This window comes from Capra hircus, chromosome 29 (genome assembly GCF_001704415.2).
Source record: "Capra hircus breed San Clemente chromosome 29, ASM170441v1, whole genome shotgun sequence".
Taxonomy (NCBI): Eukaryota; Metazoa; Chordata; class Mammalia; order Artiodactyla; family Bovidae; genus Capra; species Capra hircus.
This window is the reverse complement of record NC_030836.1, coordinates 36,815,815-36,886,804: the sequence shown is the minus strand read 5'-3', so window position 1 is coordinate 36,886,804 and position 70,990 is coordinate 36,815,815. Positions and strand designations below refer to the sequence as shown.

The window sequence follows — 70,990 nt, the reverse complement described above, 5'->3', positions numbered from 1 at the left end:
GCTACTGTATAGCACAGGGAAATCTGCTCAATGTTAGGTGGCAGCCGGGATGGGAGGGGTATCTTTGGGACAAGGATACATGTATATGTATGACTGAGTCACTTCATCATCCACCTGAAACTCAAAATATTGTTAACACCTACACTCAAATACAAAATGAAGGTTTTTAATAAAGAACAGGTTGTGGGGATGAAGAAGAACCGGAAAAATCTGCAAGAAAACAAGAAGCAGAAGTCAGTAGGAAAGAAGCAAGAGAGTGTGAAGAGAGCTATGGGACACTTGTTTTTTTCTAAAAAATGTGTATTGAAGTATGACTAATCTTCAATGTTGCCTTAAGTTCTGCTGCATGGCAAACTGACTCAGTTATACACATACAAAAATATATATTCTTTTTCTTATTCTTTTTCATTACAGTTTATCACTAGATATTGAATATATTTCCATGTGCTCTCAGTAGGACTTTGTTGTTTATCATTCCTCTGTATATTACTTTGCACCTGATAATCCCCTACTCCCTGTCCTCCTCTCACCCACACCCTTCCTTCTGGCAATCACATGTTTTGGCCCTTTTTGTTTTGGATGAACCATCACATCCCCAGCTGCTGAGAAAAATCACCTGATACTTACCAAAAGAGGGAAATTAAACAAAGAAGTGTGCTGAGTCTGGATATCGGGGGGGAGTCGCAGGTAAGGGCTCAGGCTGACTGGTATGTGTCTCTAACTCCCCTAGGATGCTCAAGGCGGCTGCTTTAGCACCTTTAAAGGAGGCACAGAAATTTTTAAACACAGAGAGACCTGGGTCCTGGGTGACATCTTCCTGAGGCTGTATTTCTCAGTTTATGATCGAGGAAATAACAGGATTGGCCTGGCTCAGGCAGCGTAAATGCTTGGACTGGTTGAGGAATCAATCAAGCTGCTCCAAACACACACTGGCAAAAACTTAGGGCACTCTTGCCCAGGGATGCTGGTGAACTGCATCTGGTGATCTGCAAACCCTATTCTCAGTAAAGAATAAAAGGTTTCACTCTTAATGGTGCTAAAACAAATGGGTGCCTCTGTTTGTGTCTGGGAGGTACATAATGATCAAGAAGGATCTTGTGCCAAGTCTGAGGCACAACTGAGAGGAGCCCAACTCCAACTGGCTTCAAGGAAAGGGAGAACTTATTGGCTGGATTCTGGGGATCTGGAACATGGGAACCAGAGCAGATCCAAAGATCTCAGTGACTGGCCCCAAGAAATCAGAAGTCATCAGGTTTCTCTTTTTCATCCTTGCTGTTTCTCCTGTCTCTTCTTTGATTGTCTTAGCCTGACAGCTTTCTTCCCTAAGGCTTCTACACCTAGTGAGGAACTCCAGAGCTACCTGCCCTAGGATTTTGTATCCTGAAGTCTAACCCATAAGAAGAGAAGCTCAGAGACATCAGGATCCTAGGGAGTGCTCTGAATGGCCCACCTCAGATCACATGTCCAGCTGGAGACCAACCATCCTGGCAGTGCCATGGGGTCCTATGAGTGGCTTTACATGGTCATGTGGCCCTAACTCAGCAGCAAACATGATTGTCAATTTCCTGCAGAACCACATGCCTGGAGCTGGGTAGTTGTAGCTGCAAAGATAGTGGCTAGGGAATGGTCTAGACTATGTAAGAGTTTATGACTCTTCCACCACCAACTCCACCATCTCCTCATTCTGAGGAATTATAAAGGATAATGAAAACATTCTAATCATCCCATCTCAGGTGAACACTGGCAAGTGGGATTCTGCTCCAGGGGTTCTGTGTGAGTCCATCATACTGAAAGGATTTGTTTTTGTCCCCACACCCCAGTCACCAGCTCTCTGCCACACACGCTTGCTGTGTCCTGTCCAGTCCCACTTGACAAGTGATGGCCCCTGTGGATCCCTGAGTCATCCTCCTCCTGCAGGGCTCAAATGCCCCTTCCTTGGCCTCCAACTCTGCTGGGGAGAATGCAACTCATATATTGGGGCACCCAGGGTACACAGAGGCTTCAGCCTTTCTGAGCTCCCTCCAGGGGTGGTGCTACAAACCATTTGGTTGGAGCTGCCATGATTAGGCACTTTTGGAGTGGAAGCATCAGTTCTTCCCACCTGGACACCCTCGACAGAGGCCTCATCTGGGACAGCAGGGGTCAAAGTTTGCTTACCTTTAGGATTGACTGGTTTCATTTCCTTGCTCTGTAAGGGACTCTCAAGAATCTTCCCCAGCACCACTATTCAAAAACACCGATTCTTAGGTGCTCTCCATTCTATAATCTCACATCTGTACAAGACTACTGGAAAAAGCCATGGCTATGACACTACAGACCTTTGTCAGCCAAGTGATATCTCTGCTTTTTAATACATTGTCCAGGTTTGTCATAGCTTTACTTCCAAGGAGCAAGTGTCTTTTAATTTCATGGCTGTGGTCAAGGCTTATTGTGATTTTGGAGCCCAAGAAAATAAAATCTGCCAATGTTCCCACTTTGCTTCCATCTACTTGCCATTAAATGCTGGGACTGAGTGCCATGATCTTAGTTCTTTGAATGCTGAGTTTTTAAGGCAGCATTTTCCTTTTCTCTTTCACCCTCATCAAGAGGCTCTTTAGTTCCTCTTCCTTTAGGGTGGTAACATCTTCATATCTGCTGTTGTTATTTCCCCCAGCAATCTTGATTCCAGCTTGGGATTATTCAGCCCAGCACTTTGAATGATGTGTCCTCAGTTCAGTTCAGTGACTCATTTCTGTCCGACTCTCTGCCGCCCCATGAACTGCAGCCTGTCCATCACCAACTCTCGGAACCTACTAAAACTCATGTCCATCAAGTCATTGATGCTATCCAACTATCTCATCCTCTGTCATCCCCTTCTTCTCCTCCCTTCACTCTTTCTCAGCACCAGGGTCTTTTCCAATGAATCGGCTATTCCTATCATGTGGCCAAAATATTGGAGTTTCAGCATCAACATCAGTCCTTCCAATGAATATTTAGGATTGATTACATTAGGAATGACTAGTTGGTCTCTTTGCAGTCCAAGGGACTCTCAAGAGTCTTCTCCAACACCACAGTTCAAAAGCATCAATTTTTCAGTGCTCAGCCTTTTTTATAGTCCATCTCTCACATTCATACATGATTACTGTAAAAACCATAGTTTTGACTATACAGACCTTTGTCAGCAATGTAATGTCTCTGCTTTTTAATATGCTGTCTAGTTTGGTCATAGCTTTTCTTTCAAGGAGTTAAGTGTCTTCTAATTTCATGGGTGCCGTACCCATCTGCAGTAATTTTGGAACCCAAGAAAATAAAGTCTGCCACTGTTTCCACTGTTTCTCCATCTATTTGCCATGAAGTGATGGGACCAGATGCCATGAACTCAGTTTTCTGAATGTAGAGTATTAAGTGGGCTTTTTCACTCTCCTCTTTCACTTTCTTCAAGAGGCTCTTTATTTCCTCTTCACCTTCTGCCATAAGGGTGGTGTCACCTGCGTATCTGAGGTTATTGATATTTCTCTGGCTTGTGCTTCATCCAGCCTGGCATTTCACATGATGTACTCCGCGTATTAGTTAAATAAGCAGGGTGACAATATACAGCCTTGATGTACTCCTTTCCCGATTTGGAACCAGTCTGTTTTTCCATGTCTGGTTCTAACTGTTGCTTCTTGACCTGCATACAGATTTCTCAGGAGGCTGGTAAGGTGGTTAGGTATTCCCACCTCTTGAAGAATTTTCCAGTTTGTTGTGATCAACACAGTCAAAGGCTTTGGCTCAATCAATAAAGCAGAAGAAGATGTTTTTCTGGAATGCTCTTGCTTTTTCTGTGATGCAATGGATGTTGGCAATTTGATATCTGGTTCCTCTGCCTTTTCTAAATCCAGCTTGAACTTCTGAAAGTTCATAGTTTGTGGACTGTTGAAGCTTAGCTTGGAGAATTTTAAGTATTACTTTGCTAGCATATGAGATGAGTGAAATTGATAGGACAGTTCTTTCACACTGCCCTTGGTGAATTTTGAGTATGACTTTGCTAGCGTGTGAAATGAGTGAAATTGAGAGGGAAATTCTTTCACATTGCCCTTCATTGGGATTGGAATGAAACTGACCTTTTCTAGTCCTGTAGCCACTGCTGAGTTTTGCAAATTTGCTGCCTTATTGAGTGCAGCACTTTAAAACATCATCTTTTAGGATCTGAAGTAGCTCAACTGGAATTCTATCACCTCCACTAGCTTTGCTGGTAGTGATGCTTCCTAAGGCCCATTGAGTTCACATTCCAGGATGTCTGGGGCTAGGTGAGTGATCACACCATTGTGGTTATCTGGGTCATCTTTTTTGCATAGTTCTTATGTGTATTCATGCCACCTCTTCTTAATATCTTCTGCTTCTGTTAAGTCCATACCATTTCTGTCCTTTATTGTGCCAATGATTGCATGAATGTTCCCTTGGTATCTCTAATTTTCTTGGAGATATGTCCTACATATAGGTTAAACTACAGAGTAACAAAAAACCTTGTCGTGCTCCTTTCCCCATTTTGAATCATTCAGCTGCTGTTCCATGTCTGGTTCTGTCACTTTTTGAACTGCATACAGATTTTTCAGGAAACAGGTAAGTGATCTGGGACTCCCACTTCTTTAAGAATATTCCACAGTTGGTTGTCGTCCACACAGTGAAAGGCTTTAGCATAGTCAGTGAAGCAGATGTAGATGTTTTTCTGGAATTCCCTTACTCTCTGTATGATCCAATGGATGTTGGCAATTTGATCTCTGGTTCCTCCACCTTTTCTAATTCCAGCTTCTGCAGCTGGAATCTCTCAGTTCATGTACTGTTGAAGCTTAGCTTGAAGAATTTTGAGCATTACCTCCTAGCAAGTGAGATGAGCACAATTGTTCAGCAGTTTGAAAACTCTTTGGAGTTACTGTTTTTAGGGATTGAAATAAGGCCGACCTTTTCCAGAGCTGTGGCCACTGCTAAGTTTTCCAAATTTGCTAACATATTGAGTGAAGCACTTTTAGAGCATCATCTCCTAGGACTTTTAACAGCTCAGCTGGAATTCCATCACCTCCACTAACTTGTTCTGAGTAATGCTTCCTAAGGACCACTTGATTTCATACTCCAGGATGTCTTGCTTTACATGAGTGACCCCAGCATCATGCCTATCTGGATCATTAAGACCTTTTTTGTGTAGTTCTTCTGTGTATTTTTGCCGCCTTGTCTTAATCTCTCCTGCTTCTGCTAGGTCCTTGCCTTTTCTGTCCTTTGCATCCATCACTGCATGGAATGTTACCATGGTAACTCCAGTTTTCTTGAAGAGATCTCTAGTCATTACAATTCCATTGCTTTGCTCTATATCTAGATTTTCTTGTCTCTCATTGCTATCCTCTGGAAGTCTGCACTCCATTGGTTATATGTTTCCCTTTCTCATTTGACTTTGGCTTCTCTTCTTTTCTCAGCTGTTTTTAAGCCCTCCTCAGACAACCACTTTGACTTCTCCCATTTCTTTTTCTTGGGAATGGTTGTGGTCACCACCTCCTGTACAATGTTACAAACTTCCACCCATAAGTCTTCAGGCACTCTGCCTACCAGATCTAATCCCTTGAATCTATTTGTCACCTCCAGTCTATAATTGTAAGGGGTTAGGAGACTCTTGAGAGTCCCTTGGACTGCAAGGAGATCCAACCTGTCCATTCTGAAGGAGATCAGCCCTGGGATTTCTTTGGAAGGAATGATGCTAAAGCTGAAACTCCAGTACTTTGGCCACCTCATGCGAAGAGTTGACTCATTGGAAAAGACTCTGATGCTCGGAGGGATTAGGGGCAGGAGAAGAAGGGGACGACAGAGGATGAGATGGCTGGATGGCATCACTGACTCGATGGACATGAGTCTGAGTGAACTCCGGGAGTTGGTGATGGACAGGGAGGCCTGGCGTGCTGCAATTTATGGGGTCGCAAAAAGTCAGCAATGACTGAGTGACTGAACTGAACTGAACTGAACTGAGGTCATACGTGAATGTTCTAGTGATTTTCTTTACTTTCTTCAATTTAAACCTGAATATTTCTTGCTTCTGCCTAAACAGTGCTAGATCACCTCTCTCCACCCACCGTGGGTATGGAGCAAAAACACACAATTTGAGTACTGGGTTTGTGCTTGACTTCTCACATGCTTAGCTATGTAACCTTGATCAAGTCCCTTAACTTCAGTTTCCTCATCTAGAAAATGGGCACCATGATGATAATTTCACCTTTTAGACTGCATGTGTGCATGCAAGTGGTCCAGAGAGGCTTTCTGAGTTCCTGACTCTGAATTAAATATGAAGTATTCTGCCTCCTGGGATGGGGCAATCTTTTGTTTAGAGGTTCTGGCTGCAATCCCCAAAGCTAAATATTGAGTCAAGCAAAATAACATCTATTTCTGAGCCATGACACAGAACTCTGACTGAGCTGATGTTTCTGTTTTGGTGCTCCAATAGAAGCTAAAACACTGGCTCAGATTACTCCCTTCCTCAGCCTTACCAGTCAGCCTTTTCTTGCCAAATATTTCTAACCTGAAATCACACTACAAAGAGAGTTGTAAAGGCTTTTGGTCTCTTGACAGTTTCCCACATCTCTAGCATAGCACAAGAACTGTTACTATGGCAACCTGCACAGTCGAATTTCAGTCTCTTAAATGGAACTGCCCTGTTTGGTCCCTCATGTCTAAAACATCTGCAGTTGCCTTATAAATCTTCCTACACTTTCTGTTTAATGAAGAAATATGTGAAATGAAGAAATGGTGTAACCAGACTTTCAGTCATCTAACTGTACACAGGAATTGACCAAAGCAAACCCCCATCATGCATTTCTTGCTTGCCTCAAAATACCATTTAAGTGATCTGCCACAACAACTTCATACATTGGCATGTACACTCCAGAAGGGAGACTTTTTCTCTGGATTTGTTTTCCACCCAGTGCAGAATGTCTACCATGAGCCTGGTCATCCAGCAACTGATCACCTGGTTTCTGCAGACTCAGTCCACTCCAGGTCTTTTCCACATCCCCCAACAAAATCTAGAGGACAAATTCAGTCAAAGCTCTTACTCCTGCAGAAAACAGTCTTTTTATTTTTTTAAACGTTTAGTAACACATTCAAAATCTTGTGCTCCTTAGCTTGCAATTGAAGGACTTGCATCAGTGCCCAACAGTCTCCACTTGCTTCTAAATCTTTCTCCCTTCCCACCAGGACACCAGCTTCTCTGGATCTTATGTTCTTGTTGTTGTTCTTCAATTGCTAAGTCAAGTCTGACTCTTTGTGATTACTTGGACTGCAGCAAGCCAGGCTTCCTTGTCTTTCACTATTTCCCAAAGTTTCCTCAAACTCATGTCCACCAGGTTAGTGATACCATCCCACCATCTCATCATGTCATCCCCTTCTCTTCCTTCCCACAATATTTCCCAGCATCAGAGTCCAATGAGCTGACTCTTCATATCAGGTGGCCTAAGTATTGGAGCTTCATCTTCAGCATCAGTCCTTCCATTGAATATTGCTCTACCACTTCCAAAACAAAACTCATGTTTCTATCACCTGACAATATTGGGCATCGATAAAATTTGATAGAGCTGGAATCTTGTTCTTTGGGAGCTCCCAGCACTGCCGCCTTGCCTTTGCTCTTTCCATTCCCTCCACCTGGCTTCGAATTTCTTCCCTACAGCTTCTCCAGCTTGAAAAGGCCTGCCAACCCATTAATGTCAATTATCCAGGAGTTGTTCCTTTCTCCTTCTCCAAAGACTTCTTCCTGCTCCCTGATGGTCCTCTGTACATACAACATAGCAATTATTATGTAGGAATCAGCATGTTACTTCAGCGAGACTGGGGCTCCCCAAGGACCCAACGTATGTTCCCCATCATGTCTGCACCCCTTCATGGAGGTCAGTGCCTAGCATGCACAAGGTGCTCAATGAGTACAGTCTCCATTTTGGCAGACAGAGAGAAGCCAAGACCACATTTATCTTCCTGCCTCAAACAGTTCCCAGCTAGACAAAATAAGTGAAACAGCAGTTTTTTGTACATCAAACATTAAGCAGCTGAGAATGAATCCCTGAGAGGGTGGAGCAAGCAAGGTGAGCTCTACACTTGTCCCAACTCTAGACCGAGTTTGCAACATGTGGCACAGGGAGGGGGAATGCAGGCAGATCCAAGTAGTCTCCCCAAGTTGGGAAAGAAAGAGATGGAACTCTAGAGTTCACAGGAGAGAGCTACACACAGAGAACTGTGGAAGTCTGCAGGAGATAGCCCTCCAGTTTTCAGCTGACAGTATTGATCATATTTAGAAGGAACAACCATTGAGTTTCAAATTGAGCCAAGTCTAGTTGTGTCCCCACCCACCAGAATGGAAATTATTCAATTCACAGGACATCGGTAGGGGACTGAAAACAGTATTGCCTTGCAAGTGTGGAAAATTAAACCTAGTCTAAAGGCTGGTCTCATCTCAGCTAACAAAACTAATAGGAAAGCCTTCAAAAGTACAGTTGTTTCCACAAAATTAACAGTGGTCCAAAGCAGTGCCAGAATACTTATCAAAATGTTTAAATATCCAGCATCAGACAGGGTAAAATTTATAACATTCAACATCCAATTTAAAATTTCTGTACAAACTGTGAAATTATTTGTCCTAATTCCATGATAATATTGTAAATTAATTGTTCTCTAATTAAGACAAATTCAGTTTATTTCAGTCACTCCACTGTGTCCGACTTTTTGCAATTCCTTGGACTGGGGCAGGTCAGGCTTCCATGTTCATACCAACTCCTGGGGTTTGCTCAGACTCATGTCCATGGTGTCAGTGATCATATCCAGTCATCTCTTCCTCTGTTGTCTCCTTCTCCTCCTACCTTCAATCTTTCCAAGTATCAGGGACTTTTCAAATGAGTTAGTTCTTATCAGATGGTAAAATTATTGGAGCTTCATCATCAGTCCTTAGAATGAATATTTGGGACTGATTTCCTTTAAAATTGACTGGTTAGACCTCCTTGCAGGCGAAAGGACTCTCAAGCATCTTGTCCAGCACCACAGTTCAAAAGCATCATTTCTTTGGCACTGAGCTTTCATTATGGTCCAATTCTCACATCCATCCATGACTACCAGAAAAGTGATAGCTTTGACTAGATAGACCTTTGTCAGCATAGTAATGTCTCTGCTTATTTTATGCTGTCTAGGTTTGTCATAGCTTTTCTTCCAAGGAGCAAGAGTCCTTTAATTTCATGGCTGCAATCACTATGTGCAGTGATTTTGGTGCCCCCCCAAAATAAAATCTTTCACTGTTTCCATTGTTTCCCCACCTATTTGCTATGAAGTGGTGGGACTAGATGATGTGATCTAAGGTTTTTGAATGCTGAGTTTTAAGCCAACTTTTTCACTCTCCTATTTCACTTTCAAGAGGCTCTTTAGCTCTTCTTCAATTTCCGCTATAAGGCTAGTGTCATCTGCATATCTGAAGTTATTGATATTTCTCCCAGTCATCTTGATTCCAGCTTGTGCTTCATCCAGCTGGGCATTTCCCCTGATGTACTCTGCATATAAGTTAAATAAAAAGGGTGACAAAATACAGCTTTGACATACTGTTTCCCAATTTGGAACCAGTCCGATTCTAACTGTTGCTTTTTGACATGCATATAGGTTTCTCAGGAGGCAGGTAAGATGGTCTGGTATTTCCACCTCCTTAAAAATTTTGCAGTTTGTTGTGATCCACACAGTCAATGGCTTTAGTGTAGTCAATGAAGAAGTAGATGTTTTTCAGGAATTTTCTTGATTTTTCTATGATCCAATGATGTTGGCATTTTGATGCCTGGTTCCTTTGCCTTTTCTAAATCTGACTTGAACATCTGGACATTCTCAGTTCATGTATTGTTTGTAGCCTAGTTTGGAGAATTTTGAATATTACTTTGCTAGTTTGTGAGATGAGTGAAATTGTGCAGTAGTTTAAACGTTGTTTGGCCCTACCTTTCTTTGATTTGAGATGAAAACTGACCTTTTCAAATCCAGTGGCCACTACTGAGTTTTCCAGGTTTGCTGGCATATTGAGCAGTAAGTGAACCGAACTGAAAATCTCTCAGTTGTGTCTGACTCTTTGTGACCCCATGAACCATACTGTCCAAGGAATACTCCAGGCCAGAATACTAGAGTGGGTAGCCATTCCCTTTTTCAGATGATCTTCCCAACCCAGCAGTCGAACCCAGGTGTCCTGCATTGCAGCTGAATTCTTTAGCCACTGAGGTGCCAAGGAAGGAGGATAGCTTCCCTGAAATAGCTCAGCTGGAATTCCATTTATTACTTATTAAGATAAATAAGTAAATTGTAAAAGATGTGCAAATTTTTAAATTCCAGATGTGCAAAGAAGCAAGGGAATATTAAGAATGAGGGGAAAATCAATTAGTAGAAACACACTTAAAAATATAGTTTACAGAATTAGCAGGGAAAGACATTAAAATCTTACTTCAATTGTAATCCTTATATTCATTAGGTAAAGAATATTGAGCATATTAAATAGATATATGTAAAATAGTAAAGGACAGACTGTGGGGAAAAAAATAATTGTGCATCAGAGAGCTTTGAAACAACTTTAAGAATACCAGAATATATGTAACTGGAATATATGTTACAGGAAGTAAAAGACAGGAGAATAGAGAAAAGAACTGCAAAATTACTGGCTGAAAATTTTCCATAAATGATGAAAACTCAAACCCATAAACATAGAAACTCAACTCAAGTACAACTTCACAACGGCACATCATAATTCATCGTTTAAAACAATCAACCAGAGAAATGTAGCCAGAAGGAAAAAGAGACAAAGAACAAAAGTAAGAATGACAGCAGATTAAGCATATGAAACAATGTTAGCCAGAAGATGCTGGTACCACATCTTAAAATGCTGAGAGAAATATAATTGACTCAGAATTCTATACCCAAGAAAAATACATATCAAAAACAAGATAGAATACTTTCTCAGACATACAACTATAAGACTGCATCACCACCAACAGACCAATCTAACAAGAAGTGTTTTTTAAAAGGCCTCAAGTCAGAAGGAATTTTAAAGGCAATGGAAATCTGGATCTACAGGAGGAATGAACAGTACCCCAAATGATAAACATGTAATGTATATTAAAAGGTGAATAAATGGACTTCCCCAGTGGTCCAGTGGTTAAGGATCTGCTTTGCAATGCAGGGAATGCTGCATCTTTGCCAGAGAACTAAGGTCCCACAGGCCACTGAGTAATTAAGCTTGCATGTCTCAAATAGAATTTACATGCTGCAAGTACTGAGCTTGCCCTCCTCAAATAGAGAGTCCCTACCACAAGGAAGATCCTGCATGCCACACTAAGACCCAACACTGTCATCAGTTCAGTCACTCAGTCATGTCCGACTCTTTGCGACCCCATGAACTGCAGCACGCCAAGCCTCCCTGTCCATCACCAACTCCTGGAGTTCATTCAAACTCACGTCCATTGAGTCAGTGATGCCATCCAGCCATCTCATCCTCTGTCTTCCCCTTCTCCTCCTGCCCACAATCCTTCCCAGCATCAGAGTCTTTTCCAATGAGTCAACTCTTCACATGAGATGGCCAACTGTCATAGAAATGATAAATGATTTTTAAATAAAATAGCTTTTCCTTTCTAATTAATTGCTTTAGAAAATAGTTGACTGTGTACAACAAGGATCTGCCAAATTGCTGTCTGGATTTCACTTGTGAGGGCTGGAACAGCTGCAGTTGTATTGGATCACCAGATAACGTTGGAGATGGATTCCACTCAAGCTCTGGATGGCCCCCCTCCAGATTTGTTTCAGAAGAAGAAAAATCAAGTTTATCTTGTTAAAATTATGGTGTTTTAGGTTTTTGCAATGTGCATCCAAACTTAATCTTGATACTACTATGTGGTTAATATGGTATAGCCTTGTTATTTTGTTGGGTTTAGTGAATATATTTTTTTAATTTGTTTTATCTTTATTTTATAAATTGATTCATAAACCACAGTCATACCTAAGTTGCATAAATGCATAATAATGATTTCAAACATGCTTTCTTATAGATTTTGAATTTTTAATCTTTATCTTTTTCTTTTCTTTCTTGTTTTCTCTGTATTTGTTCAGTCTAGGCCATATCCTCTCATAATCACATCTATATGCGTATCTACAGGCTAAAACAGGCTGAGAGCATGGTAGAGAGAACCAAAGAAGAACAAAGCACAAGGACATGAACGAAGGGTGGTGGCCCTTGTTATTCATCATGAATGTTTTACAGTAGGATCACATTCCCCTGTGCTTCTGTGTACCCACCACCCCCAGGTTTGCCATGACCATGGAAGTTACTTTGGCCAGTGGAATTAGAGTAGAAGTGATACATCACCTCCAAATAGAAGTATTGTCTGTCCCACAGCTGGAAGACAGATGTAATGACAGGATCTGGAGAAGCTACTTTAGACCAGAGGTAAGTATCACAGGTGGAAGATGCAACAAGAAAGAAGTGGGTCTTCATCACTGTGGAGTGACCTGGACTGTTATTATAAGAACAAGAGATGAAATTGTATTTAATTGTATTTAAAACAATGTTATTTAGGGTCTGATTACAGAAGTTGAACCTGTAGCCTAGCACTCATAATAGAACAACTGATCTTTGTGTTAGCCTTGTTTTGACATTAGAGTCTGGTGTAATGAGACAAGATCTACTGACATATACTTACAAGTGAGTCAAGTGACAGCCCTGCCCTCTGGAAACTGTGATCTAGTGTGGGTTTCAGAAACTCAAGTAAGAACAAAGCCACATGGCGGGGACAGCTTCAAGATGCTGTAGGAACACTTGGGAGGGGAACATAAATCAGTCCTGATCTCAGGAGGTTGCTTGCAGTAGGGGACAACACTCTATCAGTCTCCTCAAAAATAGGCCATAGTGCCAAGTTTCATGTAAAAGTGATTGATTTCGAAGTCCCTCCCAGAAGGATTTCCCTTTTAATCCAGTGGTTAGGAGTCTATCTGCTGGGTGCTTGGAATATGCATTGGAGATCTGGTTGGGGAAGACTCCAGATGCCGCAGGCAAATTAAGCCAGTGGGCCACAATTACTGAGCCTGTGTGCCCTAGTATCTGTGATGTGCAACATGAGAAAACACTGGAATGAAACACCCAAGCACAGCAACTACAGGGTAGCTCCTGCTCACTGCTGATAGAGAAGACTTGAGCAGTGAAGACCGAGTGCAGCCAAAACTTTTTTTTTTAATTTCTGCAAAAGAAACCAGTGAGGTCACAGGGGAAGGAGGACAGGAGAAAGGATGAAACCACCCCTGGTCTAATTCCTTGCAAGTCTTGGAGAGGGAAGCTGCAGCCTGTTCCCACAAGGAACTCTGAAACATAAGTTGTGCCCCAAGCCAAGGCTAGGGAGCTGATATTTCATACTCCCTCCAACACCTACCTCTCATTCTTCAACTAACACCTAGCTTATGTCTACAGGCCATTGTATTAGATCCTCTAAAGACAAATCAAAGATGACACTATAAGCAAAAGGATACCAAAGCTCAGGAAAATGCCATCTCGGATAATTTCAAGATTTCTACACCACTCTGCCCTCTGCAGCATCATATCTGGAAACCTGTGAGTATAAAGAGTTCCACGGGTCTCTAGATGTAATCTTTTTTTTTTTAAGTGGCTTTAATTTATATAGGACTATAGTTGATTTACCATATTGTGTTAGTATTAATTGTATGGGGAATTAATTCCATTCTACATACACATGCATCCATTCTTTTTTAGATTCTTTTCCCATACCTGTTATAGAATATTGAGTAGAATTTCTGTGCCATATAGTAGGTCCTTGTTGATTATCTATTTTATATGTAGTGATGTGATTATATTAATCTCAAACTCTCAATTTATCCCTCTCCCACCTTACACTTTGCTAATTATAATTCTGTTCTTGAAGGAGGGAAGTGCAGTCAGTGTCTACGGGCTCTTTAATGGATCAGGCTCTGTGCTTGTGAGAGTGGAGTGGCCAGGGAAGGTAGGCGTGAGAGAGACTCATTTGAGATGATGCTAAATGTTGAGAAGGAGCCAGCCATGCAGAAAGCCAGGAGAAGAGTATTCTAGATGCAGGAAACAGCCACTACAAAAGCCTAAGGCAACCAAGCTTAATAAATGACTACTCTTCTACCTACAATCTTCCTTCCACACTTGGAAGATGGTCACAGCTCACCCACCAGCACCTTATTACATACTTCACTTGTGAGTTACCAGCAATGCACCATCTCATCCTCCCCAGAAGGGAGACTGAGGTTGTCACAGGGCTGCTGTACTCAGGATTGCGTACACAAACTGGTTATCACCAGGGGAATCAGGTGCCAGGGTCACCACCAGTGACTCTATCTATGTGTGCTTGTCCTCAGGGGTGGAAATTCCAGGGAACTGAGAGAGCCAATAAACAGGGAATCGTTCTTGTCTCATCTTGCCCTGTGTGATCCTGTGGCCCCCTGACCACACTGCTCTCTGCCCAAAATCTCTTTCCCCTACTCCTTCTCCAAAGGTGACTCACATTAGCAACTGACCCTGAAGCCTGGTGGCCGGTATATAACTCACAATCAGCAGGCCCAGAAAAGCCCAGCCTTGTGTTTTGTCTCTTTTTACCCAATCAGATCCATAAATCAAAGTCCCCAAAGAACATGACTGGTTCACCCCTTCTCAAAGCCTTCAAACTGCCAAGGTCTTTTTTCAGCATCAAAGAGGGAACGCATCCCTTAAATCCAGCTTAGTTGCAGCCCCCTGAATCTCACTCAGCCAAAGGTTCCCTGAGGAAGGAGGAAGAAACTGCATCTAAGCTGCCAGAAGTCTGAGAAGAAAGTGTTACTTGGTGTGAACCCAGGTCGGTTTGACCCAGTTTCCCAAGGGTCTGTGTTGTGTGAATGAGGAGCCAGAGCTCTGGGGCTGCTGAGCTGTGAGTGAGTCAGGCACCACCTGCGTGACAGCCTCCAAGGGCCGCTCCAGCTGGGGCTGCCCCCACTGTGCCTGGAATCCAGCAGAACCAGCTCCAAGTATTGCTTTCCTGCTTCTACAAGAAGGCATGTCTGGTGATAGAATCAGAGCCAGATTTGTGGGTCAAGGGAAAAGGAACTTTCACTCTGGTGTCTGCAGACCTCTAAGAATGGCCCAGCAGTGGATACAATTGATGATATTTCCCTTCCTGGAGCTCTCTCCTCCACCCTGAGAACCAGAGGACCTGGGTCCCAGCACTTCCCCATCCCACCTAGAGCATTAGGGTGAGTCATACACCCCAGGGTTTGGTTTCCCAGCTCTTGAATGAGGGATACTGGACTTGTTTCAGAACACTTGCTCCAGACTGAAGTTCAATGTCAATCAGTAAGCAAGTGGCTCAGTGGTGCATGTCACTGAGGGTGCTGAGGCTGCATCTGGTATGCAAGGGGCTGTGACTGCTTGGTGATGTCCATGGATCCTGAGCTCAGAACAGGAAGTGGTAGACCACTTGGACACAGCTGCTGTGACACGGAAAACCTTAGAGGCCTTGCCCCCCGGGAATTTTCTGCCACTTGGGTTCTGTGGGATGAGATCAAGTAGTTATAAGTCAGAAGTTATCAAGTGGGAAGGCTATAGATTTCAGCAGATACTCATGTTGGGCTGTTGAATCAGCTCCCCTAAAAGAATTATGGAAACAAGATGCAAGAAGATTCTTGGATAAATTTCATAATATTTTAAATATTTTTTGAATAGGTCATCTTTTGGATGACCTGCCATGTTGCTGACTGGCTGGGGATGATGCCCACAGTTAGAGTGGAATCAAAGGGCCCCTGGGGGAGGCTGTCCCTCTCCCTGTGACTCATTAGCAGTGAGTACAGCTCTATTCCCTCCATGTCTAGAGCAGGAATTCAAGCAGGAAGGAAGTGTCCTCCAGCAAGTTTAACCAGAAGACCCAGGTAATTCTTGCCCTTTGATAGGAACCATTCTTTTCCCAATGCTTCTTCCTTCATATGTCCTGAGCAACCTGCCCACCTGTTGGTGACTAGGTTGTGAACTCCTCCACCCTTCTCTTCAATCTATCCCCACAGGCCCACTTTGGCTTCCTCCCTACCCAGACCCTGCCTATCACCTGCTGCTGCTGCTGCTAAGTCGCGTCAGTCATGTCTGACCCTGTGCGACCCCATAGACGGCAGCCCAACAGGCTCCTCTGTCCCTTGGATTCTCCAGGCAAGAATACTGGAGTGGGTTGCCATTTCCTTCTTCAATGCATGAACGTGAAATGTGAAAGTGAAGTCTCTCAGTCGTGTCCAACTCTGAGCAGCCCCATGAATTATAGCCTACCAGGCTTCTCCATCCATGGGATTCTCCAGGAAAGAATACTGGAGTGGGTTGCCATTGCTTTCTCCATGCCTATCACCTGCAGATAGCACTAAAGAAGAGAAAACCAGGGAGGGGTGGTCCAGTTAATTCTTTCTAATAATGACCACATTCCTTCTTTCTCCAGACCCTGTCCTGAATCATTAAGATTTCCAGCTGGATAACTAAGCAGCTTAGCACGGGAGTAGAGATGCAGATAGTGGTGGGGGTAGAGTTGTTAGGTGTGGTTGGCAGTTTTCAGATGACAGGAGAAGACCTGGAATAATGAGCATGTGTGTCTCCAACCACTGTCTCACTGGGAGCCTGCCTGAATCTGCTACCTTGAGCCCCACAGTGTATCACTAAAGACAGAAACTTCAAAATGGACATTTTGTAAATTTCTGATTACAAAATGGTTTCAAAGATAACAAATACAAGAAAGAATAGTGTCATGAACCCTGTATTTCATCATTTGGCATCAATAACTACAAAGCTACTCTTAGTCCCACAGCTTGTCATAGACTGGAGACTATGCAAGATCAAAGTGGTGGGCAGTTGGGTTCCTGGTGAAGATATTCTTGATTTGCATCAGTTCTCTTCTTACTATGTTCTCACATGTGATGTGGGAGCGGGAGGAGGAAGAGGGAGAAGAGAGAAAAAGAGGTAGAGGCTAATCCCATCATGGGGACCCCACCATTTAAACCCCATGTCAACTTAGTACCTCCTAAAGGCAATACCTCCTAATACCATCACATCAAGATTTAAGGATCAGAATTTGGGGATGGACACAATTCAATCCATTGCAGCTATGCAAATCTGCTTTTAAATCAAGACAAACCCTCATTTAATTTCCTGTTTTTACATTTGATTCATTTTTTCTGAAGTATTTTAAGGAAGAGATGACCATTTCACAAACTATACATAATGAGTATTTGTGGGAAAATGTTATTATGTACAAAATACGGTATTTTGTTCCAAAGAAAATAAACATCTCATACTGATAGCTTATGGTGAACGATGTCAGATTCATGATCTCTGAAGAAGAAGATTTAGCTTTAGGACCAGAAATCAGGCTTGATCATTCAAGAGCTTTTGTGTAAGAATTTTTTAAAATAAGTGAGAGACAAGGAAAGTTTCTGACACAGACATCAAAAGGGGGACAGAGAGTGCCCCACTCACTAGTCTTCAGCAAGGGAATTATATACTTTTTTAATTTAGTGATTACAATAAATCAAAAGAATGTCTCAAGGTTGTAAAAATTTTACCAGACCCACTCCCACAATTTACATTTTAGGATAATAGGACTAGAACTTAACAATAGAAAGATCCTACCAGACCCACTCCCATAATACACATTCTAAGATAGCAAGCGGAGAAGGCAATTATGGCACCCCACTCCAGTCCTCTTGCCTGGAAAGTCCCATGGACGGAGGAGCCTGGTAGGCTGCAGTCCTTGGGGTCGCTAAGAGTCAGACACGACTGAGCAACTTCACTTTCACTTTTCACTTTCATGCATTGGAGAAGGAAATGGCAACCCACTCCAGTGTTCTTGCCTAGAGAATCCCAGGGATGGGGGAGCCTGGTGGGCTGCCATCTATGGGGTCGCACAGAGTCAGACACGACTGAAGCGACTTAGCAGCAGCAGCAGCAGCAAGATAGCAAGATTAGTCAGAATCAGGAAGGAGAAACTGTCCTCAAGCAGGACACATTCAGTTCATTTCAGTTGAGTTCAGTCACTCAGTCATTTGTAACTCTTTGTTACCCCATGGACTGCAGCACACCAGGCCTCCCTGTCCATCACCAACTCCTGGAGTTTACTCAAACTCATGCCCACTGAGTTGGTGATGTCACCCAACCATCTTATCCTCGGCTGTCCCCTTCTCCTCCCAAATTCAATCTTTCCTGGCATCAGAATCTTTTCAGATGAGTCATTTCTTCACATCAGGTGGCCAAAGTATTAAAGCTTCAGCTTCAGCATCAGTCCTTCAGGACTGATGAATGAATATTCAGCACTGATTTCCTTTAGGACTGACTGGTTCGATCCCCTTGTAGTTCAAGGGACTGTCAAGAATCTTCTCCAACACCACAGTTCAAAAGCACCAATTCATTGGTGCTCAGCCTTCTTTATGGTACAACTCTCACATGCATACATGACTACTGGAAAAACCATAGCTTTAACTATGCAGACCTTTGTGGCAAAGTAATGTCTCTGCCTTTTAATATGCTATCTCAGTTCAGTTCATTTCAGTCACTCAGTCATGTCCAACTCTTTGCAACCCCATGAATCGCAGCACGCTAGGCCTCCCTGTTCATCGCCATCTCCCGGAGTTCACTCAGACTCACGTCCATCAAGTCAGTGATGCCATCCAGCCATCTCATCCTCGGTCATCCCCTTCTCCTCCTGCCCCCAATCCCTCCCAGCATCAGAGTCTTTTCCAATGAGTCAACTCTTCACATGAGGTGGCCAAAGTACTGGAGCTTCAGCTTCAGCATCATTCCTTCCAAAGAAATCCCAGAGTTGATCTCCTTCAGAATGGACTGTTGGATCTCCTTGCAGTCCAAGGGACTCTCAAGAGTCTTCTCCAACACCACAGTTCAGAAGCATCAATTCTTCGGGCCTCAGCCTTCTTCACAGTGCAACTCTCACATCCATATATGACCACAGGAGGTTTGTCATAACTTTTTTTCCAAGAAGCAAGTGTCTTTTAATCGCATGGATGCAGTAACCATCTGCAGTGATTTTGGAGCCCAAGAAAAGAAAGTCTGCCACTGTTTCCATCTTTTCCAACCATGAACTGATGGGACCAGATGCCATGATCTTAGCTTTTTGAAGGCTGAGTTTTAAGCCATCGTTTTGACTCTCTGCTTTCACCTTCATCAAATGGCTCTTTAGTTCCTCTTCACTTTCTGCCATAAGAGTGATGTCATCTGCATATCTGAGCTTATTGATATTATTCCCTAAAGTCTTGATGCCACCTTTTTCTTCACCCAGCCCAGCATATTCTGTTTTATTCTGCATATAAGTTAAATAAGCAGGGTGACAATATACTGCTTTGATGTACTCCTTTCCTATTTGGAATCAATCCATTGTTCCACATCCAAATGTAACTGTTGCTTGACCTGTCTACAGGTTTTTCAGGGGCAGAAAAGTAGGTCTGTTATTCCATTCTCTTTAAGAATTTTCCTGTTTGTTGTGATACACATGTTCAAAAGTTTAGTGTAGTCAGTGAAGAAGAAGTGGGTATTTTTCCAGAATTCTCTTGCTTTTTTTATGATCCAATAAATGTTGGCAATTGGATATCTGGTTCCTCTGCCTTTTCTAGATCCAGCTTGAACATCTGGAATTTCTCAGTTCATGTGCTGTTGAAGCCTAGCTTGGAGAATTTGAGCATTACTTTGCTACCGTGTGAAATGAGCAATTGTGCAATAGTTTGAAGATTCTTTGCAGTGCCTTTCTTTGGAACTGGAATGAAAACTGACCTTTCTAGTCCTGTAGCCACTGCTGAGTTTTCCAAATTTGCTGGCGTATTGAGTGAAGCACTTTTACAGCATCATCTTTTAGGATTTGAAATAGCTCAACTGGGATTCCATTACCTCCATTATCTTTGTTCATAGTGATATTTCCTAAGGCCCACTTGACTTCACACTCAAGGATGTCTGATCTATCAGTCAGTTCAATTCAGTTCAGTCACTCAGTTGTGTCCAATTCTTTGCAACCCTATGAATCGCAGCACGCCAGGCCTCCCTGTCCATCACCAACTCCCGGAGTTCACTCAAACTCCTGTCCATCGAGTCAGTGGTGCCATCCAGCCATCTCATCCTCTGTCATCCCCTTCTCCCACCCCCAATCCCTCCCAGCATCAGGGTCTTTTCTAATGAGTCAGCTGTTCACATCAGGTAGCCAAAGTATTGGAGTTTCAGCTTCAGCATCAGTCCTTCCAGTGAATACCCAGGACTGATCTCCTTCACTCAGACTCCTGTCCATCGCATCGGTGATGCTATCCAACCATCTCATCCTCTGTCTTCCCCTTTTCCTCCTGCCTTCAATCCTTCCCAGCATCAGGGTCATTTCCAATGAGCTGGTTTTTCGTATTAGGTGGCCAAATGCATTGGAATTTCAGTTTCAGCATCAGACCTCCCAGTGAATATTCAGCACTGATTTCCTTCAGGATTGACTGGTTGGATCTCTTTGCAGTCCAAGGGACTCTCAAGAGTCTTGCCCAACACCACAGTTCAAAAGCATCAATTCTTTGGCACTCAGCTTTCTTTGTAGTCCAACTCTTACATTCATACATGACCACTGGAAAAACCGTAGCCTTGACTAGATGGCCCTTTGTTGGCAAAGTAATGTCTCTGCTTTTCAATATGCTATCTAGGCTGGTCATGACTTTGCTTCCAAGGAGTAAGCGTCTTTTAATTTCATGGCTGCAGTCACCATCTGCAGTGATTTTGGAGCCCCCAAAATAAAGTCTGACACTGTTTCCCCTGTTTCCCCATCCATTTCCCATGAAGTGATAGGACAAGATGCCATGATCTTAGTTTTCTGAATGTTGAGGCCTAAGCCTACTTTTTCACTCTCCTCTTTCACTTTCATCAAGAGGCTCTTTAGTTCTTCTTCACTTTCTGCCATACGGATGCTGTCATCTGGATATCTGATGTTATTGAGATTTCTCCCAGCAATCTTGATTCCAGCTTGTGCTTCTTCCAGCCCAGCGTTTCTCATGATGTACTCTGCATATAAGTTACATAAGCAGAGTGACAATATGCAGCCTTGATGTACTCCTTTTCTTAATTGAAACCAGTCTGTTGTTCCATGTCCAGTTCTAACTGTTACTTCATGACCTGCATATAGGTTTCTCAAGAGGCAGGTCAGGTGGTCTGGTATTCCCATTTCTTTAAGAATTTCCCACATTTATTGTGATCCACAGTCAAAGGCTTTGGCATAGTCAATAAAGCAGAAATAGATATTTTTCTGGAACTCTCTTGCTTTTTCCATGATGCAGCAGATGTTGGCAATTTGATCTCTGGTTCCTCTGCCTTTTCTAAAACCAGCTTGAACATCTGGAAGTTTACAGTTCATGTATTGCTGAAGCCTGGCTTGGAGAATTTTGAGCAGTACTTTACTAGCGTGTGAGATGAGTGCAATTGTGCAGTAGTTTGAGCATTCTTTGGCATTGGCTTTCTTTGGCATTGGATGAAAACTGACCTTTTCTAATCCTGTGGCCACTAATGAGTTTTCCAAATTTGCTGGCATATTGAGTGCAGCACTTTCACAGCCTACTCTATACTTGAGCTAAAAATTGTTATTGGAATATTCCATATACAGATATATATCTCTTATGATACTACTTCATGAGGCTCATATTTTTCTGCTGCCTCACTTTGGTAGATGTTGGAATGCAGTGGGTTAAGATGTTGCCAACCTCATGAATCCATTATGAACATCCCCTTCTATAGTTCACTTATGGTTTCAGCATCCATTGTAGACCTTTGCCTAGAATTATTTCATGAGAACATTTCAAAATAGTGCTTTCCTGTTTCTATTACTCCTTTGAATTTAATTCCTGAAATTCTTTAATCTAAATAATATTCCTTTTACTGTTTGTAATTACATGAAATATGTTTCATAGACACAAAAACAGCTTCAATATTGATTATTTTCCTTTCTTAGTGCTCAGAATGGTGAGTTGGTGCCCTAGCAATCTGTCACAGTGACAAATTAGATGTTGTCTATTAACATCTGGACACCTTTGGCCAGCTTAAAACTAAATATGAAAAAACTAAGGTCATGGGCTCTACCCCGATTACTTCATGGCAAATAGAAGGGGAAATGTGGAAGCAGTGACAGATTTCTTCATCTTAGCCTCTAAAAGCACTGTGGATAGTAACTTAAACCATGAAATCAGAACATGGTTGCTTCTTGCCAGGAAAGCTATGACGAACATAAACAGTGTGTTGAAAAGCAGAGACATCATTCTGCTGACAAAAGTCCATATAGTCAAGGTTATGGTTTTCCCACTGGCTACATACAGTTGTGAGAGCAGGACCATAAAGAAAGCAGAGTGTCAAAGAACTGATGACTTTTTACTGTGATGCTGATAAAGAATCCTGAGAGTCCCTTGGACAGCAAGGGGATCAAACTAGTCAATCTTCAGGGAAATCAACCCTGAATATTCATTGGAAGGAATGATGCTGAAGTTGAATCTCCAATATTTTGGTCACCTGTGTTGGAGACTGATTCATTGGAATAGTCCCTGATGCTAGGAAATATTGAGGGCAGAAGGAGAAGAAGGGGCCAGGGGTTGAGAGGGCTGGATGGCATCACCAATGCAATGGGCATGAACTTGGGCATACTCTAGGAGATGGCGAGGGACAGTGATGTCTGGCGTGCTGCAGTTCATGGGGTCAGAGAGATCTCAACATGACTGGGCAACTGAACAACAACGTTACCATTTGAATTTTCTGATATATATACATTTAATTTATTTCAATCGATTGGAATTTATGCTAAATGAATTCCTAAGCTTTCTGTCGAGGCCCCACTGGTCTTTGAAGTCCCTCAACTTTCTGGTCCTTCAAGATTCCCAAAATAATTTGGTGCATTTCTTTACCCAGTCCTGAATCACACATCTCATTAAGAATCTATGGATTGTCTGGTGGGAATGCATTTAGAGGCTACATGTTAGACCTCAGGATAGTCACTGTTATCAAGCTGTTGTTGTTTCTAGGGTTTACAGTGGTCAGAGCAAGAAGTAGAGATATTCCTTAAAAAAAAAAAAAGGAATATAATCAGTCGGTACAAACTTATGATTTCAATTCAAGATTTAAGACAGCAGGGTTTTACATAAGCTTCTTTATGTTATGTGTGAACCTCTTTTCTCTAACTACTGAAAGTCTTACTTCAGAACATTAGCTTTAATTACTGACTTGCTTTAACTTGTAACATACGTATGATACTGTCACAATAATAGAAGCAATATCAGCAACAATAAGTTGTCAAATATAGTTTCAGATTCCTTTCCCTTTTTTTCTTTTGGTTTTCTCTGGTTTTGTTTTGAATGGGCAGTATTTTTGTTTGTCCTTAGAAGATATTCCACTCTGAATATAGAGTCATAATTCTGAGTTTTAAAGCCACTTAAGTCATGTTTTGTTATATGCAGCTAGTTACCAACCTGATACCATTATACTTATTATGCTTTGTCCTCAATTTGATGGATGTGATTATCTATTTCTTGATTTGGTAACACATTTGCATCATTGAATATCAAAGTATAAAACAACAACAAAAAGAAAACTCACTTCCCTGTCCTTCACCCATAAATTACATTTTAGTAGTTTTTTGCTAATTTTCCTACTCATTCTAAATGACAATAGACATATATGTGTATATGGAAGAAACAAACTATAACAACCTTTTTGAACTTTCTTCTTTTAAAAATTAAATAAACAGCGCACTCCGAAGAAGTCACCCAACCCACTCCTCCCTCCATCCACATTATACCCAGTTGTTGAGATGCCCTGTTCCTTATTCCACATGTCCCTGTGGATGGTCACTTCTGGTACCTTGCTGATATTTTACTTTTAAGAACAATATGCAGTAGATGGTTTATTCAAACAGCTTTTTCTATTTTCACCAGTGTATTATTTGAATACATCCCTAGATGTAGAATTGCTGAGTTAAAGGGCAAGTTCAGTTCAGTTCAGTTGCTCAGCTGTGTCTGACTTTTGCAACCCCATGGACTGCAGCATGCCAGGCTTCCCTGTCCATCATCAACTCACAGAGCTCACTCAAACTCATGTCCACTGATCAGTGGTCGGTGATGCCATCCAACCATCTCATCCTCTGTCATCCCCTTCTCCTCCTGCCTTTGATCTTTTCCAGCATCAAGGTCTTTTCCAATGAGTCAGTTCTTCCCAACAGGTGGCCAAAGCATTGAAGCTTCAGCTTCAGCATCAGTCCTTCCAATGTATATTCAGGACTGGTTTCCTTTAGGGTTGACTGGCTTGATCTCCATGCAGCCCAAGGGACTCTCAAGAGTCTTCTCCAACACCAGAGTTCAAAGGGCATATATGTGTGTCATTTGTCAGATGACATCATACTCCCCCTGTGGGGATTTAACCACCAAAACTGAATTTAAACAATGTGCAAAAATGAGGGTTGAGACACACTGTCCCATCTATACACACCTGGTGACCAGGAGAGGTTCCTTTTTTACCCATGGGACAGTCCTGGATAGGTATCATGCAAGAATAGGCCCTGGAAGTCCTGGAAGGAGTCATAAAACATGATCATCTTTACCTGGGCTGCAACAGTTTTGTCTTCTTTGGTTGGTAAGACATTTTAAAATATTTTTTTGTATGTTTGTTTTGGCAGACAAAATTTTTCACTGTATAGACCCTACTGGGAAATTTTATCAGAAATATATCTATTTATCTTCAGCAGTTACATTCATCAGTTTATATGTCCCCAATGACCTTTCTTTATAAATAGAAAGAAAACTAACATGTTTAGTATGCATTCAGTCTCTTTTTAAATCACTTAACTTGAATTAAATCCCTTTCCATCCCAACTGCACTCCCACCTCTAGGCCAATAATAAAACCTGCATAGAATGAAGGCTGAACTCAACGCGCCATTGTGGGGGTTACAGTCCCATTGTATTCTTCCAGGGAGTGGGGGGGGGGGTGGGAATTAGTTGCTAACATTAAAATCAGTAGATTATACATAAAGATCCACTCTTCTAGCATCATTTGCAAACATGGCCAACTGGCCTGCTTTCCAGCATGATTGAAGTGGAGGAAAGGCTGCTCTAGTGGTAAGGCCTGTGCTGCCCAGGGTCCAACATGGCCACCTAATCCTAGTATCATTTCTCTTGCCTCCTGGGGCCATGAGTTTGTGAGAACCAGAGTGCTAATTTGCATAAGATAAACACTACTTTTGTCTTGATCATCTTTGACTTTGAAGCCTCTAACTCAGAACCCAGCACACAGTTCTTCCTTGTACATTTGTTGGATGATATAAAATACTTTGTGGATGCATATGACATTTCTTCCAATACTGAAACCATGCAATTGAAGTACTGCTGCTAAGTCGCTTCAGTCGTGTCCGATTCTGTGCGACCCCATAGACGGCAGCCTGTCAGGCTCCCCTGTCCCTGGGATTCTCCAGGCAAGAATACTGGAGTGGGTTGCCATTTCCTTCCCCAATGCATGAAAGTGAAAAGTGAAAGTAAAGTCACTCAGTCGTGTCCGACTCTTCTGCCCTAAATTTTTGATGCAGACTGGCACCATAGGTGACCCTGATCTCGGCCATTAGACCCACTATCTAAAGCCAGCTGTATGTCCCTGGGCTGTCCCTGAAGTCTTCGCTTTGCCATTTGACAACTTATCCTCCTAGCAATCTCCTCTGCAACTGAGGACCACAAACCACACCTCATAAAGTGGCTAGAAAGACCACATGAGATTATAAATGGTAGCATGGCCCCTAGTATTCATTTTTATGATGTTCTTAGCAGTTTTTTCTTCATGTTGGCAGGTTTCCCATACTCTTAGATGTCCATGCAGATCAGTTTGGTTTTCCAGGCAAGTGACAAAGAAGAGATCACAGTAGAATTCTCATATTCTGAGAATTTTCTAAGACCATTCCCTAAGGACAATGATGGAAATAAAAATTTTATCGAGAGATTTGTATTTTTATCAGATCCATTAGTGCCCTAAAGGGGACAATTAGGGCAGGTTAGAGCACATATAACTAGAAGCTCCTGGTCACCACTGCATGCTAAAGGACTAAAGCTTCCCTGAGTACTTGGAGCCAGGAAAGAAGCATGAAGTGGCTTGTGCTCCTCGGGCTGATGGCCCTCTCAGAGTGCATAGTCATGTAAGTATGGGGACTGTAAGTGGCATCATCTTCCTTTCTGGGATTTTTTCTTTTTTCTAATTATTCTTCCACCCATCAGGATTAGAAAGGAAAAGAATATTTCCCTAACAGTCTTAAAGTTCAATTCTTACTTGTTGATAAGTACCTTGCTATAGGAACTGTGGGTCCCAGGGTCTTGGCATGGATTTGCATGGTTGCACAACTCTTGGGGTCCAGTTATGTTTGACCTGTTGAAAATGTAACTCCTTGGAATTGTTCAGTGCACAGCCAGTGCAGATATAGACGTGGTCCTGTGGAATAACATTTTTCTACATTTTATTCAACTTGTCCTCTCTGTTCTCTCTCTGCTTCAGTGTATATGTCTATGACTGCATCTCTGTATTTCTCTCATTATGTCTACATCTCTTTGGAAGCCTCTGTGAGTGCAAATCTCTCTGTGTTGTTTTCTTTCCTTTTAATTTTTCTTTTGCCTTGTCCTTCCTTCTTGAGCCTCTTAATTTCCTTATTTTGTTCCCTATCTCCTGGATTCTTTTTTTCAACCCTCTCTTCTATTCAACATAGAGAAGGATAGAGCTGCTTAAACAGTGTTTTACATCTGACAAGCAGTGTAACCACAGCCAACTCACAATCTTCCTGCATTTCAAATTCCTCCCCTGTAAAAAGAGGATAAGAATTTCCCTTCTACCTCCCTCCCTGAGCATCTTGAGAAGGATAGAGTGGGATGGCAACAGCCATGTTAATGGCTGTCATTGTTGAGACTTCCTATTTATCAGGTACTTTATATCCATCACTTCAGTTATTCCCCAAATATTATATTTGGAGGGTGGGAATTATTACTTTCCACCTTTTTACCAAGGGAGAGACTGAGACACCACATGGTTAAATGGCTTACCCAAGATTATGGAACAGAACCTGTATTCAACCGTGTGTCTTTGTCACGGTACATGCATAAAATTCTGACAATAAGGTGACACTCATAAAAATGATTGGAAGATACACAGTGCCATTACAATGACATTTATACCTTAACAGAGACAGCTAATTGTTGCTTCTTTGTTTTTCCCCCCAATTTTGGTGAAAGAATACCTCTAACAAAAATGAAGACCATGGGAGAAATTCTCAGTGAAAACAACTTGCTGAACATTTTCATGAAGGAACACACTTATAGACTGTCCCAGACTTCTACTGGTAACTCAAATATAACTTCTCTACCCATGAGGAACTTCCTTGATGTGAGTGCGTTGGGGGGATGGTGCTCCACATGCGCCCTGGGGTGTGGCCTAGCATTGGGGTTCTTTTGGAGGTGGCAGGTGGGATATTGGGGCTGGGGCTCCTGCAGGAGGCAGAAACACTGGAAACAGGGACCCCACCCACAAGAGAAGGCATTCTCATCCTCAACCCTTCGTATGTGGTGACTGGGACCAGCAATGACCATGTGGCAGGTGAAAATCCATTTCTGTGTCAAAGATGTGTCTTTAGTTTGAGGGAGATTGCTCCTTCTAAACTAAGTGAGCCACTCAGTTACAGATGAAGAGTGAGCCATCTCCGGTCAAAAGATAAAGCCAACTGCAGAGCAAGTGTGAATCCTCAGGCAGAGGAGTTCAACTCCCACAGATGCAAGAACCACAGCAGTAAATGTTACTGAACCCCTAATCTGTGTAAGGCAATAAGAATCTAAGACTATGGTTATTGTTATTATATTAGAAAAAAGGGCACATTTTGTCTTCAAGAATGCTCATGCCAGCCGGAGAGATAGGCAAAGAGTAAATACACATCAAATGACAGGGTTACCTGTGTGGTATTGATTGGACATGGTCTGAGTTTAGAGGGAATGGCTGGGGTTGATCACAGGGGACCTCCTGGAGAAGGAGGTGCTCAGGTTGAGTTCAAAGAGGAGACTAGAGATCGTCTCAAATGAAGGCACCAGGACTTCCCTGGAGGCCCAGTGCTTATGACTCTGGGCTTCCAATGCAGGAGGTACTGCTTCAATGCCTGGTTGTAGAGTCAATAACCTGCATATAGCATAGCACAGGAAAAAATATCAAATGCAGGCACCTCTGTGAGCAAAGGCTGTGAGCTCCACAGTGGTTAGAAAGTGATCTCAGGAGACATGTGACACCCAGAGGGAGGCAGCAGCGTGGGAATCAAGGAGAACCAAATATACACTAACACACTCCTCCTGGACCCTGTAGCTCATCTATGTTGGTAATATCACCATTGGAACACCCCCTCAGGAATTCCGGGTTGTCATTGACACAGGCTCATCTGACTTATGGGTGTCTTCCATCTTTTGCACCAGTCCAGCCTGTTGTGAGTACAGACACACCCCAACCTACCTTCTTTCACTTGCCCTGCCACCCTGTTCTACACCCTTGACACCTGCCTGACAATCATCTCTTGTGTGTGCAGATAAACACAATACCTTCAAGTATAACGAGTCTTCCACCTACCGGCCTACCCAAGAGACCTTCAACATAATCTATGGGTCTGGGATAATCAAGGGGTTACTTGCTTATGACACCATTCGGGTAATGTATAAACAGAAGTTGAGTCAGGACTGACTATGGAGTGGCTACTGCTTACGAAACAGATACAGGACCAGCTGGAAGAACCTGACCTCCCTTAACTGCCCTAGGGATTGATCATCCTACCCACAGTGTCCTTTCCCTGGGGAGACAGCACCCTTGGTGACATACAAACTCGCAATTAGTTAACTCAGAGGGTGCCTTGGGCTGTGGACTGGCAGCTCCTCTGCCCATGAGAAGCACAAGTTTCACTTTCCTGGGCGCAAGCAGAGGGGGGGAAAGCACTGACGTTTACATTCTCAGACTGTCCTGGGCACTTTCAGGTAATAACTGGTTTAATCCTGCAACAACCCCACACAGCAGATGTGTTGATTAGCTAACGATACAGATGAGGAAGCTGAGGTGCAGACAGCAAGGGCTTGCTGAGGTCACACATGTGATAAGTGGTGGAGCTGGGATGGCTTGTCAGAACCAAAGCTGGTGGTGGTTGTTTGGGGAAAGGATAAAACCAATCTGGGGACCCTGGGTGCAGACAAGCTCTTCAGATATCCAGGGTGGATAAGCAAGAGGCCAGAGGTGTAGGGAGGCCTGATAAGTGTGTTCACAACGTATGGGGCCTTTGAGAGTCTAATAAAACCTATAGCCTGCCTCCCCCCAAAGTACCGGGGTAGTTCCCCTCTATCTCTTACTGTCTCTCTCTCATACACAGTAGCACAAACACACGCATATCCCCAAAAGTGTATTTCCCAGGTAGTAGTTTCATAAGAACCCTGCCAGAAACATTGTAAAATGGACTTCTGTCTTCCTGGGCAGATGCGGAATCCATAATACATGACAATTAATTCAGTCTCCTTCTGTCATCAGATCACAGCGATGCCTAAGAGAAAGCTATCTGCCCGCTACTCATTTTGTCCTCAAGGGGGAACCACTGGGTCCTGACCTGACTCTGTTGCCCCGCCTGTGTAGAAGTCTTGAGGCCAATTTGACTCACACAGAGTAGATGTTTTAACATCTATTACCCACACAAATGGAACCCAAATTCCCCTCCCAGCTAAGTCTAACTATCTGATGTTCACCGAAGAGAAAGCTGGGCCTCAGTTCTTCCCTGAGGATCTAATGGCAGTGCACCCAGCCCAGTCCCAGCCCCACTTCACAAATCTCTAAGCGGGAATACTCTTCTCTCCCACAGATTGGGGACCTTGTTATCACTGACCAGCCATTTGGCTTAAGCCTGGAGGAATATGGGTTTGAAAGTGCACCCTTTGATGACATCTTGGGCTTGAACTACCCCCGCATGTCCGCCATAGGAGCCATCCCCATCTTTGACAACCTGAAGAAACAAGGTGTCATTTCTGAGCCTGTCTTTGCCTTCTACTTGAGCAAGTAAGTCTGAGCTGGACAAGCCCTCTCTCCAAATTAGCTTGAGATGCTTCAGTGGCAAGAAAATTATCGAATACCTGATACAGAAGTATCCTGAGAGATAATCTGGAAAACTATGGCCCCAGGGCCCCACCTGGCTTCACCCAGGCTTTTATAAATAACATTTTATTGGAACACAACCCTGCTCCTGGGCTCAAGAGCAGCAGGTTGGTGTAGGTGGTGAAGGGAGAGGAAGACTAATGCAAGGTGTCAGGATATGAGTTGGAAGAAAATGCAACAAGATTTCCAGATGAATTTGAAATGGAAGGAAAGAGAGGGACAGTGGAAATCTTTCCTTCCTCTCTAACATTTCACTCAGTGCCCAGGACCACTACACAATTTGCAGAAGCCAGTGTAAAACCAAATTGTGGAACCCAAACAGAAGTGTGGGTTCCCTTTTCAACAAGAATTGGGAATTTCAAGACAGCGATAGCAGAGGTGTGGGCCCTGTTGATGTGGGGCCTCATGGATAGCACAGGTCACAGGCCAGGGAAGCCAACCTTGGGTGAGCCTGAACCCACATCTTTAGCACTCTCCGGCCTTGATTTTTCTGGCCTGAGACAAGAGGGAAGCCAAAACCCTTCGGCACACTGTCCTCCGAGGATGTCTTTGACCACTCATGTCGCAGAGTTCCCGGGCCTCTTCAGAAGACTGAATGGGTGGAGAGTGGCCAGGTGGCCCAGTTTCTAACCTCCTCTGTGCCACTCATTAGCCCATGACTGACCTCGGTCCAGTTCTCAATCGCTTCTAGTCTCGATTTCTGTATCTGTAAATGGGGACATTATTAGGGCCTTGATGGGTGGATAAGCACAGCCCTGACAGTGCTGTTGTTACTGTCCTCCAAGGATCCCCTTCTCTCTTCTCTCTACAGATGCAGGGGGAAGGACAGTGTGGTGATGTTTGGTGGTGTGGACAAAGCCTACTACATGGGAGAGCTCAAGTGGGTACCATTGACCCAAGCAGGTGACTGGCGTGTAAACATGGACCAGTAAGCCTTTCCTTCTGAGGGTCACCCCAAGTAATGCTCCCACATATGTACACGGACACAAGCAGATACACACAAATGCACTCACAGACACATAGTCAACAGACATATACACCACCCACAAAGACACAGACAGACACACAGACACATGCAAACACACAAGCAGGCACATACAAACATACAAGCAGGCGCATAAAAACACAAGCAGGCCAATTAAACACACAGACACACCTAAACAGGCATAGGCACACAGAGACACACAAGCAAACACACAGTGACACATACAAACACGTAGATAAACAAACCACCCATAGGTTCATAATCGCCCCACGCCTCCTGACCAGGGCTCTGACCAGGGTCCTTAACAGGCTCCAGAGAGGCCTGTGCAGCTAGGGGAGGACTGCACTGCTGAGTGTGAGGTAGGGATCACTGTTAGAGGACCCTACAGTGTGGTGAAAAGAGGAACAGGGAGAGTTTTCTCAGCCTGAACAGAGCTGTGATAAGATGACCAACTATTCATGTTTACACAGGACTGAGGAAGCTCTCAGTAGGTATAAATGTTGGTTTAAAAACAGGGAAAGTCCTGAATAAATGGGGAAAACTGATCTCCTTAAGGAGGAGCTAGCCAGCAGTGGAGAGAGGTTGGCCACAGTCTTGACACCTGAAAGCAACTCATAATAAAAGACACCCTACATGATCATAGCTACCTATTGCCTACCCTGGACACACAATGAAGCAGATGCTGTAACTGAGTGAATCAGGAAGGAGGGATCCAGAAATGTCTTGAGAACAAGGGGCAATAATTGATGGGATTCTGTGTAATACCCTCAGAAAAAAAGTGGCTCTGTCCTTTGGAGGTTCCATGGGCTACTCAGGTATCGCCTGGCCAAGGCCTCAGTGTCTGAGCTGGGTGAGTGAGCAGTGCTGGGAGACACCCTCTCCCAGGGCAGCCAGTCTTCCCCATCCCTATGAGAATCTGCTGCCCCTGGGAACTTCCGTCTTCACTGTGTGTTTGACCTATTTTTGTTTGACATCAGATATAGCTCTCTGATTGTTCTTCATTCATTATTTTCACAGTGTTCATTACTCATTCAACAGACAAGCATTGTGCATCCACTGTGTGCCAGGCACTTTAGGGATCTGATGAGAATAAACTTGCCCTCACATCTAAAAAGGCAAATGTACATGAAGTGACTCCCACACACAGTGAATTATCACTTTAGTACATGCTAGACATGAGGAAGGGTCTACAGAGAGGGACCAAGATAAGAGACTGATATACACCACGGGAAAGACTTCCCCAAAATCATGACAATTAAGCAGAAATCTAAAGGATGAGAAGTTATCTAGACAGGGAAAGGGAGGTCTTCTAAGAAGGAAGACCGCCTTGTGTCAAGGTACAAAAGAGCCTGGTGTATTCAAGTGCTGCATTTAAGGGTGTCAAGTTGCCATGTCCAGAGCAAAAGAAGAGTCAGGGAAAGAGATGAAGGGATATTCAGGAGACAGTCGGGCAGGGGGAAGCTCTGGGGAGACTCAGAGTAACCTTCATGTCCACTTTGTCCCACTGTCTGGCAGCATCTCCATGAAACGAAACGTTATTGCTTGTTCTGGAGGATGCCATGCTGTTTTGGACACCGGGACATCACTGATACAAGGTCTAACAAGTCTGGTTAATAACATCCAGAGGCTCATCCGTGCCACACCCCATGGTTTCAAGGTGAAGGGTCATGCCAAAGGGTCACTCCCAGTCTCCATGCACAACAAAGATCTCCGGGGCCAACCTCTTTCCCTCTCTCTCTAACAGCACTATATTTCATGTTTTGCCATCAATATCCTGCCCTCTCTTATCTTCACCATCAATGGCATCAACTACCCAGTACCAGCTCGAGCCTACATCTTCAAGGTGAGGGGACAGTCCTGAGGGTTGCTTCTCAAACTGAAACTCTGAGGAACCTTTTTGGGGGCTGCTGCTGGGAGGAGGGCGCCATCTGCAGGTCTAGTCTCACCATTGCAGGTGCTGCTGAGCCCTGTGGCTGGGCCAGAGCCTCCCACTAAATAAACCACTTGAGAGTAAAGGGCCGTCTGGGACATCGATCTTCCTGAAATAAATGTGGAGACACCACCCGATGCTAGCATGGTGGGAGTCACAAGGAGATGGGAACACTAAGGTCCTCAGTTCTCAAAGAGCTTCAATTCAGAGCTCTCAGATGCATGAACATGGAAAGTCAGCTCTAGCAGTCCCTGAAAATAGGCCATGTGGTATGGGGATGGCTGGGGACAGTCCAAGTGTGCTGTTCCACCCTAGGGATTAACAGTCTCCCTTCCCTCTCCGTGTTCTCCTTGTTTGAATGATAAATGACGTGGGTACCCGACCCCTTGGTGGAGAGTTTGAATGCTAGAGCACATAAAGGGGACCCTGTGACAGCTCAGCCGCAGCATAGGGTAGAGGCTTCATGACAGCTCCCAAGGGAGTTCAGAGCAAGCTCTGAAGGGCTCACAGAAGGCTTTGAGGCAGATCCGGAATTTCAGTAATTCTAACCCCCCACCTCATGGAGCTAGCTACAAGGAAGCCCACTTGGTTCTGGGCAAATCTACACTGGATTTCATGCAAATGGCACCCCAAGGTGCTTTGCTAAGGGGCACTGGGCACTTATTAGAGTGATGAGGGCTTCAGACTGATAGGTGGGGGTGGAGCACCAGAGTAAGTCACCCAACCATTCCTGGAGTGGCCAAAGAGGGTGAGTGTGGATCCAAGCAAGCTTCCCAGAGGGCCTGAGCTAAGTCTTAAAGAATGAATTGTAAGCACCTCTATGAATGTATTTTAAATGGCTAACAAACAGTGAGCTACTGAATACAGCACAGGGAATTCTGCTCAATGTTATGTGGCAGCCTGGATGGAAGGGGAATCTTTGGGACAAGGATACATGTATATGTATGACTGAGTCACTTTACTGTCCACCTGAAACTCAGAATATTGTTAATTACCTATACTTGACTATGAAAGTAAAAGTTATTTTTTAATAAAGAACAGGCTCTGGGGATGCAGGAGAAGAACCAGCATTCTCTGCAGAGAAAACAAAGAGCAGGAGTCAGAAGGAAAGGAACAGGGAGTGAGGGGAACTATGGGACACTCTTATTTTCGAAAAAATTGTATTGAAGTATGGCGGTTCACGGGGTCGCAAACAGTGGGACACAACTGAGTGACTGAACTGGACTGGACTGATGGCTGATCTTCAGTGTTACCTTAAGTTCTGCTGCACAGCAAACTGACTCAGTTGTAGACATACAGAAATACATATTCTTTTTTATTCTTTTTCACTACTGTTTATTGAATATAGTTTCTTGTGCTCTACAGTAGGACTTTGTTGTTTATCATTTCTTTGTATATTGCTTTGTTTCTGATAATCCCAAATTTTCTATCTTCCCATCCTCTACACCCTGCCATATGGCAGCCACATACCTTGGCCCTTTCTCACGTGGGATGAACCCTCACATCCCCAGATGCCGAGAAAAGCACCTGATAGTAAGCAAAAGAGTGAAATAAAACCAAGAACTGTGCTGAGTCTGGATATTGAAGGCATTTGCAGGAAAGGGCTCAAGCTGACTGGTGTGTGTCTCTGACTCCCCCAGGATTCTCAAGGCCACTGCTTTACCACCTTTAGAGGAGGCACAGAGCAAGATAACATCTCAGAGACCTGGGTCCTTGGTGAAGTCTTCCTGAGGCTGTATTTCTCAGTTTTTGATCAAGGAAATGACAGGGTTGGCCTGGCACAGGCAGTGTAAATCTTGGACTGGTTCAGGAATCAGTCAGGCCGCTCCTAACACACACTGGCTCACACTTAGGACACTCCTGCCCAGGATGCTGGTGAACTGCATTTGGTGCTCTGCAAACCCTATTCTCAGTAAAGAAGAAAATGTTTCACTCTTAATGGTCCTGAAACAAATGGGTGCCTCTGTTTGGGTCTGGGAGGTGCATAATGTTTGGGAAGGATCTGGAACCAATTCTGAAACACAAGTGAGAGGAGCCCAACTCCAACTGGCTTCAAAGAAAGGGGAGACTATTTGGAAGGATTCTGGGGTTCTGGGACATAGGAACCAGAGCAGATCCAAAGATCTCAGTGCCTGGACCCAAGAAATCAGAAGTCATCAGTTCTCTTTCTCATCCTCACTCTTTTCCCTTGACTGCAAAGAATATAATCAATCTGATTTCAGTATTGACAATCTGGTGGTGTCCATGTGTAGAGTCTTCTCTTTTGTTGTTGGAAGACGGTGTTTGCTATGACCAGTGCATTCTCTTGGCAAAACTCTGATTATCCTTTGACCTGCTTCATTTTGTACTCCAAGGCCAATTTGTTGATTATTATGGCTACTCCAATTCTTCTAAGGGATTCTTGCCCACAGTATAATGGTCATCTGAGTTAATATCCCCCATTCCAGTCCATTTTAGTTTGCTGATTCCTAAAATGTCAATGTTCACTCTTGCCATCTCCTGTTTGACCACTTCCAATTTGCCTTGATTCATGGACCTAACATTCCAGATTCCTATGCAATATTGCTGTTTACAGCATTGGAGTTTGCTTCTATCATCAGTCACATCCACAACTGGGTGTTGTTCTTCTTTGGTTCCATCTCTTTATTCTGTCTGGAGTTATTTCTCCACTGATTTCCAGTATCATATTGGGCACCTGCCAACCTGTGAGTCCATCTTTCAGTTTCTTATCTCTTTGCCTTTTCATATTGTTCATGTGGTTCTCAAGGAAAGAATACTGAAGTGGTTTGCCATTCCCTTCTCCAGTGGACCACGTTTTGTCAGAATTGTCCACCATGTACCATCTGTCTTGGGTGGCCCTGCATGTCATGGCTCATAGTTTCATCGAGTTAGAGCTGCGGTCCATTGATCAGACTGGTTAGTTTTATGTGATTGTGGTTTGCAGTCTGTCTGCCCTCTGATGGATAATGATAAGAGGCTTACGGAAGCTTCCTGATGATAGAGACTGACTGACAAGAAAACTGGGCCATGCCAAGTAAATCTTTAACCCAATTTTCTGTTGATGGGCGAGACTGTGTTCCCTCCCTGTTGTTTGATCTGAGGCCAAACTATAGTTGAGGTAATGAAAATAATGGCACCTCCTTCAAAAGTCCCCATGCAGGCACTGCTGCACTCAGTGCCCCCAACCCTGCTGCAGGCCGCTGCCGATCCACGTCTTCACAGGAGCCTCCTGGACATTCATAGATAAGTCTGGGTAGTCTCTGTGGGGTCACTGCTTCTTTATCCTTGGTCCTGGTGCATACAAGTTTTCGTTTGTACCCTCCAAGAGTGTTTCCCCAGTCCTGTGTAAGTTCTGGCATCTCTATGGTGGATAATTGAGTTCAAAAAAAATTTTTTTGGTATATTTCACGTGCAGATATATATATCTGATGGTATCACTTCAAGAAGATCATATTCCTGCTGCTTCACTTTGAGAGATGCTGGAATGCAGTGGGTTAGGATGTTGCCCATCTCATGCATCCATTATGAACATGCCCTTCTTCATTTCACTTATGGTTTCAGCAGGCATTGTAGATCTTTGCCTAGAACCACTTCATGAGAATGTTTTGAAATAGTGGTTTTCTGTTACTACTGCTCCTTCAACTTTAATTTCTGAAATTCTTCAATAAAAATAAGGTTCCTTTCACTGTTTATAGTTACATGAAATATGCTTCATAGACGCAAAAACAGCATCAATACGATGATTATTTTCCTTTCTCAGTGCTCAGAATGCTGAGTTGGTGCCCTACAATCTGTCGCAGTGACAAATTAGATGTTGTCTATTAACATTTGAACACATTCGGCCAGCTTAAAATGTAATATTAAAAAACTAATGTCATGGGATCCACCCCCATTGCTTCATGGCAAATGGAAGGGGAAAAGGTGGAAGCAGTGACAGATTTCCTCATCTTAGCCTCTAAAAGCACTGTGGATGGTGACTGCAGCCATGAAATCAAAAGACGATTGGTTCTTGCCAGGAAAGCTTTGAAAAACATAAACAGTGTGTTGAAAAGCAGAGACATCACTCTGCTGACAAAGGTCCATATAGTCGAGGCTATGGTTTTCCCATTGGTTACATGTTTGTGAGAGCAGGACCATGAAGAAGGCAGAGGGCCACAGAATTGATGCCTTTGTACTGTGATGCTTGAAAAGGCTCCTGAGAGTCCCTTGGACAGCAAGGAGGTCAAATCAGTCAATCTTAAGGGAAACCAACCCTGAATATTCATTGGAAGAAATGATGCTGAAGTTGAATCTCCAATAGTTTGGTCATCTGTGGCAAACAGCTAACTCATTAGAAAAGCCCTTGATTCTGGGAAAGGTTGAGCGAAGAAGGAGAAGAAGGGTCAGAGGCTGAGAGGGCTAGACAACATCACCAATACAATGGACATGAACTTGGACAAACTCCAGGAGACTATGAGGGACAGGGAAGCTTGGCATGCTGCAGTTCATGGGGTCGCAGACAACTGGACATAACTGGGCAAAAAACAAAGTCATTATCTTGTGGAATTTCTGACATTTATACAATTAATTTATTTCAATCAATTGGAATTTATGCTAAAATTGTCCCACTTCTGGCCTCTTCATATGAATTCCTAAGCTTTCTCTCCAGTCCCCACCAGTCTTTGAAGTCCCTCAACTTCCTGGTCCTTCAAGATTCCCAAGATTATTTGGTGCATTTCTTTATCCAGTCCTGAAATCAAGGCATCTCTTTAAGAATACATGGGTTGTCTGGCGGGAAATGCATTTAGAGGCTACATGTTAGACCTCAGGATAATCACTGTTACCAAGCTGTCATTGCTTCTAGGCTTTACAGTGTTCAGAGCAAGAAATACAGATTTTCCTCTAAAAAAATTAAAGAGGAATATAACTGGTTGGTACCAACTTATGCTCTCAGTTCAAGATTTAAGACAGTGGGGTTTTAATTAAGCTTCTTTATGGTATGTGTGAGCTCTTTTCTCTAATCACTGAAAATCTTACTTCAGAACAATGTTAACTTTAATTACTGACTTGCTTTAACCTGTAACATACATACAATACTTTCACAAGAACAGAAGCGATATCAGCAACAATAAGTTGTTGAATATGGTTTCAGATTCCTTTCCTTTTTTTCTTTTGGTATAAAACAATGTATAGCTCACTTCCTTGTCCCTCACCCATAAGTTACATTTTAGTAGTTTGGGGCTAGTTCTTCTACTCTTTCTAAATGAAAATAAACATATATGTGTATGTAGAGGCAGCAAACTAGAAGAACTTTTTTGAACCTTCTTCTTTTAAAAACCAAATACACCATCTTTGTTTTAAAGTCTGTTTTATCTGATATGAGTATTACTACTCCTGCTTTCTTTTGGTCTCTATTTGCATGGAATATCTTTTTCCAGCCCTTCACTTTCAGTCTGTATGTGTCCTCTGTTTTGAGGTGGTTAGCAAAACCAATACAATATTGTAAAGTAATTACCCTACAATTAAAATAAATACATTTATATTTAAATGGAAAAAAAAATACACAGTGCACCCTGAAGATGTCACCCACTCCACTCCTCCCTCCATCCACATTATATTGTTGTTGGGATGTCCCATGCCTTATTGCACATGCTCCTGTGGCTTGTAACTTCTGGAATCTTGATGATATTTTCCTTTAAAAACAATGTGTGCTAGATAGCTTGTGCAGATGACTTTTCATATTTTCACCAGTGTGTCATTTGGATAGACCACTAGATGTAGAATTGGTGAGTTAAAGGGCATATGTGTGTGTCACTTGTCAGATGATGTCATATTCCCCCTGTTGAGATTTAGCCACCAAAACTGAATTTAAACAATGTGCAAAAATGAGCATTAAAAAAAAGACACAATGCCCCATCTATACATACCTGGTGACCACGATAAGCTCCTGTTGTACCCAAGGGACAGGCCTGGATAGATCTCATGCAGGAATATGCCCCGGGAGCCCAGGAAGGAGCCATAACACACTATCATCTTTACTTTGTCTGCAGCAACAGTTTAATAAGTAGCCTTATTCAACTCAGGCTGAGTGGGAGCTTTGAGTTGTTTCATTTTCATGTATTGATAAGACATTTCAAAATTATTTATTGGTATGTTTGTTTGGCAGATAAATGTTTCAAGGCATGGACCCTACTGTGAAATTTTAAGAGAAATATATCCATTTATCTTCGGCAAATTGGACACTATTAAATTAGTTGGTTTATATGTCCCTAGTGAGCTTTCTTTATAAATAGAAAGGAAACAAACATGTTTAGTATGGATTCAGTCTCTTTTTATATCAACCAACTTCAATTAAATCCCTCTTTGTTGCCACTGCATTCCCACCTCTAGGCCAGAAATAAAACCTGCACAGACTGAAGGCTGAATCCAGTGCACTGTGCTGGAGATTTGGCTCCCACTACATTCTTTGGAAAAAAAATTAGTTAGCTGCTAACGTTAAAATCAGGAGATTTTACATAAATATCCAGAATTCTGACGTCTCTTGGAAACATAGCCAATTAGCTCACTTTCCAACATGCTTGGAGCAGAAGAGACACTGATTCCAGCAATAAGGCCTGTGCAGTTCATTGTCCAGCATGGCCGCCTAGTCCTTGTATCATTTCTCTTGCCTCCTGGACAATGAACTGCCCTTGATTGCTAGTTCAAGGAACGTAAGGACCACTTGTGTCTTGATTTCACATTCCAGGATGTCTGGCTCTAGGTGAGTGATCACATCTTCGTTATTATCTTGGTCGTGAAGATCTTTTTTGTACAGATCTTCTGTGTATTCTTGCCACCTCTTCTTAATATCTTCTGCTTCTGTTAGGTCCAGACCATTTCTGTCCTTTATCGAGCCCATCTTTGCATGAAATCTTCCCTTGGTATCTCTAATTTTCTTGAAGAGATCTCTAGTCTTTCCCATTCTGTTGTTTTCCTCTATTTCTTTGCATTGATCGCTGAGGAAGGCGTTCTTATTGCTTCTTGCTATCCTTTGGAACTCTGCATTCAGATGCTTGTATCTTACCTTTTCTCCTTTGCTTTTCGCTTCTCTTCTTTTCACAGCTATTTGTAAGGCCTCCCCAGACAGCCATTCTGCTTTTTTGCATTTCTTTTCCATGGGGATGGTCTTGATCCCTGTCTCCTGTACAATGTCACGAACATCTGTTCATAGTTCATCAGGCCATCTATCTATCAAATCTAGTTCCTTAAATCTATTTCTCACTTCCACTGTATAATCATAAGGGATTTGATTTAGGTCATATCTGAATGATCTAGTAGTTTTCCCCACTTTCTTCAATTTAAGTCTGAATTTGGCAATAAGGAGCTCATGATCTGAGCCACAGTTAGCTCCTGGTCTTGTTTTTGTTGACTGTATAGAGCTTCTCCATCTTTGGCTGCAAAGAATATAATCAATCTGATTTCGGTGTTGACCATCTGGTGACGTCCATGTGTAGAGTCTTCTCGTGTTGTTGGAAGAGGGTGTTTGCTACGACCAGTGCATTTTCTTGGCAAAACATTACTAGTCTTTGCCATGCTTCATTCCATATTCCAAGGGCAAATTTGCCTATTACTCCAGGTGTTTCTTGACTTCCTACTTTTGCATTCCAGTCCCCTATAATGAAAAGGACATCTTTTTGGGGTATTAGTTCTAAAAGGTCTTGTAGGTCTTCATAGAACCATTCAACTTCAGCTTCTTCAGCATTATTGTTTGGGGCACAGACTTGGATTACCGTGATATTGAATGGTTTGCCTTGGAAACGAACAGAGACCATTCTGTCGTTTTTGAGATTTCATCCGAGTACTGCATTTTGGACTCTTTTGTTGACCATGATGGCTACTCCATTTCTTCTAAGGGATTCCTGCCCACAGTAGTAGATATAATGGTCATCTGAATTAAATTCACCCATCCCAGTCCATTTCAGACATCCTGGAATGTGAAGTCATGTGGGCCTTAGAAAACATCACTACAAACAAAGCTAGTGGAGGTGAAGGAATTTCAGTTGAGCTATTTCAAATCCTGAAAGATGATGCTGTGAAAGTGCTGCATTCAATATGCCAGCAAATTTGGAAAACTCAGCAGTGGCCACAGGACTGGAAAAGGTCAGTTTTCATTCCAATCCCAAAGAAAGGCAATGCCAAAGTATGCTCAAACTACTGCATAATTGCACTCATCTCACATGCTAGGACAGTAATGCTCAAAATTCTCCAAGCCAGGCTTCAGCAATATGTGAACCATGAACTTCCTGATGTTCAAGCTGGTTTTAGAAAAGGCAGAGGAACCAGAGAACAAATTGCCAACATCTGCTAAATCATGGAAAAAGCAAGAGAGTTCCAGAAAAACATCTATTTCTGCTTTATTGAGTATGTCAAAGCCTTTGACTGTGTGGGTCAAAATAAACTGTGGAAAATTCTGAAAGAGATGGGCATACCAGACCACCTGACCTGCCCCTTGAGAAACCTATATGCAGGTCAGGAAGCAACAGTTAGAACAGGACATGGAACAACAGACTGGTTCCAAATAGGAAACGGAGTATATCAAGGCTGTATATTGTTACCCTGCTTATTTAACTTATATGCAGAGTACCTCATGAGAAATGCTGGACTGGAAGAAGCACAAGCTGGAATCAAGACTGCTGGGAGAAATATCAATAACCTCAGATATGCAGATGACACCACCCTTATGCCAGAAAGTGAAGAGGAACTCAAAAGCCTCTTGATGAAAGTGAAAGTGGAGAGTGAAAAAGTTGTCTTAAAGCTCAACATTCAGAAAACAAAGATCATGGCATCTGATCCCATTACTTCAAGGGAAATAGATGGGGAAACAGTGGAGACAGTGTCAGACTTTATTTTGGGGAGCTCCACGATCACTGCAGATGGTGAATGTAGCCATGAAATTAAAAGACGCTTACTCCTTGGAAGAAAAGTTATGACCAACCTAGATAGCATATTGGAAAACAGAGACATTACTTTGCCAACAAATGTCCGTCTAGTCAAGGCTATTGTTTTTCCTGTGGTCATGTATGGATGTGAGAGTTGGACTGTGAAGAAAGCTGAGTGCCGAAAAATTGATGCTTTTGAACTGTGGTGTTGGAGAAGACTCTTGAGAGTCCCTTGGACTGCAAGGAGATCCAACCAGTCCATTCTGAAGGAGATCAGCCCTGGGATTTCTTTGGAAGGAATGATGCTAAAGCTGAAACTCCAGTACTTTGGCCATCTCATGAGAAGGGTTGACTCATTGGAAAAGACTCTGATGCTGGGAGGGATTGGGGACAGGAGGAGAAGGGGATGACAGAGGACGAGATAGCTGGGTGGTCTCACCGACTTGATGGACATGAGTTTGCGTGAACTCCGGGAGTTGGTGATGGACAAGGAGGCCTGGCGTGCTGCGATTCATGGGGTCGCAAAGAGTCGGCCATGGCTGAGCAACTGAACTGAACTGAACTGAACTGTGTCTTGATAACTTTGACTTTGCAGCATCTAACCCAGACCCCAGCACACAGGTCTTCCTGTAGGTTTGTTGGATATTAAGTATCTTGTGAATACATATGACATTTCTGCCAATACTGAAACCATGCAATTGAAATACTGCTCTGCCCTAAATCTTTGAATCAGACTGACATCATAGGTGCCCCTGATCTCTGCCATTAGACCCACTACCTAAAGCCACTTGTATGTCCCTTGTCTGCCCCTGAAGTCGTCACACTGTCATTTGACCTCTTTTCCTCCTAGTAATCTTCTCTCCAAAGAGGACAGCAATGCATATCTCATGAAGTGGCTAGGGAGACCACATGAAATCATGAGTGTCTAGCATGGCCCCTAGTATCCATTTTTATGATATTCTTAGCAGTTTGGCAAGATTCTCCGTGCTCTTAGATGTCCATGTACTTCAGTTTGTTTTCCAAGCCAAGCCCCATGGAAGAGATTACAGTGGAATTCTCTATATTCTGAGGATTTTCAGAGTCCATTCCCAAGGACCCTGATGGAGGTAAAGATTTTTGAAAGGTTTGTATTGCTATCAGATCCATTAATGCTTAAAGGGAACAATTAGGGCATGTCAGAGCATATATCACTAGAAGCTCCTGGTCACCACTGTATGCCAGCAACTGAAGCTTCCCTGAGTAATTGAAGCCAGGAAAGAAGCATGAAGTGGCTTGGACTCCTTGGGCTGGTGTCCCTCTCAGAGTGCATAGTCATGTAAGTATGGGGACTGTAAGTGGCATTATATTCCTTTCTGAGATGCTTCTTTTCATCTGATTATTCTTTCACCCATCAGAGTTAGAAGAGAATGCAATCATCATGAGGGTCTTAAAGTTCAACTCCTATTTATTGATAAGTACCTTGCTAGAGGAACTGTGGGTCTCAAGGGTCTTGTGTAGGTTTGCATGGTTGCAGAGCTCTTTGGGCCTCATCATGTCATGACCTATTGAAAATGGAATTCCTTGCAATTGTTCAGTTCAGAACTGAAGAGGTAGGTGTGGTCCTAGGAACAGCAGTTTCCCACAGTTTTTTCTAGATCTCTTCTCTGTTTTATCTCTACTTCAGTGTGTATGTGTCTATGTCTGCATCTCTGTATCTCCCTCGCTTATGTTCCCATCTCTTTGGACGTCTCTGTGAGTGCAGATCTCTGTGTATTATTTTTCTTTTCTTTTAATTTTTCATTTTTGACTCTTCCTTGCTTCTCAAGCCTCTTAATCTCCCTAAATTGTTCCTCATCTCCTGGATTCTTCTTTCAACCACCTCTTCACTTTTAACTTGGAGAAAAATTGGGAGAGCTATTTATATATGGTTTACATCTGACAAGCAGTGTGACCACAGCCAACTTACAAACTTCCTGCATTTCAAATTCCTCCCCTGTAAAAAGAGAATAAGAATCCCCCTTCTCCCTCCCTACCTGAGCTTCTATGAGAAGGATACAGTGGGGTGTCAACAGCAATGCTGCTGCTGCTGCTGCTGCTGCTGCTGCTAAGTCACTTCAGTCGTGTCCGACTCTGTGCGACCCCATAGACAGCAGCCCACCAGGCTCCCCCATCCCCGGGATTCTCCAGGCAAGAACACTGGAGTGGGTTGCCATTTCCTTCTCCAATGCATGAAAGTGAAAGGTGAAATGAAGTCGCTCAGTCGTGTCCGTCTCTTAGTGACCCCATGGACCGCAGCCCTCCAGGCTCCTCCATCCATGGGATTTTCCAGGCAAGAGGACTGGAGTGGGGTGCCATTGCTTTCCCCGAACAGCAACAGCAATGCTAATGGCTGTCATTGTTGAGACTTCCTATTTATCAGGTACATTATATTCATCACTTCACCTATCCCCAAAATATTCTATTTGGAGGGTAGGAATCATTACATTCCACCTTTTTACCACGAAGGAAACTAAGACCCACACATGGTCATATGGCTTACCCAAGGTTACAGAACAGAACCTGTATTCAAATGTATGTCTTTGCCATGGTACATGCATAAAATTCTGAAAATAAGGTGACTCATAAAAATGACTGGAAAATACACAGTGCCATTACAATGACAATTATACCTTAACACTGACAGCTAATTGTTGATTATCCCTTGTTTTCTTTCCCCAAAGCTCACTGAAAGTATACCTCTAAGGAAAGTGAAGACAATGCAAGAAATACTCAGTGAAAAAAACTTGCTGAACAATTTTCTGGAGGAACATGCTTACAGACTGTCTCAGATTTCTACTCGTAATTCAAATATAACACCTGTACCCATGAGGAACTTCCTTGATGTGAGTGTGTTGGGAGGATGGCGGTCCACAGCATTCCCTGGAGGTCTAGGGCCTAGTACAGGGTCTCATCTGGAGGTGACAGGTCAGATGTTGGGGCTGGGGCTCCTGCAGAAGGCAGGGACACTGGGGAACAAGGACCCTCTTCCTAGAGGAGAAGACACTCTTCTCCTCAACTCTCAATCTGTGGTGACTGAGCCCAGCATTACCAGGTGGCAGGTAAACATCCATTTCTGTGTCAAAGATGTGTCATTAGTTTGAGGGAGAATGTTCCTTCTGAACTAAGTGAGCCACTCAGTCACTGATGAAGGGTGAGTCATCTCTGATCAAAAGGTAAAGAAAACTGCAAAGCAATTGTGAATCCCCAGGCAGAGGAACTCAGCTTCAACAGATGCAATAATAGTAGTATATGTGTAGTAAAATTATTCAGTAGAGTTCAGTTCAGTTCAGCCACTCAGTCGTGTCCGACTCTTTGTGACCCCATGAATCGCAGCACACCAAGCCTCCCTGTCCATCACTAACTACCAGATTTCACTCAGACTCACATCCATCAAGTCAGTGATGCCATCCAGCCATCTCATCCTCTATCATCCCCTTCTCCTCCTGCCCCCAATCCCTCCCAGCATCAAAGTCTTTTCCAGTGAGTCAACCCTTCTCATGAGGTGGCCAAAGTACTGGAGTTTCAGCTTTAGCATCATTCCTTCCAAATAAATCCCAGGGCTGATCTCCTTCAGAATGGATAGGTTGGATCTCCTTGCAGTCCAAGGGGCTCTCAAGAGTCTTCTCCAACACCACAGTTCAAAAGCATCAATTCTTCGGCACTCAGCTTTCTCTATAGTCCAACTCTCACATCCATACATGACCACTGGAAAAACCATAGCCTTGTAGTAGTGTTACTAAACCCATAATCTGTGTAGGCCATAAGAATTGAACACTTTGGTTATTTTTATTAGATTTTTTTAAGGACTCATTTTGACTTCAAGAATGCCCAGGCCAGCGTGAGAAACAGGCAAAGAGTAAATACATGTCAAATGAAAGGGTTACCTGTGTGGTGTTGATTAGAGTGGTCTGAGTTTAGAGGGAGTGGCTGGGATTGATCAAGGTGGACCTTCTGGGGAAGGAGGTGCTGAGGCTGGATTTGAAGAGGAGGCCAAAGAGCTCCTCAGCTGAAGGTACTAGGACTTCCCTTGGGTTGAGTGTTTGAAGCTCTGGGCTTGCAATGCAGGGGGTACTGCTTCAAAGCCTGGTCATAGGGCTAATATCCCGTATGCTGCATAGCATAGGAAGGAAAACAAATGCAGGCACCTCTGAGATAAAGGCTGTGAGCTGTACACTGGTTGGAAAGTGATCTCAGGAGACATGTGGCACCCAGAGGGAGGCAGCAGTGTAGGAATAGAAGGGAGCCAAGTCTGCACTAACCAACCCCCTTTTGGTCCCCACAGTTGTCCTATGTGGGTAACATCATCATTGGAACACCCCCTCAGGAGTTTTGGGTCATCTTTGAAACAGGTTTATCGGACTTGTGTGTGCCCTCTATCTCTTGCAGCAGTCCATCCCATTATGAGCACAAGCATCTCCCAATCCATTCATCTATTACTTCCCTGACACCCCTTTCTCCGCCTTTGGCACCTGTCTGACCCTCATCTTGTGTCTGCAGATACACGCAATGCCTTCAAATATTATGAGTCTTCCACCTCTCGGGATATGAACACGCCCCTCAGCATCATCTATGGAACTGGGATAATGAAGGGATTTCTCGCTTATGACAGTATTCAGGTAATGTGGAAAGAGAAGCTGAGTCAGGACTGACTATGGAGTGACTGCTGCTTACAAAACAGTTGCAGGACAAGCTGGCAGAACCCATCCTTTCCTAACTCCCATAGATATTGGCCATCTTACTCACAGGATCCTATCCCTGGGGAGACAGTGCCAATGGTGACACACAAACTCCCAGATTAGCTAACCCAGAGAGTGCCTTGAGGTGTGGACTTACAGCTCCACTGCCCATGAGCAGCTCAAGGTTCATTTTGATGGGAACAAGAAGAAGGGGGGAAATAGCATGCACTTTTATATTCTCTGACTGTTTCAGGCACTTTGATGGTAATAACTTGTTTAATCCTGCAACAACCCCACGCAGCAGGTACTTTGATAAGCTCATGATGAGGAAACCGAGGTGCAGACAGCAAGGGCTTGCTGAGGTCACATATGTGGTATGCGGTGGAGCTGGACTGGCTTGTCAGGACTGAAGCTGCTGTAAGATGTTTGGGGACAGGATAAAACTAATCTGGGGACCCTAGCACTTCAGATATCCAAGCTGGGAAAGAAGGAAGCCAGAGATGTTGTGGGGCCTAATAAATGGTTTCTCACTTCAGGGGCCTTTGAGAGTCTAATAAAATCTTCGGCCTGCCTCCCCCAAATTACCTCAGGAGTTCCCCTCCCTCTTTTACTCTCTCTATCTCATACACACTCACACAAAGACACACATATCCCCAAGGTATATTTCCCACGAGGTAATTTCATAAGAACCCTGCCAGCAACATTGCGTAATTGGCTTCTACCATCCTGTGCAGATGCAGAATCCAAAATACATTGCAATCAATTCAGTCCATTTCTGTCATCAGTCATAGTGACGCCAATAGAAGGCTCTCCTGCTCTCTCCTCTTTTTGTCCTGAAGGGGGCACCGTTGGGTCCTGACCTGAGTCTCTTGGTTGCCCCACCTGGAAAGAAGGCTTGAGGTCAATTTGACAGAGGAGCAGATGTTTTAAAATCCACAGCCCCACACAAATGGAACCCTAATTTCCCTCCCACTTTGGTCTAACCATCTGAGGTCCATCATAGACATAGCTTAGCCTCAGTTCTTCTCTGAGGATCTAATGGCAATACACCTCAGCCTAGTCCCAGCCCCACTTCCTAAATCTTTGTGTGGGAATACTCTCTTCTCCACAGACTGGGGACCTTGTTAGCACTGACCAGCCATTTGGCCTAAGCTTGGAGTTAAACAAGTTTGATAATACACCTTTTGATGGCCTCCTGGGCTTGAACTACCCCCGCATGTCCGCCATAGGAGCCATCCCCATCTTTGACAACCTGAAGAAACAAGGTGCCATTTCTGAGCCTGTCTTTGCCTTCTACTTGAGCAAGTAAGTCTGAGCTGGACAAGTCCTCTCTCCAAATTAGCTGTAAGATGCTTTCCATTGCACAAAAATTATTGAACCCTTGATACAGAAGTATCCTGAGAGACAATCTAACCCAGGATAACTATGGCCCCAGCCCTCACCTGGCTTCACCACTGGCTTTTATAAATATAGTTTTATTGGAACACAACCGTGCTCCTGTGCTCAAAAGAAGCGGCTTCGTCTAGGGGTGAGGAAAGGGAAAGACCAATGGAAGGTGTCAGGATACAGGTTGGATGAAAAGACAACAGGATATGCTGATGGATTTGATATGGAAGGAAGGAGAGGGATGGCAGAAATCTTTCCTTCCTCACTATCAGTTCACTGGGAACCAAACACCAGCTACCCAATTTTCAGGAGCCAGTGAAAAATGAAAGTGTGGGAGCCATTGTTCATCAAGTATTGGAAATTTCAAGACAGGGATAACAGAGGCGGCCGGCCCAGCTGATGTGGGGCCCTATAGATAGCACAGCTCATGGCCAATGAAGCCAATATGGGTGACCAGAAGCCACACTCTTAGTGCTTTCAGTCCTTGATTTTTCTGAAAAATGACAAGTTGGACAAGCAGAAGACCAAAACCCTTCAGCATACTGTCCTCTGAGGGTATATCTGAGCACTTAAGTCTCAGAAGTTCTAGGGTCTCTTCAGAAGCCTGGGTAGGTGGAGCCCAGCCAGGTGACTCAGCTTCTAACCTCTGTCCACTCATTAGCCAGTTACCAGCCTCAACCAGGTTCTCAAGCCCTCTTGGGCTTGATCTCTGCTTCTGTAAATAGGGAGTTTATTAGGGCCTTGATGCGTGGACAAGCAGAGCCCTAATAGTACTATTTACTGTCCTCCGAGGATCCCCGTCTTCATTCTCTCTACAGATGCAGGGTAAATGGCTGTGTGGTGATGTTTGGTGGTGTGGACAAAGACTACTACCAGGGAGGACTCAACTGGGTACCACTGGACAAAATTGCTCACCGGCGTATAAACATGGACCAGCAAGCCTCTCCCTCTGAGGGCTACCTCAAGTGATGCTCCCACACGTGTACATCGACATAGGCAGACTCACAGACACACAGTCACAGACATATACACCACCCACAGTGACACATACAGACACAAGGCACACAGAAACACACAAGCAGGCACATGCCAACACATCAGCAGGCACATAGAAACACATGCAGGCACAGATAAACATGCATAGCCAGGCAGACACACAAGCACACACAGAGAGCCACATAGGAGCACACACACAAATAAACACACAAACACAAAGATATACAAACCATCCGTGGATCCATAATCACTCCAGGCCTCCTGACCAGGGTCCTTCACAGGGTCCAGAGAGGCCTGTGCAGCTGGGGGAGCACTGCACCCCTGAGTGTGATGTGGGGAGCACGGTTAGAGGACCCTACAGTCTGGTGAAAACAGGAATAGGGAGAATTTCCTCAGCCCAAACAGAGTTATGATAAGATGACCAACTGTCCAGGTTTACCCAGGACAGAGTAAGTTCTCATTACAGATCAATGTCAGTTTAAAAACAGGGAAAGTGCTGAACAAATGGGGAAAACTGGTCTTCTTAGGGAGAAGCTAGCCAGCAGTGGAGAGAGGTTGGCCACAGTATTGAGATCTGAAAGCATTTCATAATAAAAGACACCCCACATAACTATAGCTATCTACCCTGGGCGCACAGTGCAGCGGGTGTTATAACTGAGAGAATCAGGAAGGTGGGATCCATAAATGACTTGAAAACAAGGGGAAATAATTGATGGGATTCTGAGTAGTATCCTCAGACAATGCTGATCAGTCCTTTGGAGGTCCCCTGGGCTAGTCAATTATCACCTGGCCAGGGCTTCAGTATCTGAGCTGGGTGAGTGAGCAGTGCAGGGAGACACCCTCTCCCAGGGCAGCCAGTCTCCCCCACCCCTATGAGAATCTGCTACCCCTGGGAGCCTCCATGTTCACTGTGCGTTTGACCTGTTTTTGTTCTACACTGGATACAGTTCTCTTGATGGTCCTCATTCATTATTTTCACAGTCTTCATTCACTCATTCATCACACTAACATTGTGTGTCCGCTGTGTGCCAGGCATTTTAGGGACGTGATGAGAATAAAACTTTCCCTCACATCTAAGAAGGCAGATGTACAAGAAATGACTCACACACACATAGTGAATTGTCACTTTGGTACATGCTATACATGAGGAAGGGTCTACAGAAAGTGACCAAGACAAGAGACTGATATATACCATGGGAAAGACTTTCTTGAAACCATGACAGTTCAGCTGGAATCTGGAAGATGAGAAGAAGTTGGCTAGTCAAAGAGGAGGAGGGTCTTTTATAAAGGAAGACCAACTTGTGTCAAGGTACAAAAGAGCCTGATGTAGTCAAGTACTGCATTCAAGGATGTCAAGGAAGGTGTCATGTCCAGAACAAAGGAAAAGAGTCAGGGCAAGAGACGAAGGGCTGTTCAGGAAACAGTCGGGGAGAGGGCAGCTCTGGGGAGATTCAGAGAAACCTTGACACCTGCTTTGTCCTGATGTCTCAGCGTCTCCATGAAAAGAAAGGTTATTGCTTGTTCTGGAGGATGTCATGTCATCGTGGACACTGGGACATCAGTGATCCTTGGCCCAACAAGACTGGTAAACAACATCCAGAAGCTAATCACACCAGGCCACAGGGTTCTGAAGTTAGGGGTCATACCACAGGGTCACTCCCAGTCTCCCCACACAACAAGGGTCTCCAGGGCCAACCACTCTCCTTCTCTCTCTAACAGCACTGTTTCATGTTTTGTCATCAATACCCTGCCCTCAATTCTCTTCACCATCAATGGCATCAACTACCCAATGGCAGCTCGAGCCTACATCCTCAAGGTGAGGGGACCTCACCCTGAGGTTTGGTTCTCAAACAGGAACTTGCAGGAACCCTTTCACTGCTGCTGGGAGGAGGCCGCCCTCTGCAGACCATGTCACACCATTGCAGATGCTGCTGAGCCCCTGTGACTGGGTCAGAGCCTCCCACAAGACCAACCACTTGAGAGTAAAGGGTAGTCTGGGACACTGATCATTCTGAAATAAATGTGGAGACACCACCCGATGCTGGCATGGTGGGAGTCACAAGGAGAGGGGAACACTCAGGTCCTCAGTCCTCAGAGAGCTTCAATCAATCAGAAGCCTCAGATACATGAACATGAAAAGTCAGCTCTAGCATTCCATGAAATATGCCATGTGACAAGGAGAATGGCTAGGGACAGTCCCAGTGTGCTGTCCCACCATAAAGCAACTGTCTCCCTTCACTTCTCAAAGTTTTCCTGGTTTGAATGATAAGTTCTTGGTTACCATAGTTCTTGGCTGCAACTACCCCTTGCTAAGCCCAGTTCCCCCTCTGGGAGTTGGGGTATCAGTCCCCTCTGTGGGGAGGTTGGATGCTAAGGTGAATAAAGGGTGCACAGTGACTGCTCAGCCCCGGCACAGGGTGGAGGCTTCATGTCAGCTCCCAGTAGGAGTTCAGAGCAGGCTGATGGGCTCCAAGAAGGCTTTGAGGAAGAGAGGGAATTTCAGTAATTCTAACCCCACAGTTCATGGAGCTATAAAGAGACCTGTTTGCGTTTAGGCTAATTTACACTAAATTCCATGAAAATGGCATCCCAAGGTGCTCTTAAAGGGGACAGATTAGTGGTGATGAGGGCTATGGACCAACCGGTGGGAGTGGAGCACCAGAGTAAGTCACCCAACCTAGCCTGGAGTGGCCAAAGAGAGTGAGTATGGGTCCAAGGAGTCTCCCCAGAGGGCCTGAGCAAAGTCTTAAAGAATCCGTTGTGTGCACTACTATTAATGTATTTAAGATGGCTAACCAACAACCAGCTCCTGAGGAGTACAGGGAACTCTGCTGAAGTTATGTGGCAGCCTGGATGGGGGCGGGGGGTTTCTTTGGGACAAGGATACATGGATACATATGACTGAGTCCCTTTACTGTCCACCTGAAATTCAAAATATTGTTAATTGGCTATACTCCAAAACAAAATTAGAAGCTTTAAAAAAAAAAAAAGGTTGTGCAGATGCAGGAGAAAAACAGGTATTCTCTGCAGCGAAGCAAGGAGCAGGAGTCAGAGGAAAGAAACAAAGTGTGAGGAGGACTATGGGACACTCTTCTTTTCTAAAAAAATGTATTGAAGTAAGGCTGATCTTCAGTGTTGCATTAAGTTCTGTTGCACAGCAAAATGACTCAGTTACGCACATACAAAAATACATATTCTTTTTCTTATTCTTTTCATTACAATTCATCAGTGAATATTGAACACAGTTCCTTGTGCTATACATTAGGACTTTGTTTTTTATCAGTCCTCGGTATATTTCTTTGCTTCTGATAATCCCAAATTCCCTATCCTCCCCTCCCCAACTCTCCTGCCATATGGCAACCACATATCTTTGCCTTTTTCATTTTTGGATGAACCCTCACATCTGCAGCTGCTGAGAAAACCACTTGATACTTACCAAAAGAGGGAAATAAAACCAAAAGGTATGCTGAGTCTGGATATTGAGGGCAGCTGCAGGTAAGGGCTTCAGAGAAGGCAATGGCACCCCACTCCAGTCCTCTTGCCTGGAAAATCCCATGGATGGAGGAGCCTGTTAGGCTGCAGTCCATGGGGTCTCTAAGAGTTGGACACAACTGAACGACTTCACTTTCACTTTTCACTTTCATGCATTGGAGAAGGAAATGGCAACCCACTCCAGTGTTCTTGACTGGAAAATCCCAGGGACGGGGGAGCCTGGTAGGCTGCCGTCTATGGGGTCGCACAGAGTCGGACATGACTGAAGTGGCTTAACAGCAGCAGCAGCAGGTAAGGACTCAGGCTTACTGGTGTGTGTCTCTGACTCCCCCAGGATTCTCGAGGCCACTGCTTTGGCACCTTTAAAGAGAACAGAGTGAGTACATCTACAGAGACCTGGATCCTGGGTGACATCTTCCTGAGGCTGTATTTCTCTGTTTATGATCGAAGAAATGACAGGATTGGCCTGGCTCCAGCAGTATGACTGCTTGGACTGGTTCAGGAATCAATCAGGCCCAGCGATGCTGGTGAACTGTGTTTGGTGCTCTGCAAACCCTATTCTCAGTAAAGAATAAAAAGTTTCACTCTTAATGGTGCTAAAACAAATGGGTGCCTCTGTTGGGTCTGGGAGGTGCATAATAATCAGTGAGGATTTAGAACCAAGTCTGAACCACTAGGGAGAGGAGCCCAACACCAACTGAGTTCAATAATTGCAAGCTCTAAAGGTGCCCATGAAAAGCACAGAGGGAAATACAGTCAGTGTCTGCGGGCTCTTTGAATGGATCACGCTCTGTGCTTGTGAGATTGGAGTGGCCAGGGAAGGCCTGCCTGAGGGAGACACGTTTGAGATGATGCTAAACATTGAGAAGAAGCCAGGAAAGCAACAAGCTGGGTGAAGAACATTCTAGATGTGAGAAATAGTCACTGTAAAGGCCTAGGAAACCAAGCTTAATGAATAGCTACTTTTCCAGTTCCAATATTGCTTTCGTGCTTGGAATTTGTCAGCAGGTCACTAACCAGAACCTCGTTACATACTTCATTTGTGAATTACCAGCAGTGAACCATCTCATGCTCCCCAGAAGGGAGACCCTGGTGCTGCCACAGGGCTGAGTCAGCCCTGGGCCCAGGGCTGCGTACACAAGCTGGTTATCACCAGCGGCATCAGGTTGCCAGGGGCATCACCAGTGACTCTGGCTATCTCTGAGTGCCTGTTCTCATGGATGGAAACTCCAGGGAACTGATAGAGCCAAGAGACAAACCTTAGCTCTTGTCTCCTCTTGCCCTGTGTGATCCCATGGCCAGCTGACTACACTGCACTCTGGGCAAAATCTCCTTCCTCTATTCCTTCTCCAAATTTGACTTGTGAATAACATCAGCACCAGATCCTGAAGTCTGGTGGCTTGAATTGAACTCACAACCAGCTGATACCCAGAGATGTCCATCCTTGTCCTGAGTGTCTGTCCTTTTTCTCCAACCAGATCCATAAAGCAAAGTCCCCAAAGAACATGACTGGTTCACCCCCTCTCAAAGCATTCAAAGCTTCAAGATCTTTTTTGAGCATCAAAGAGGGAACAAGTACCTTGATTATAGGCTTGTCTCAATCCAAACCTCGCTCAGGCAGGGGTTCCCTGAGGAAAGAGTAAGACACTGCGTCTAAATTCTCAGAGAGCTGAACATGGAATGCTCCTCACTGTGAATGCAGGTCCATGTGACCCAGTGTCTCAAGGGTCTGTGTTGTGTAAATAAGGAGCAGAAACTCTGGGCCTGCTGAGCTGGGAGTGAGTCAGGCACCATCTGCATGACTGCTTCCTGGGGACACTCCAGCTGGGGCTCCCCTACTGTGCCTGGAACCTCGAAGAACCTGCTGCTACCAGAAAGCAAGTCTTCTGATGGAATCACAACCAGACTTGAGGGACAATGGGGAAGGAACTTCCACTCTGGTGCCTGCAGACCTCTGAGAGCTGCCTAGCAGTGGATGCAATTGAGCTTTCTCTCATCTTTCTTTTTCTCTCATCTTTCCCTTCCTGAAGGTCTCCTAGCCTGGGAACAAGAGTTTCTGGTTTCCAGGTCTTAACTAACTTACCTGCAGCCTTAGAGTGAGTCATACACCCCAGGGTTCAGTTTCCCATGTCTTGGATGAGGGAGACTGGACTTGCCCCAGAACACGTATTCCAGACTGAAGCTCAGCGTCAGTCAGTGGACAAGTGGCTCAGAGGTACGTGTTGCCAAGGATGCTGAGGCTGCCTCTAGTGGGCAGGGGGCCATGCCTGGTGATATCCATGGATCCTGGGCTCAGAACTGGGAGTGGAAGACCATTTAGCATACAGCTGCTGTGAGATGGAGGACCTTAGAGGCCTTGCCCACTGGAACTTACCACCATTTGGGTTCTGCGGGATAGGATCAGGTAGCTAAAAGTCAGAAGTTACCAACTTGGAAGTTTGTAGTTTCCTCTGCAGAAACTCAATTTGTGATGATGAATTAACTCTTTAAAAGGAACTCTGGACACAAGACCCGCCAGGATGGTTAGAAAATTAGGAAGTATTTTAAGTGCTTGGATGACCTGCCATTTTGCAACCCAGCTTGAGATGATGCCCATAGTTATAGTGGAATCAAAGGGCCCCTGGGGGAAGCTGTCCCTCTCGCCGTGACTCATTAATAGTGAGTACAGCTCTATCCCCTTTATGTCCAGACCAGGAATTGCAACAAGAAGAACATGACCTCCAGCAAGGTTAACTAGAAGACTTGGGTGGATTTGGCCCTCTGGTTGGCACCATTCTTTTCCCAGTGCTTCTTCCTTCCTTCTTGGATCCTGAGCAATCTGCCCATGTCTTGGTTCCTGAGTTATGAAGTCCTCCTCCCTTTCCTTCCAAATGTCCCCAGAGCCCCGCTAGTGGCTCCTTCCATACCCAGGCCCTCTCCCTTACCTGCAGATGACACCATAGAAGAGAAAACCAGGGATGGGGCTGCCCAGTTCATTCTTTCTAAAAATGTCCCCATTCCTTCTACCTCCAGGCTCTGACCTGGCTCATTACAGTCTCCAGTTGGATGAACAAGCAAGTTAGCAGGGGGGAGTGCAGATGGGGGTGAGGGTGGGGTCCTTGGGTGTGGGGGATGGTGATCAGAGGACAGAAGAGCTGGACAGAGAGCAAAAGGGTCTCCAACCACTCAGTCTTTGGGGTGCCTGCCTGAATCTGCTTTTCTTGGGCCTCACAGGGTACCACTAAGACAGAGCCTTCAAAATGCACCTTTTGGAAACTTATTACAAAATGATGTCAAACATAACACAAATAAGAAGGAATGTACAGGAACCCTGTATTTCAACATTCGGCATCAATAACTACAAAACTACCCTCTGAGTGCCATAGGTTGTCATAAAGCAGAGACTAGAAGTGCAAGTCAAGGTAGTGGACAATCAGGTTCCTGGTGAAGACAATCTTCTTGACTTGCCTCAGCTCTCTTTCTATGTTCTCATGTGTGGTCGGGGAGGAGATGGAGGAAGAGGCAAAATAAGAGAGAAACAGAGGGGAAGAGTTTAATCTCATCATGAGGGCCCCACCACCAAAAACCCATATCAACTTAATTTCCTTCCAAAGACCCTACCTCCGAATACCATCACATTGGGAGTTAAGGATTCAACGTCTGAATTGCAGGGAACAAAATTCAATCTATAGCAGCTATGCAGATCTATTTTCAAATCAAGACAGAGCCTCATTTAATTTCCATTTTCTTTTACTATTTATTCATCTCTGCTGAAGTATTTTAAGGAAAAGTTACCATCTCACAAAATATAGTAACCACAATGTATTTTGTTCCAAATAAAATTAACATCTAATATCCAGTGCATGTTCAAATTTCCCTGATTCTCTAAAAACAGATGTCTTTTCACAGTTTATTGAAAGAATGTACTCATATGTTTCACTTTTAAGTTGTTCTCTCTTAAGACTAAATAACTGTCTCTCTCCCAATTTTAAAGCCATTTATTTGTTCCAAACCTGGGAGGAAGTGGCATGATTTGTCTTATAGAATGTCCCAAGTATTGGGTTAGAGCAGGGATCCACAACACTGGCACCAGGACCAATACCATTCCTTGGTCTATTGAGAACCGGGTTGCAGAGCAGGAGGTGAGCCGCAGACCAGTGAGTGAGGCTTCATCTGTATTTACAGCTGCTCCCCATCGCTCTCCCATCACCCAGAGATGGGACAGTCTTGTTTTAGGAAAACAAGATCCGGGCTCCCACCAATTCTGCATTATGATGATCTGTATAATTATTTCATTACATGTCCCAATGTAATAATAAAAGAAATAAAGTGCACAATAAGTGAAATATCCTTCAATCATCCCAAAATCGTCTTCCTACGAAAAAATTGCCTTCTAGGAAACCAGCCCCTTATGACAAAAGTTGGGGGAGTGTAGGTTTTAGAGGATTGCTTCTCTGTAGCTTTATCTGTGTTTTTCCCTGGAGACTGGCAGGTAGATCTAGACTTGAGTTCAAAATTTTTTATTGAAATATTTCATATGCAGATATATATTTCTTATGGTGCTCCTTAGCGTCTCACTATTTCTAGTTGCCTCACTTTGAGAGATGCTGAAATGCAGAGGATCCTGATGCTGCCAGCTTCACGCATCCATTATATACGCCCCTTTCTACCTTTCACTTATGGGTTCAGCATCCATTGATGACCTTTGCCCAGATCCATTGTTTCATGGGGATGCTGCAAAATAGTGCTTTCCTGTTTCTACCACTCCTTCTGTTTTAATTTCTGGAATTCTTCAATAAAAATAAGATTTCTTAAACTGTTTGTGGTTACATGGAATCTGCTACACACACACACACACACACAAAAGACAGCATAAATATTGATGATTATTTTCCTTTCTCAGCACTCAGAATGGTGTTAGTGCCCTAGCAATCTGTCACAATGACAAATGAGATGTTGTCTATTAGTATTTTGAATTTCTGACTTTTTATAATTTAATTTGTTCTAGTTAATGGATGTAATGCTAAAATTATCCCAGTTTTGGCTTCTGCATATGGATTCCTAAGCTTTTCTTAGACCCACTACCTAAAACCACTCATATGTCCCTGGGCTGCCTCTGAAGTCTACACGTTTCCTTTTGACCTCTTTGCCTCCTAGCAATCAGCTCTCAAACAAAGACAGCAAACCATACCTCATGAAGTAGCTAGGCAGACCACATGAGATCATGAATGTCTAGCACGGCCCCTCATATTCACTTTTATGGTGTTTTTAGCACTTACTTTCTCCAAGTTGGCAAGTTTCTCCATGCCTTAGATGTCCATGCGCTTCACTTTGGTTTTCCAGCCAAGCCTCAAGAAAGAGATTACAGTAGAATTCTCTGAATTCTGAGAATTTTCTAAGACCCTTCCCCAAGCTCAGGGATGGAGATAAAAATTTTATCAAGAGCTTTGTATTTTTATCAGATCAATTAGTGCCCTAAAGCGGACAATTAGGGCAAGTTAGAGCACATATAACCAGAAGCTCCTGGTCACCACTGCATGCTAAAGGACTAAAGCTTCCCTGAGTACTTGGAGCCAGGAAAGAAGCATGAAGTGGCCTGTGCTCCTCGGACTGGTGGCCCTCTCAGAGTGCATAGTCATGTAAGTATGGGGACTGTAAGTGGCATCATCTTCCTTTCTGGGTTAGAAAGAAATGGAATATTTCCCTGATAGTCTTAAAGTTCAACTCTTACTTATTGATAAGTACCTTGCTATAGGTACTTATCCTTGCTTCTTAGCCTTGGGCTTCCCAGGTGGTGCTAATGGCAAAGGACCCACATGCAAATATAGGAGATGTAAGAGATGCGGGTTTGATCCCTGGGCTGGCAAGATCCCCTGGAGAAGGACATGGCAACCCACTCCATTATTTTTGCCTGGAGAATCCCATGGGCCGAGGAGCTTGGCAGGCTGTGGTCCATAGGGTCATATAGAGTTGGACACGACTGAAGTGGCTTAGCATGCATGCGTGCACCTTGCTATAGAAACTGTGGGTCCCTGGGGCGAGATGTAGGTTTGCATGGTTCATAACTCTTGGGAACCCATCATGTGGTGACCTGCTGAAAACGGAAGACCTTGCAATTGTTTAGTGCACAACCTGTACAAATGTATGTGTGGCCCTGTGGGATAGCAGTTTTCTACCTTTTATTCTAGGCGCCCTCTCTGTTCTCTCTCTACTTCAGTGTGTATATGTCTAGGTCTGCATCTCTGAATCTCTCTCACTTATCTCTCCATCTCTTTGGAAGTCTCTGTGAGTTCAGATCTCTCCGTGTTGTTTTCTCTTCTTTTAATTTTTCAATTTTGACTCATCCTTGCTTCTTTAGCCTCTTAATTTCCCTAAGTTGTTTCCTATCTCCTGGATTATTCTCTTAACCTTCTGTTCCATTTCTACTTTGAGAAAGATTGGGAGAGCTGCTTCTACATTGTTTTACATCTGACAAGCAGTGTAACCACAGCCAAGTGACAAACTCCTTGAATTTCAGGTTCCTTCCCCATAAAATTAGGATAATGATCCCCTTCTGCAAACTTCCTCCCTGAGCTTCCTTGAGAACAATACAGGATGGTAATAGCAATACTAATGGCTATCATTGTTGAGATTTACTATATATCAGATACATTATATCATCACTTCACTTATCTCCCAAATTTTCTATATGGAGGGTGGGAATCATTACATTCCACCTTTTTACCCAGGGGTAAGGTGAAAATCCAAATAGTCTTACCCAATGTTACACAACAGAACCTGTATTCAAACCTACGTCCTTGCCATGGTATTTGCACGGCATTCCTATAATAAGGTGACACTCATAAAAACGCTTGGGAAATACACAGTGTATTACAATGACAGTTATACCTTAACACGGACAGCTAATTGTATCTTCTCCTTTGTTTCTTGTCCTAATCCTCGGTGAAAGTTTGCCCCTAAGGAAAATGAAGACCTTGCGAGAAACCCTGAGGGAAAAAAACTTGCTGAACAATTTCCTGGAGGAACACGCTTACAGACTGTCCAATAGTGACTCCAAAACAGCTACCCACCCGCTGAGGAACTATCTGGATGTGAGTTTGTTGGGAGGACGGCTCTCCACAGCGCCCCCTGGTGCTCCGGCCTAACACTGCGGTTCTTCTGAAGGTAGCAGGTGGGATGTTGGGGCTGAGGCTCCTGCAGGAGACAGAAACACTGGGGCACAGGGACCCCGTTCCACAGGAGAAGGCATGCTCATCCTCAACTCTTGGTCTGTGGTGACTGGGCCCAGCAATGACCAGGGGAAAGGTAAACGTCCATTTCTGTGTCAAAGATGTGTCATTAGGTTGAGGGAGATTGTTCCTTCTGAACTAAGTGAGCCACTCAGTTACAGATGAAGGGTGAGCCATCTCCAGTCACAAGATAAAGCCAACTGCAAAGCCAGTGTGAATCCCCAGGCAGAGGAATTCAGCTTCCACAGATGCAAGAATCACAGCAGTAAAAAGTTACTGAATCCCTTTTCCATGTAAGGCATAAGAATCTAACACTGTGGTTATTGTTATCAGATCAGAAAAAAGGGCACATTTTGTCTTCAAGGTTGTGCAGGTTCGCCTGAGAGAAAGGCAAAGAGTAAATATATGTGAAATGAAAGGATCACCGGTGTGGTGTTGATTGGGTGTGGTCTGAGTTTAGAGGGAGTGGGTGGGATTGCTCAGGGAGGACCTGGGGGAGGAAGCGCTCAGACTGGGTTTGAAGAGGAGACTAGAGAGACCCTCAGAGGAGGCGCCAGGACTTCCCTGCACGCCCAGCGCTGATGGCTTTCACTGGGTTTGAATGCAGGAGGTACTTTTTCAACTCCTGGTCATAGAGTGAATATCCCACATACTGCATAATGCAGGAAAAAATTATCAAAATCAGGCACCTCTGAGAACAAAGGCTATGGGCTCCATGGTGGTTGGAAAGTGATCTCAGGAGACATGTGACACCCAGAGGGAGGCAGCAGTGTGGGAATCAAGGGGAGCCAGATCTGCACTAACCCACCCCTCCTGGTCCCCAGAGAATTGCTACGTGGGTAACATCACCATTGGAACACCCCCTCAGGAGTTCCGGGTCATCTTTGACACAGGCTCAGCTGACTTGTGGGTGCCTTCCATCAGCTGTGTCAGTGAAGCCTGTAGTGAGTACAAACACCCTTCATCCCATGCATCTTTTACTTGCCCTGACACTCAGTTCTCCACCCTTGGCATCTGACTGACACTCATCTCTTGTGTCTGCAGGAACACACATCTCCTTCAATTATCAAAAGTCTTCCACCTTTGAGAAACCAGGCCAGCCTATCACCATCTACTATGGATCTGGGATAATTCAGGGATTTCTTGACTCTGACACCGTTCAGGTAATGTGGAAACAAAAGCTGAGTCAGGACTGACTATGGAGTGACCACTGCTTACAAAACAGATATAGGACCAGCTGGCAGGACCGTCCTACCCTACCTCCCATAGATACTGGCCATCTTACCCACAGGATCCTGTCCCTGGGGAGACAGTCTCTGTAGTGACACACAAACAAATGGATTAGCTAACCCAGAGAGTGGCTTGGGCTGTGGACTTGCAGCTCCTCTGCCCATGAGCAGCTCAGGGTTCATTTTGCTGGGAGCCAGAAGAGGGGGGAAAAAAGCAGCGACTTTTATATTCTCAGACTGTGCCGGGCACTGCCATGGTAATAACTTGCTTAAACCTGCAACAACCCCACACAGCAGGTGCATTAATTAGCGAATGAAACAGATGAGGAAACTGAGGTGCAGACAGTAAGGGCCTTGCTGAGGTCACACATGTAGTAAGCAGTGGAACTGGGCTGGATTGGTGAAGCTGGTGGTGGGTGTTTGGGAAAAGGATCAGGGGAGCCTGGGGGAAATCAAGCACTTCAGATATTCAGAGTGGATAAGAAGGAGGACTGAGATGTAAGTGGGCCTAATAAGTGTGTTCTCAGTGTATGGGGCCTTTGGGAGTCTAATAAAACCTATAGCCTCCCTCCCTCAAACTACCTGAGTAGTTCGCCTCTCTCTCTTACTCTCTCTCTCTCTCTGTCTCTCTCTCTCTCTCTCTCTCTCATACACACTCACACAAACACACAGATACCCCGCAAAAGGGTATTTCCCAGTCAGTAATTTCATAAGAACCCTGCCAGCAACATTGCATAATGGACTTCTGTCTTTCTGGGCAGATACAGAACCCAAAATACATTACCGTCAATTTAGCCCATTTCTCTCATCAGTTCATAGAGATGCCAGAGAAGGCTCTCCTGCTCTTTACTCATTTTGTCCATAAGGGGACAGCATTGGATCCTGGCCTGACTCTTGGTTTCCCCCCTGTTGGAAGCCATGAGGCCAATTTGACTCATTCAGAAGGTGTTTTTCAGAGGGGCAGATGTTTTAAAATGCACAGTCCCACCTAAATGGAACCCAAATTCCCATCCAGGCTCAGTCTAACCATCTGAGGTCTACCTAGGACATAGAAAAACCTCAGTTCTTCTCTGCAGAGCTACTGGCATCTCTTCCTCAGCCCAAGCCTAGACCCACCTAACAAACGTTTATGTGGGAACTCTTCTCACCCACAGATCGGGAACTTTGTTAGCCTTAAACAGTCGTTTGGCCTAAGTGAGGTGGAATACGGGTTTGATGGTGCACCCTTTGATGGCGTCCTGGGCTTGGCCTTCCCCTCCATCAGCAGCAAAGGTGCCATCCCCGTCTTTGACAACTTGTGGTCTCCAGGTGCCTTTTCTGAGCCTGTCTTTGCCTTCTACTTGAGCAAGTAAGTCTGAGCTGGACAGTCCCTCTCCAAATTAGTTGTAAGCTGCTTTCAGTTGCATGAAAATTATGCAACAATTGATACAGAAGTATCCTGAGAGATAATCTAACCCAAGATAACTATGGCCCCAGGCCCCACCCCCCCGGCTTCACCACTGGCTTTTATAATAAAGTTTTATTAGAACACAACCATGCTCCTGGGCGCAAGAGCTGGGGCTTGGAGTAGGGAGTGAGCAAAAACGAAGACTAATGCAAGGTGTCAGGATACGAGTTGTTAGAAAAGGCAACAGGATTTGCTGATGAATTTGACATGGAAGGGAAGAAAGGGAAGGTGGAAATCTTTCCCTTCTCACTAACATTTCACTGAGCACCCAGGACCAGCTACACAAAGACAGGTGGGACCCAAAACAAAAGTGTGGGACTCCTTGTTCAACAAGTATAGGGAATTTCAAGACAGAGAGAGCAGAGGTGGGGGCCCTGCTGAGTGTGGGGCCCAATGGACAGCACAAGTCATGGGCCAGTGAAGCCAACCTTGGGTGACTTGAAACCACACCCTAGTGCTTCAGGCCTTGGTTTTTCTGAAAAAATACAGGCTGGACAAGGTGGAAGCCAAAACCCTTCAGCACACTGACCTGTGAGGGTATCTCTGAGCACTCAAGTCACAGGAGATCCAGGGCCTCTTCAGAAGACTAAATGGATAGAGCCTTGCCAGGTGGCCAGGCTTCTAACCTCCTTTGTGCCACTCATTAGCCAGCAACCGACCTCAGTCTGGTTCTCAACTGCTCCTAGCCTCGATTTCTGCATCTGTGGATGGGGACCTTATTAGGGCCTTGATGAGTAGGCAAGCACAGCTCTCAGACAGCATCTCCTCCAAGGATCTCCCCCTCACCTCTCTCTACAGATCCAAGCCGGAGGGCAGTGTGGTGATGTTTGGTGGGGTGGACCACCGCTTCTACAAGGGAGAGCTCAACTGGGTACCAGTGTCCCAACCTCGCCACTGGCTGATAAGCATGAACCAGTAAGCCTCTGCCTCTAAGGGTCACCACAAGTGATGCTCCCACCGCTGTACACAGACACAGGCAGACACACAAATCCACTCCCAGACACAGTCAACAGACATACACACCAACCACTATGACACAGACACAAAGCACTCATATAAACATACAAGCAGGCACATATAAACATGCACAGCCAGCCAGAGACACACAAGTACACACACAGAGCCACATATGAATACACACAGAAACACAGAAACACATAAATACACAAACCACCCACCGGTTCATAATCACCCCAGGCCTCCTGACCAGGGCTCCAAACAGGGTCCATCACAGGGTCCAGAGAGGTCTGTGCAGCTGCGGGAGGACTGCACCCCTGAGTGTGAGGTGGGGAGCACGGTTATAGGACTTTACAGTGTGGTGAAAAGAGGATCAGGGAGAATTTCCTCAGCCTGAAAAGAGCTGTGATAACATGACCCACTGTCCAGGGCTACAAGGGACCAAGGAAGGTCTCAGCAAGATAAATGTCAGTTTAAAAACAGGGAAAGTCCTAAAGAAATGGGGAAAACTGGTCTCCTTAGGGAGAAGCTAGCCAGCAGTGGAGAGAGGTTGGACACAGTCTTGGGACCCGAAAGCAACTCATAAAAAGAGACACCCCACATCCCTGGGCTCACAGTGGGGCAGGGGCTATAACTGAGAGAATCGGGAAGGTGGGATCCAGGAGTGGCTTGAGAAGAGGCAATAATTGATGAGATTCTGTGTTTGACCCTCAGATAAAAGCTTACCTGTCTGTTGAGGTTCTGTGTTTAGTCCGGTATCTCCTGGTCAGGGTCTCGGTGTCTGAGCCCAATGAGTAGGTGCTGTTCAGAGATACCTTCTCCCAGGGCAGGTGGTCTCCCCTACCCCTATGAGAATCTGCTGCCACAGGGACCTCCATCTTCGCAGTGTGTTTGTCCCATTGTTGGTCAGACATCAGATATACCTCTCTGGACGGTCTTCATTATTTTCACAGCCTTCATTCACTCATTCAACAGACAAGCATTGTGCATCCACTGTGTGCCAAGCTATTTAGGGAGGCAATGAGAATAAAACTCGCCCTCACATCTAAGAAGGCAAATGTACAAGAAATGACACACACACAGAGTGAACTGTCACTTTGGTACATGCTAGACCTGAGGAAGGGTCTACAGAGAGTGACCAAGACAGGAGACTGACATACACCAGGGGAAAGATATCCCTGAAACTGTGACAGTTCAGCTGGGATCTGGAAGATGAGGAGAAATTAGCTAGTCAGAGGGGAGGGGGCTCTTCTAGCAAGGAAGCCCAGCATGGTGCAAGGTATTAAAGAGCCAAGGTACAAAAAGTGTATTCAAGTACTGCTCAAGGATGTCAAGGAAGGTGCTGTGATCAGGGCAAAAGGAAAGTCAGGGCAAGAGATGACTCACTGTTCTAGAGACAGTCAGGGAGGGGGCAGCTATGAGGGAGGGAGCTCTCAGTTCCCTCAGGGAGGGAGCCTTCCACATGACCCTGAGGCCCGCTTTGTCCTACTGTCTCTCAGCATCAGCATGAACAGGAGTATTGTTACTTGTTCTCATGGATGTCAGGCCTTTGTGGACACTGGGACATCATTGATCTACGGCTCAACAGACCTAGTCACCAACATCAACAAGCTCTTGAACGCTAGGCTTGAGGATTCTGAGGTGAAGGGTCATGCCACAGGGTCACTCCCAGTCTCCCCACATAATAAGGATTCTCTGGGCCAACCACTCTCCTTCTCTCTAACAGTATGCAGTTTCATGTGATGCTGTCAAGACCCTGCCTCCCGTCATCTTCAACATCAATGGCATCGACTATCCAGTGCCCCCTCAAGCCTACATCATCAAGGTGAGGGGCCATCCCTGAGGGTTGCATCTTTAAATTGGGGTTTGCAGGAACCCTTGGGCTACTGCTGGGAGGAGGGCACCCTCTGCAGGCCAAGCCACAACTTTCAGATGGTGCTGAACCCCTATGGCTGGGCCAGCACCTCCCACAAAATCAACTGCTTGAGAGCAGAGGACAGTCTGGGACATCCATCCTCCTGAAATAAATGTGGAGACACCACTCCGTGCTGGACTGGTGGGAGTCACAAGGAGAAGAGAAACACTAAGGGCCTCTGCCCTCATAGGTCTTCAGTTCAACTGGAGCCCTCAGATGCAGGAACTCGGAAAGTCAGTTCTAGGGATCCCTAAGATAGGACATGTGACAAGGGGGGTTGGCTGGTGGCAGTCCCTGTGTGTGCTCCCACCATAATGATTAACAGTCTCCCTTTCCTTCTTGAAACTGTCCCGGTTACAATAAATTACATGGCTACCTTAGACCTTGGCTGCAACTTCCCCTTGCTAAGTCCCAATTCCCGCTCTGTGAGTCAGGCTACCTGAGCCCTCTGTGGGGGGGTTGGATGCTAAGGTGAATAAAGGCTGCACAGTCACTGCTCAGCCCTGACATGGGGGGAGGCTTCACGTCAGGTCCCTGTGGGAGTTCAGAGCAGGCTGTTGGGCTCAAAGAAGGCTTTGAGAAAGAGAGGGGATTGCAGTAATTCTAAAACCCCTGACTCATGGCGCCATAGGGAGGCCTGCTTGGGTCTAGGCAAATCCGCCCTGGGTTCCATGCAAATGGCACCCCGAGGTGCTCTGCAAAGGAACCCTGGGGACTTATTAGGGGTGTTGAGGGCTATGGACTGACCGGTGGGGATGGAGACCAGAATAAGTCACCCAGCCAAGCCTGGAGTGGCCAAAGGCTGAGTGTGGGTTCAAATAGGCTTCTCAGAGGGCCTGAGCAAAGGCTTAAAGAACATGTTGTGAGCACTGATTTGAATGTATTGAACATGCATAACCAACAGTGAGCTACTGTACAGCACAGGGAACACGGCTCGATCTAAGGTGGCAGCCTGGGTGGGAGGGGTGTCTCTGGGACAAGGATATGTATATGTATGACTGAGTCCCTTGAAACTCAGAATATTGTTAATCAACTATACTCCAAAACAAAATTAAAAGTTAAAAAGAACCGGTCTGGGGGACGCAGGAGAAGAACAGGCGTTCTCTGCAGAGAAAACAAGGAGCAGCAGTCAGAAGGAAAGAAACAGGGAGAGAGGAGAGCTAGGAGGCACTCTTGTTCTTTTCTTAAAAAATGTATTGCCGTATAGCTGATCTTCAGCATTGCCTTAAGTTCTGCTTCACAGCTAAGTGATTTAGCTGTACATATACAAATATATATATTCTTTTTCATTAGTCAATAAATATTGACTACAGTTCCTTGCTCTAGAAGTAGGACTTTGTTGCTTATCATTCCTCTGTGTATTACTTTGCATCTGATCATTCCAAACTCCCAATCCTATCCTCCCCTCCCCACACTCCTGCCATATTGCAACCACATGTCATGGCCCTTTTTCATTTTGGATGAACCCTCATATCCTCAACTGCTGAGAAAATCGCCTGATGCTTACCAAAAGAGGGAAATAAAACCAAGAAGTATGCCAGGTCTGGATATGGAGGAGGGAGTCACAGGTAAGTACACAGGCTGACGGGTGTGTCTCTCTAACTCCCCAAGGCTCAAAACTTCTGCCTTAGCATCTTTCATGGGGGCACAGAAACTAGCTCTCCAGAGACCTGGATCTTGGGTGACGTCTTCCTGAGACAGTACTTCTCAGTTTTTGATCGAAAAAATGACAGAATTGGCCTGGCTCCAGCAGTGTAAATGCTTGGATTGGTTCAGGAATCAATCAGGCTGCTCCTAACACACACTCACTCACTCTAGGGCACTCCTGCCCAACGATGCTGGTGAACTGTGTTTGGTGCTCTGCAAACTCTATTCTCAGTAAAGAATAAAATGTTTCGCTCTTAATGGTGCTAAAACAAATGGGTGCCTCTTTGGGGGTCTGGCAGGTGCATCATAATCAGGGAGGATCTAGAACCAAGTCTGAACCACAAGTGGGAGGAACTCAACTCCAGCTGGTTTCAAGGAAAGGGGAGACTTTTCAGAAGAACACTGGAGATCCTGTACATAGGAACCAGAGCAGATAGAAAGATCTCAGTGACTGGACCCAAGAAATCAGAAGTCATCAGTTCTCTCTTTCTGACCCTCTCTCTTTCCCCTCTCTCTTCTTTGATGGTCTTAGCCTAATAACCATTCTTCCTTAAGGCTTCTACACCTAGTGAGGGAGTCCAAAGCTACCTGCCCCAGGGTTTTTATATTCCCAAGGCATCTAACTCATAAGGAAAGAAGTTCAGAGACATCAGGGTTCAAGAGAGTGCTCTGAATGGCCCACCTAAGATCACATGTCCAACCCTGGATCAAACATCATGGCAGGGTCATAGGGTCCTATGAGTGGCTTTACATGGTCATCTGGCCCTGACCCAGCAGCAAACATGATTGACAGTTTCCTCCAGAACTTAATAACTGGAGCTGGTAGGAGGCAGCCCTGAGGATAGTGGCTGGGGGATGGTCTAGATCAGGGAAGAGTTTATGATGATGCCAACTCCACTGCCTCCTCATTCAGAGGGATTATGAGGGGTAGTGAAAATATTCTATTCATCACATCTTAGATGAGCATTGGCAGTGGGGTTCTGCTCCAGGGGGTTCTGGGTGAGGCCCCTCACACTGAGATAGCTCTCCTTTGTCCCCCCACCTCAGTTACCAGCTCACTGCCACCCATACCTGCTGTGACCTTTCCAGTCCCATTTCCCATGTGACAGCCCCTGTGGATCCCTGAGCCATCCCCCTCCTCCAGGGCCCAGCACATCCCTTCCTTGGCCTCCAGTGCTGTAGGGAAAAGGTGTCACTCATGTAACGGTGGACCAGGGTGCACAGAGTGTTCAGCCTCTCTGAGCTTCCTCCAGGGCCAGAGTTATAAACTATTTGGTTGCAAGCTGCCATGGACTGGCACCTTGGGTATAGAAACATCACTTCTTTCTACCTGGAGACCCTAGGTAGGGACCTAAGCTCAGGACAGTAGGGGTGAGAGATGCGGGGAGACTCAGGTAATGGAAGAAAATGAAAAGAATAGATAAAGTAGAAAACATACCCCAAGACAATGCATAGTAGGGGTCTTTACTCAGGCAAGAGAAACATCAGTGAAAGAAGCGTTCCCCTGCCTTTCTTCATTTTTTTATTCAGTACAAATAATTACAGAGGAGCGACTATGGGCTTTCCTGAGGGCTCAGCCGGTAAAGAATCTGCCTGCAATGCAGGAGACATAGGAGATGCAGGTTAGATCCCTGGGTCAGAAAGATCCCCTGGAGAAGGAAATGGCAACCTGTGCCAGTATTCTTGCCTAGAAAACCCCATGGACAGAGGAACCTGGTGGGCCATAGTCCAAGGGTCGGAAAGCCAGACACAAATAAGGAGGCGGGCACGCATTTTGCACCAGGTGCTGTAGTTGACCCCAGGGATAGAGGGATGGGTGACAAACCCACCACAGAGTCGTGGGGACAGATAAAGAGACAACCTGCAATGGGGAGGGCCAGATGGAGAAAACAGCAGAGGCGTGGCTGGGAGGCCAAGAGGAGTGAGGGGCTTCCTCTTCAGGGAGGCAGGGAAAGGCTGGCATAGGGCGAGGTGAAAGGCATTGACTTCAAGTTTGTCACCCCACCCTGAACCACACCCCTAAACCTTGCAGTTTCCATCTGTGTGCAGAACGGCCACATGTTTAGAGTTACCTGTGCCTCGTCCCTTTGGGATGGCACTGGATTATGATCACCTTGAGGGGAGTGAAAGAGGACCAACAGCAGAGCTGATAAAGGGGAGAAATGTGAGAACAGAATCAGTTATTTTGCTTTAACAGTAAATATCAGTAACTGGGCTTAAAGGTGATGCAAGTGAACAGTTTGTGAAACTCATTGTCCAAGTGTTCTTCAGAGAACCATAAGGAATGATTCTCTAGATGAGAAATCAACAATAAAAGTAGGAATAACAGCTTGAGTTCATTACATATGCTATCTATCTCACTGTCTCCCCAAGATCCCTTGCAAGGTGTGACTCCCACCCCCTGCACTGCACAAGTGAAAGAAGTCTCCTTGGATCTTCTGGCTCCAGCACTGGTGTCAGACATCTAGTAGGCCCTCAAGAAATATATGTTGACTAAAAAATAAATGAGTTAATAGATGCTTCCACTAGATGACACAACCGCATCCAGGTCAGAAGACATGCATGGTGTCAGCACGACTACCGCCATGATGCTGGCGCTGTTCAGTCACTAAATTGTGTCCGATTCTTTGCCTTTCCATGACCTGCAACATGCCAGGGTTACTTGTCCTTCATTATCTCCTGAGTTTGCTCAGATTCTTGCCTGTTGAGATGGTGATGCTATCTAAACTTCTCATCCTCTGCCACCCTCTTCTCCTTTGGCCTTCAATCTTTCCAAGCATCAGGGTCTTTTCCAATGAGTCAGCTCTCCACATCTGGTGGCCTAAGTCTTGGAGCTTCAGTGTCAGCATCAGTCCTTCCAATGAATATGCAGGTTTGATTTCCTTTAGGACTGACTGGTTTGATCTCCTTGCTGTCCAAAGGACTCTCTAGAGTCTTCTCCAGCACCACAGTTCAAAAGCATTAATTCTAAAAAAAAAAAAAAAAGCATTAATTCTCTGGCACTCAGCCTTCTTTATGGTCCAACACTCACATCTGAACATGACTACTGGAAAAATCATAGCTTTAACTATATGGATCTTTGTCAGCAAAGTGATGTCTTTGCCTTTTAATACTCTGTCTAGGTTTGTCATAGCTTTACTTCCAAAGAGCAAGTGTCTTTTAATTTCATGGCTTCAATCAACATCTGCAGTGATTTTGGAGCCCAAGAAAATAAAATCTCTCAGTGCTTCCACTTTTTATCCTTCTCTCCATTTGCCATGAAGTGATGGGACCAGATGCCATGATCCTCAATTTTTTGAATGTTGAGATTTAAGTCAGCTTTTTCACTCTCTTCTTTCATCTTCATCAAGAGGCTCTTCAGTTTCTCTTTACTTTCTGCGATTAGAGTAGTATCATCTGCATATCTAAGGTTATTGATATTTCTCCTGGCAATCTTGATTCCAGTTTGTGATTCATCCAGCCCAGCAATTTAACATGACATACTCTGCATATAAGTTAAATAAGCAGGGTGATAATACACAGCCTTTATGCACTCTTTTCCCAACTTTGAATCAGTCAATTGTTCAATGTAAATTTCTAACTGTTGCTTCTTGACCTGCATACAGATTTCTCAGGAGATGGGTAAGGTCAACTGGTATTCCCATCACATTAAGAATTTTCTGAAGTTTGTTGTAATCCACCCAGTTAAAGGCATTCACACAATCAATGAAGCAGATGTTTTTCTGGAATTCCCTTTCTCTATGATCTCTGGTTTCTCTGCCTTTTCTAAATCCAGCTTGTATATTTGTAAATTCTCAGTTCACATTCTGCTGAAGCCTACCTTGAAGGACTTGAGCATAACCTTACTAGCATGCGAAATGAGCGCAGTTGTTAGGTAGTCTGAACATTCTTGGCATTGGCCTTTCTTTGGGATGGGAATGAAAAGTGACATTTTCCAGTGCTGTGGATACTGCTTTGTTGTTGTTCAGTCGTTCAGTCAAGTCTGACTCTTTGCAACCCCATAGACTGCAGC

The 70,990-nt window shown here is 44.5% G+C and overlaps 4 protein-coding genes across 4 annotated transcripts in view; all 4 read left to right on the top strand.

Annotated features, from left to right (window-relative positions):
• LOC102179918 (pregnancy-associated glycoprotein 1-like) overlaps window positions 1-883 on the top strand; it is an 8,993-nt gene extending 8,110 nt beyond the window's left edge. Inside the window, exon 9 of the mRNA XM_005699665.2 lies at window positions 731-883. Coding sequence (XP_005699722.1) covers window positions 731-883 — 153 coding nt within the window. The remainder of the gene's footprint in view (window positions 1-730) is intronic.
• Window positions 26,103-34,903, top strand: LOC102180192 (pregnancy-associated glycoprotein 1-like). The gene is made up of 9 exons (XM_005699666.2): window positions 26,103-26,191; window positions 27,273-27,423; window positions 28,384-28,501; window positions 28,601-28,719; window positions 29,906-30,099; window positions 31,007-31,123; window positions 32,696-32,837; window positions 32,925-33,023; window positions 34,751-34,903. The coding sequence occupies exons 1-9, from the start codon at window positions 26,139-26,141 to the stop codon at window positions 34,901-34,903; spliced, it is 1,146 nt and encodes a 381-aa protein (XP_005699723.2). The 5' UTR covers window positions 26,103-26,138.
• On the top strand, window positions 43,270-53,059 carry LOC102180463 (pregnancy-associated glycoprotein 1-like). Its single transcript, XM_018043587.1, has 9 exons — window positions 43,270-43,322; window positions 44,718-44,868; window positions 46,308-46,432; window positions 46,530-46,641; window positions 47,813-48,006; window positions 48,906-49,022; window positions 50,575-50,745; window positions 50,803-50,899; window positions 52,910-53,059. The coding sequence occupies exons 1-9, from the start codon at window positions 43,270-43,272 to the stop codon at window positions 53,057-53,059; spliced, it is 1,170 nt and encodes a 389-aa protein (XP_017899076.1).
• On the top strand, window positions 58,092-67,247 carry LOC102180731 (pregnancy-associated glycoprotein 2-like). Its single transcript, XM_018043588.1, has 9 exons — window positions 58,092-58,193; window positions 59,504-59,645; window positions 60,610-60,727; window positions 60,828-60,946; window positions 62,167-62,360; window positions 63,258-63,374; window positions 64,916-65,057; window positions 65,143-65,241; window positions 66,943-67,247. Exons 1-9 carry the CDS (start codon window positions 58,141-58,143, stop codon window positions 67,087-67,089), a joined length of 1,131 nt encoding a protein of 376 aa, XP_017899077.1. The 5' UTR covers window positions 58,092-58,140; the 3' UTR covers window positions 67,090-67,247.

What these genes read in the sequence shown, in the direction of transcription:
- LOC102180192 (XM_005699666.2), top strand. Translation starts at nt 26,139, where the DNA reads ATGAAGTGGCTTGTGCTCCTCGGGCTGATGGCCCTCTCAGAGTGCATA. An exon ending in TGGCGTGTAAACATGGACCA is followed by an intron (nt 31,124 to 32,695) that starts GTAAGCCTTTCC and finishes ACTGTCTGGCAG; the next exon opens with CATCTCCATGAAACGAAACG. An exon ending in CTCGAGCCTACATCTTCAAG is followed by an intron (nt 33,024 to 34,750) that starts GTGAGGGGACAG and finishes TGACTCCCCCAG; the next exon opens with GATTCTCAAGGCCACTGCTT.
- LOC102180463 (XM_018043587.1), top strand. Translation starts at nt 43,270, where the DNA reads ATGAAGTGGCTTGGACTCCTTGGGCTGGTGTCCCTCTCAGAGTGCATA. An exon ending in CGGCGTATAAACATGGACCA is followed by an intron (nt 49,023 to 50,574) that starts GCAAGCCTCTCC and finishes CTGATGTCTCAG; the next exon opens with CGTCTCCATGAAAAGAAAGG. An exon ending in ATACCACAGGGTCACTCCCA is followed by an intron (nt 50,746 to 50,802) that starts GTCTCCCCACAC and finishes TCTCTCTAACAG; the next exon opens with CACTGTTTCATGTTTTGTCA.
- LOC102180731 (XM_018043588.1), top strand. Translation starts at nt 58,141, where the DNA reads ATGAAGTGGCCTGTGCTCCTCGGACTGGTGGCCCTCTCAGAGTGCATA. An exon ending in TTTGCCTTCTACTTGAGCAA is followed by an intron (nt 62,361 to 63,257) that starts GTAAGTCTGAGC and finishes CTCTCTCTACAG; the next exon opens with ATCCAAGCCGGAGGGCAGTG. An exon ending in CTCAAGCCTACATCATCAAG is followed by an intron (nt 65,242 to 66,942) that starts GTGAGGGGCCAT and finishes TAACTCCCCAAG; the next exon opens with GCTCAAAACTTCTGCCTTAG.